Source organism: Oculina patagonica, chromosome 13, assembly GCF_052425735.1.
Source record: "Oculina patagonica isolate OP01 chromosome 13, crgOcupat, whole genome shotgun sequence".
Taxonomy (NCBI): Eukaryota; Metazoa; Cnidaria; class Anthozoa; order Scleractinia; family Oculinidae; genus Oculina; species Oculina patagonica.
The window spans coordinates 1879974-1950413 of NC_135770.1; the positions used below are offsets into that span (position 1 = coordinate 1879974).

Consider the following 70440-nt stretch of genomic DNA (forward strand, 5'->3'; position numbering starts at 1 on the left):
GACGAAATAATTTTCCAGTTAAGACATTTGTAAGCTTTTTGTGAAAATAAATCTTCGTTTTCAGTTCAGTTAAGCACTTGTGTTTTCGTCTTGCTTAAAAAGCAAGACGTCTTTGAGAAAAAATATTTCGACGGCGACTCGCGTTTATTTACACAATGCGACCAAATATTTATTTTGTTTTAAAAAATAGAAAACTTTACCTCGGTTTTTGTATTTAAGTCATTCGAATTTTGACCAATTTTTCAGTCTTTACAGTGCAAACAAAAACCTTCAAAAATAAAAGATGTACATGGATAAATGTAAATCAAGTTACGCGACTAAATCAAAATGCGTTTGTTTGGCCGCTTTGCAGTATTACACTGTCCCGGCCTTTGCCATACACTGAAATCGAATTTCATGCTTTTACGACTCTCAGAGATCTTAAGTTCTTCTTACAGCTAGAAAAATCATAAAATGGTTACATTGATATGGAAGTGATGATTCGCGAAATTTGTACATCATGATAAACAGTCTTCGCTCCTGTGTATGGTAGCTCGATAATAATTGCCTAGTTTCCAGCGTTCAAAAGGTCATCATTATATTGACGTGAGCATTTACACCCGTTTTTAGGAAAATCTGTCACTAAGTGCTTACAGTACAATGGAGTAACAGTCTCTATTTCAAGTGCTTTTATTGCAAAATCTGTTTCAAGAGTCATCATCAAAATGGTGAAAAATCTGAAAGAAAACGATGTGAAGTTCTTCAACCCTTGTTGTAATGAACATGCTTTTTGTAAATCGTCACGCAATCTTGTCCAAATGTTTAATCGTTTCTGCTTTTACGGACAATACGGAAGAAGTAACATCAACTCCTGTTCCTACTTTAAATTTTGTGAAGCATATAACATTTATGACTGTTTCGTTTTCATCCATAATCATCCACGATGCCCCTAGCTTGCTATAAGCATTTTAAATTAAACTCCCGAACACAAACCTCTAACCAATTTTAACCGGCTTACGAAAACCGCGCAATCTGTATCACTATGCCATACGGCATTAGACTCATGTCACCCTTGGTGACCTATTTTTTAAATTATTCTATGTTTTGTATTATTATTATCGGTCTCTGTTAGGAAATCAGTTTAGTTTGGTAGCCTGTCTTTCAGCCTTCTCCTCTAGTCGGTATCTCTCTCGGTGTTTAGCGACATCAAAGGAAACTGATGAAATTTAGGCTAAACCTTTGACTCAAGACGTATAACCGCGCGTAGTGAGCATTCACCAATGTATACCATCTGCTATGCGCGTAATTCAGATTCAGTTTTATTCAAAACTGAGCAATTAGACGGCAGTGCAAATGTGTGGACGATCTTCTTCTATTTATTACATTAATGGCAGTCGATGAACACAACAGCGTTAATTACACTGTTCATAACACTCATAATGATATGCGAAGTTGAAATACACTTAATAATGGGTATTTCATGGCTTGTTGAGCAGTCTCACGTGCAAAAACGTAACTGCCGATGATAAATTCTGGTTTGGCGCGAAAATAATTCATTCTAGCTCAGTTTTGAGCGGAGCCACGAAGAGGTGAACGGCCCACCCTCCAACCCAAAAATCGCGTGGGTCGTATCTTGAACATCTCCTAAGCCAAGCTGTTCCAGCTTGGCTTAATCCGCTGATCAATAATTTTTCCCATACCTTATTACAACCAACTGAGCATGAATATGAATGTTGGTGAATAGCTAGAATACTGTTAATTGCACTATAACACTGTTTTTGGCGCGTTCAATTGCTTATGCTCTAGCGTCGAAACAAGAGAAAGACGAAATCGCTTGTTGAAATTAAAGGACATGCATTAAGCTGGTGGTGTTCACTTAAAGTAATGAATAAAAAATAAATAAACTCCACGCAAACTCGTTGGAAGAATCGTTCAAGGTTAACGAATTATATTGAAATGAGTTTCCTTGAAATTTCCTTGGGCAGGTCAGTTTCCAGCATTTACTACCATACAGTAGGACCGATAGCACATTGTTCTTAAAAATCCTGAGCTTGGTGTGCATGGTGAGTTTTCAAATAACAGATTACTGTTATTTGAAACCTTAGAATGCAACCTAAGAAGTAGGTTTATTTGAAATAAATATTATGGCGAACAACGAACACAGAGAGAGAAGTCTGTGGTGTTTTCATAGCTAAAAAGGTAATGCCTAAATTACGAAATGTGTTAAGTACTCGAAAGATTTTACATGAGAAAATGCAGAAATTTAGATTTCCTTAGAGTTGGGTAATTAAAATTTAATTTTCTAGAGTTCAGTTATTGAATAAAGGAATTATTTTAAAGTTTGTTTTTAAAAGAGAAAGAGAGATTAATTGGTTTGAATAAAATTCTTAGTTATCTTTTCAAATTGGTTGCTTGTAGAGTTAATTAGATTTAATCTAATTTAAATGGCTATAAAAACCCACAAAAAGTTATCGAGCCATGAGGGACCTTCCCAGATACATCCTACCGCTTTTACAGGACCCAGTCTTTATCAAGGCCGGCTTCCTGTGGGTACAAAAAAACAATAAAAAATGCTGTTCTACAAACATGCTCGTCTATCTCAAGGGCGAGTAGAGGTCTGACACAGCTGACCCACGGGGACTGCATCTTAGGTTGGACATGGTCCGCCATATGGTGGGATGTTGATCCGGCATATGGTTAAAGCAAATTGTTTTTGAATTATTTTGCGAAAGACTAATTCCATCGCTGTGGGCGCCATTTTTTGATATTAAAACCCAGTAGTGCAAGAACTAGCTAAGTTTTAATATTTCGGTTTTTATGCTTATGTAAGTAATGGATGCATATAACCCCCCAATGAACAAATGAAAGACAGGCCCACAGCAATCATGTACTAAATACACGAAAGCCTGTATAGCCAAAACAAACAGATGAACACGGAGAGACAAGTATGCATCCTAACGGTTGCATGACTTAGATTTTACTTGTTTATTATTTGAATATTTGAATAATTTTTGAATAATTTTGAAGATTCTTTTTTAAAAAATCTTGTTTAGGGTAGGTTACATTTTAAATTTTATTTCTTCTTTAAATACTTCCTTATTTTATTTTCTTCTCTTTTAATAAATACGTTTTGATGAAAATAGTTTGAATGTTTTATAAGTAACTGGGTGTTGGGAAGCAGATTAAGCATTTACCCACTAGGGTGTTTATGAGTAGAGGACTAGTTTTATCTCGGTTGACGTCTTTTAACAGTAGTGTAAAAATAGCTAAAATTAACATTTCGTTTTTTTGTTTATTTATATATCGAGTAATGGACATAGACAATCTCCATAAGCAAAAATGAAGGACAGGCTCCCAAGTAACCATGCACTTACTATACTAAGGTACGATTTTCGGAATTCAAAAAAACGAACACAGAGAGAGAAGTCTGTGTCCTAAAAGCTGTACGACTATAGGTTTTATTTGATTATTTTAAAAATAATTAATGAGATTCTATGTTGGATATTTATAAATTGGTAGGATTTGAAAAAAGGTTTTATGATTATAGCTGGTTTTATTTGATTATTTTAAATTTTGAGATTCTTTGCTGGATATTTGTAAATTGGTAGAATTACTTGATTATTTGGATACGTGTAAATTGGTATGATTACAAAAAGAGTTTTATGTTTCTATTTAGTGCCTGGGTGCTGACCATTGTAAACAGTTTGCTCAGCCACGCAGGACCAGCTGTGGTACTACAACCAATGCCTGGGTGCTGACTTGAAATGCGCAACGGAATGCAGACAAAAACTATAATCACAGTCAGAATGATCATCAGTTCCAGCAAATATTCACATCAACGAAAATGTGCAGACATCCGAGAGACAAACCGCAAATTCAAACGCTCAGGCTGCCCTAACATATTCTGGAGACTAGTAGACTAAAGGTTTGATTGAATTCGTATTTTTCTTTATAGGTGGAGGAGGGAGGGGGGGGGGGGGGGGTTTCTGTTAAAATTTTTCTTCCTAAAATAATTCTTTTTTATGAAATTTTTCTTGTCTAAAAAAACAATGGTTAGACCATTAAGACTGGTATATACCGCTTGTGTAATCTTACTGTATGATTTGTAGGGTGCTCCTCATAAGATAATTAGTTATGATGTACATATGGTGGGTTTGTAAAACCGCATATATGTATACTACGGGTATATTATTTGTGTAGATGCGGAGGTGGGTCTATTATTGGCAAAAGTTTAGTGTGTTTACTGAATGATATGTCTTGTATGAATGAATTTGTATTACTTTTTGTATTGCAGAGTAAACCCAAATAAAGATGGTATAATCCTTTATTTTTGTTTTTGTTTTTTAGTCTGCGGCAGAGAGGAGTTCATGGAGAGTAACAGGCCTCTGTAGAAAGAGTAATAAAAACAGAGAACTATCACAGTGTTCCATTACTTTATAATGGAGATTGCTTATTGCAAAAAGAAATAAACAGAAATTATATTTGTTGCTTAAAAATAAAAGATATTTTCTCTTGCTTCTTTGAAATTTTGATTTTAATTTTGTTTTGTTTTTAAAAAATACAGATTTCTGAAAATTCTGTTTACACTTTATACTTATTTACTTCTTTTCAACATCACTTTTGTTATAGAAATAAATCTTTTTGCCATTAGATTAAGCTTTGGAAAACTCCCTGCATATTTTTCGTAAGGGATCTCAATTCCGCAGCCATTCTAGTGAGTTGCGCAGCCATTTGTTTTGCTCTGATTTGTTTCCTTAATAATAGCGATATTTTTTGTTCTCTTTCTTTCTTTTCTTTGTTCAATTTTTTGTTCTTTTCTTTGATTTCCTTATTTATCTTTTTAAATTTCTTAATTAATTTGATCCTTTTTTTCTTTTCTTCCTTGTTTTTCTGTTCTTTCTTTCCTTTCTTTTTGTTACATCTGGTTTTCTGCAATAAATTATTAGTTTAATCATAGTTGGTATTTACTTCTATAACACCAATTACCGCTGGTGTTTGCGGAATATTTAAATACCCAATTATAGTGAGCTCACTATTAGCATTTCCCAAACCATTGCAAAAGAACAAAAATAGCCCTCTTCTCATCAGGAACCCAGAAGGACTACCTGGTAAATAGGTATGAAAGGGAGGGAAAGCCAAATGAAATTTACACTTTCCGAGTGCTTGTTTGATTAAATTTAGTCACGAAGGAGGGGGAATGGGCACGAGTTTATTTGTAATAAACCAAGGAGATAACCTATTGACCCGCACGTTTCAAACCATTTGGTACCATTTGGCTGGGATCTACGTGCAGTTTGTCTTTAGAAATGGCTTGGAAAACTATCGTTAAACTAAGGTTCGGCGAGTTACCTTGATTTTCTTCGTTTTACCACTCTGGCAGTTTGCTGCTTGCTCGACTCTAGCCGCCGCCTCTATCAATGTTAAGTCATCTATATCTGCGGTTGCCATTTCTTGGTTTGGAAGAGTCATGTTTGAGACAAACCGGTGAGTTAGACTTTTTGGTATCGCTTAATGTTTAACGAAAAAATTCCATCTTAAAGACGAAAGAAAAAAGATTCTTACCAATTTTTTGCTGTCTTTCGTTCATGAAATTGCCCAAAGACGAGTTGCGTGGCGTGTAGACTACGACATAGTAAAATTTGAAATTTTAAACGAGAAGGCCAATTGCGAGAGCCATTATAGCTCGCGCTTGGAACAGAAATTAAAAGATTTGAAATTCGATTGAGCAGTACGAATTTTTATATTTATTTCATTTGTGTTCCCTGTTAACTTGGGGGCTTGTGTTTAGTTAAGTTTGAAATTAACTACTGCAAGCCGATAGCATTTGGCTCAGTTTAAAATAGCATTGCGTAGTTTTCCCTAAGATGATTTAGTTTTCCTTCGAGTCGAAGGTTTTTAGCATAAACTCTTAAACCGTTGGATTGTATTCCAATATCAAATTTCGAAAGACATATGGCGACATTTATTTCGCTCTGTAACCGACAACTGAAATTTGAAATGAGCAATTTGTTTCTGTTATGCACTAATTTGCAAGAAACAGAGTTTTGCTTTCGATATGGCTCCAGATCTTTCGCCATTTGAAATGCTTCATAATTGGAGAAAAAGTGTAACAAGAACACGAGGAGTAACCGGAGAAATTCGCAGAGAGATTTATTCCATTAGCGATTTGTATGAGAAGAAAACTCAGTATTCCTTGGAGCTTTACAAGTTGAATTACATTAACGATGAAGAGTTTGTCTTTGAGGCCGGTGAGGTGAGAAGTAATCATTCTGTGAGGAATGCTGAAATAGCCAAAGAACGGTGTGAAAATGAAATGAAAATAAAGGCTATGCAAGATCAGATTGATAAAATTGTGGATAACCGTCTGACGTTTCTAACTTCTGAAGTAAATCTTTTGAGGAGAAAATTGAGGAACAAAAGCTTTTTTAGCAGTCGTAAAAGCTCTGGAACTATAAAAGCCCTTGATGGAGAGGTTTATGAAATCAGGAACATTTCCAAGAATTACGAAAGACTAGTTCGAAAGAGACATGAATTGTATAAGTTACAAGTTGTTGGCGGTGTAAAAACATTCCGACGAGAGTTGGAGGAGGCTGATTTAAAGGCTGAATTAGAGAAGAAAAGGTCTAATTTACATAATTTTACCAGTCTTAAATTAGATGATGTTTATGATTGCATACTAGAAAAAAATGGTGGTTATGTTACGGGGGGGATAGGAAATAAGTCTTCTGTTCAGTATGCTAATAGTTTTAAACAGCATGCGGAGGCTGCCTTATTGAAATATGTTTTATTTAACTCCGGGCAGGGATCAAAGCCCCGCCACTATTCTTTTAATTTAAAAAATAAGATGCGCAAACCAAAGAGTTATCCTAGTTCCACGAGATTTCAAATAAGGTATAATTTGTTGCATCCTGGTTTGGGGAGGAAAGAGCGGGATTTTGTTTATTCATCATTGCAGATTATTGACAGGATTTTTATTAAGTATAGGAGAGGTGGGAATAATTTTAATGGGGGGAGGCCAACTAGAGAGAGGTTTATTGTAGATCAATTGGAAAGATTTTTGAACAAGTGCCCTGTGGTTTTAAGAGAGAGTGATAAAAAAATGGGATGGTCGCTTAATACAGAGGAGTGGTATCGTGATGAGTACAAGCGACAGTTAGATACCCCATCATACAAATGGGTTGGTGGATTAGATATGGTTGATGGTATAAAACTGAATTGCCGAGAAGAACTTAAAACTTTGGTTCAAAAACATAGGGATATTCTTAGTGTTCCTGAGCTACGTTGGTTTAATTTAGAGGGGGGAGAGGAGTACACTTTGCCTAGTTTGAATTTATTACCTAAAGTACACAAATTATCTGAGGAGGCTTCTACCAAAAATGAAAAACTATTAAGGGGAAGGCCTATAATAACTGGACACAGCTGGTGTATCGTAGAGGCGTCAAAATTTATTCAGAAAGAGTTGAGAGGGGTTATTTGTAAATTCAAGGGTTTTTTGAGGGATTTGAATATGAGAGTCACTTTGCTTGGAAGTAGTAATGAATTGGTGGACATTTTACGAGATAAGAAGTTTCAGTTTTGGGGGGCTAATACTTTTGCTACTTTTGATTTTAAGGATTTGTATACTAATATTTTATTTGAGGATGCCCAAAAAACTCTGCGGGATTTGGTTGGTATTTTAAAATTGGATAGTCATAGGATTTCATTTGCTCTAGAACTTTATAGATTTTGTAATAGGTGGAATTATTTTAATGTAGGGCTAGATGTGTTTAAACAGGTAGAGGGATTAAGTATGGGTTGCTATTTCAGCAAGGAAATAAGTGATTTGGTTCTTATGTACTCTGAATATCAGTATAATCTTGTTTCTGTTGGGAGGGGGGTTCGATTATTGAAGAGGTATGCGGATGATGGTATAATGATATTTGGTTCTAACGACTCAGATTTTATAGTAAAGGAAATGGGTAGATTGATGCTATTTTATCCTAGTAATTTAGTCATAAATGTAAAGTTAAATAGGACAAATTGCCAGTACTTGGATTTAAATTTATCTTTTGATGATGTAACTGCTACAGAAGAAAGGGTGCATTATAGCACCTTTTTCAAAAAATTACATAAGTTTTCATATTTAGATCCTAACTCTAATCATCCTAGGCATGTATTTAAAGGTCTAATTAAGACAGAATGTATCAGGTATATAAGGAATTCATGCAGTAATGATGATTATCAACACTCTTTGAGGTTGTTTAAATTAAGGTTGCTGCGCTTGGGATATAAGCTTAGCTTTATAAAAAAGAATTCATTGAGCTATTTAGAATATGAGGGAGGTTTGAAAAGTAAAGAAAAATCTATTGTTAAAGATGTAGTATATACTATGGAATATGATAGGCAAACAAATATAACAGGAAGTATACAAGGGTTGTTTACGCATGCTTTCGCTGGTTTGGGATTACATGGGGGTGTTTTCATAGCTAAAAAGGTAATGCCTAAATTACGAAATGTGTTAAGTACTCGAAAGATTTTACATGAGAAAATGCAGAAATTTAGATTTCCTTAGAGTTGGGTAATTAAAATTTAATTTTCTAGAGTTCAGTTATTGAATAAAGGAATTATTTTAAAGTTTGTTTTTAAAAGAGAAAGAGAGATTAATTGGTTTGAATAAAATTCTTAGTTATCTTTTCAAATTGGTTGCTTGTAGAGTTAATTAGATTTAATCTAATTTAAATGGCTATAAAAACCCACAAAAAGTTATCGAGCCATGAGGGACCTTCCCAGATACATCCTACCGCTTTTACAGGACCCAGTCTTTATCAAGGCCGGCTTCCTGTGGGTACAAAAAAACAATAAAAAATTGTTTTTGATTATTTGAAGCGAAGGAATAGTTCCAACGCTGTGGGATGCCATTTGTGATATTAAAACCAAAAAGTTTCGGAACTCAGTAGGTTTTAATATTTCGGCTTTTACTGATAAATAAGGAAATCAAAGAAAAGAACAAAAAATTGAACAAAGAAAAGAAAGAAAGAGAACAAAAAATATCGCTATTATTAAGGAAACAAATCAGAGCAAAACAAATGGCTGCGCAACTCACTAGAATGGCTGCGGAATTGAGATCCCTTACGAAAAATATGCAGGGAGTTTTCCAAAGCTTAATCTAATGGCAAAAAGATTTATTTCTATAACAAAAGTGATGTTGAAAAGAAGTAAATAAGTATAAAGTGTAAACAGAATTTTCAGAAATCTGTATTTTTTAAAAACAAAACAAAATTAAAATCAAAATTTCAAAGAAGCAAGAGAAAATATCTTTTATTTTTAAGCAACAAATATAATTTCTGTTTATTTCTTTTTGCAATAAGCAATCTCCATTATAAAGTAATGGAACACTGTGATAGTTCTCTGTTTTTATTACTCTTTCTACAGAGGCCTGTTACTCTCCATGAACTCCTCTCTGCCGCAGACTAAAAAACAAAAACAAAAATAAAGGATTATACCATCTTTATTTGGGTTTACTCTGCAATACAAAAAGTAATACAAATTCATTCATACAAGACATATCATTCAGTAAACACACTAAACTTTTGCCAATAATAGACCCACCTCCGCATCTACACAAATAATATACCCGTAGTATACATATATGCGGTTTTACAAACCCACCATATGTACATCATAACTAATTATCTTATGAGGAGCACCCTACAAATCATACAGTAAGATTACACAAGCGGTATATACCAGTCTTAATGGTCTAACCATTGTTTTTTTAGACAAGAAAAATTTCATAAAAAAGAATTATTTTAGGAAGAAAAATTTTAACAGAAACCCCCCCCCCCCCCTCCCTCCTCCACCTATAAAGAAAAATACGAATTCAATCAAACCTTTAGTCTACTAGTCTCCAGAATATGTTAGGGCAGCCTGAGCGTTTGAATTTGCGGTTTGTCTCTCGGATGTCTGCACATTTTCGTTGATGTGAATATTTGCTGGAACTGATGATCATTCTGACTGTGATTATAGTTTTTGTCTGCATTCCGTTGCGCATTTCAAGTCAGCACCCAGGCATTGGTTGTAGTACCACAGCTGGTCCTGCGTGGCTGAGCAAACTGTTTACAATGGTCAGCACCCAGGCACTAAATAGAAACATAAAACTCTTTTTGTAATCATACCAATTTACACGTATCCAAATAATCAAGTAATTCTACCAATTTACAAATATCCAGCAAAGAATCTCAAAATTTAAAATAATCAAATAAAACCAGCTATAATCATAAAACCTTTTTTCAAATCCTACCAATTTATAAATATCCAACATAGAATCTCATTAATTATTTTTAAAATAATCAAATAAAACCTATAGTCGTACAGCTTTTAGGACACAGACTTCTCTCTCTGTGTTCGTTTTTTTGAATTCCGAAAATCGTACCTTAGTATAGTAAGTGCATGGTTACTTGGGAGCCTGTCCTTCATTTTTGCTTATGGAGATTGTCTATGTCCATTACTCGATATATAAATAAACAAAAAAACGAAATGTTAATTTTAGCTATTTTTACACTACTGTTAAAAGACGTCAACCGAGATAAAACTAGTCCTCTACTCATAAACACCCTAGTGGGTAAATGCTTAATCTGCTTCCCAACACCCAGTTACTTATAAAACATTCAAACTATTTTCATCAAAACGTATTTATTAAAAGAGAAGAAAATAAAATAAGGAAGTATTTAAAGAAGAAATAAAATTTAAAATGTAACCTACCCTAAACAAGATTTTTTAAAAAAGAATCTTCAAAATTATTCAAAAATTATTCAAATATTCAAATAATAAACAAGTAAAATCTAAGTCATGCAACCGTTAGGATGCATACTTGTCTCTCCGTGTTCATCTGTTTGTTTTGGCTATACAGGCTTTCGTGTATTTAGTACATGATTGCTGTGGGCCTGTCTTTCATTTGTTCATTGGGGGGTTATATGCATCCATTACTTACATAAGCATAAAAACCGAAATATTAAAACTTAGCTAGTTCTTGCACTACTGGGTTTTAATATCAAAAAATGGCGCCCACAGCGATGGAATTAGTCTTTCGCAAAATAATTCAAAAACAATTTGCTTTAACCATATGCCGGATCAACATCCCACCATATGGCGGACCATGTCCAACCTAAGATGCAGTCCCCGTGGGTCAGCTGTGTCAGACCTCTACTCGCCCTTGAGATAGACGAGCATGTTTGTAGAACAGCATTTTTTATTGTTTTTTTGTACCCACAGGAAGCCGGCCTTGATAAAGACTGGGTCCTGTAAAAGCGGTAGGATGTATCTGGGAAGGTCCCTCATGGCTCGATAACTTTTTGTGGGTTTTTATAGCCATTTAAATTAGATTAAATCTAATTAACTCTACAAGCAACCAATTTGAAAAGATAACTAAGAATTTTATTCAAACCAATTAATCTCTCTTTCTCTTTTAAAAACAAACTTTAAAATAATTCCTTTATTCAATAACTGAACTCTAGAAAATTAAATTTTAATTACCCAACTCTAAGGAAATCTAAATTTCTGCATTTTCTCATGTAAAATCTTTCGAGTACTTAACACATTTCGTAATTTAGGCATTACCTTTTTAGCTATGAAAACACCCCCATGTAATCCCAAACCAGCGAAAGCATGCGTAAACAACCCTTGTATACTTCCTGTTATATTTGTTTGCCTATCATATTCCATAGTATATACTACATCTTTAACAATAGATTTTTCTTTACTTTTCAAACCTCCCTCATATTCTAAATAGCTCAATGAATTCTTTTTTATAAAGCTAAGCTTATATCCCAAGCGCAGCAACCTTAATTTAAACAACCTCAAAGAGTGTTGATAATCATCATTACTGCATGAATTCCTTATATACCTGATACATTCTGTCTTAATTAGACCTTTAAATACATGCCTAGGATGATTAGAGTTAGGATCTAAATATGAAAACTTATGTAATTTTTTGAAAAAGGTGCTATAATGCACCCTTTCTTCTGTAGCAGTTACATCATCAAAAGATAAATTTAAATCCAAGTACTGGCAATTTGTCCTATTTAACTTTACATTTATGACTAAATTACTAGGATAAAATAGCATCAATCTACCCATTTCCTTTACTATAAAATCTGAGTCGTTAGAACCAAATATCATTATACCATCATCCGCATACCTCTTCAATAATCGAACCCCCCTCCCAACAGAAACAAGATTATACTGATATTCAGAGTACATAAGAACCAAATCACTTATTTCCTTGCTGAAATAGCAACCCATACTTAATCCCTCTACCTGTTTAAACACATCTAGCCCTACATTAAAATAATTCCACCTATTACAAAATCTATAAAGTTCTAGAGCAAATGAAATCCTATGACTATCCAATTTTAAAATACCAACCAAATCCCGCAGAGTTTTTTGGGCATCCTCAAATAAAATATTAGTATACAAATCCTTAAAATCAAAAGTAGCAAAAGTATTAGCCCCCCAAAACTGAAACTTCTTATCTCGTAAAATGTCCACCAATTCATTACTACTTCCAAGCAAAGTGACTCTCATATTCAAATCCCTCAAAAAACCCTTGAATTTACAAATAACCCCTCTCAACTCTTTCTGAATAAATTTTGACGCCTCTACGATACACCAGCTGTGTCCAGTTATTATAGGCCTTCCCCTTAATAGTTTTTCATTTTTGGTAGAAGCCTCCTCAGATAATTTGTGTACTTTAGGTAATAAATTCAAACTAGGCAAAGTGTACTCCTCTCCCCCCTCTAAATTAAACCAACGTAGCTCAGGAACACTAAGAATATCCCTATGTTTTTGAACCAAAGTTTTAAGTTCTTCTCGGCAATTCAGTTTTATACCATCAACCATATCTAATCCACCAACCCATTTGTATGATGGGGTATCTAACTGTCGCTTGTACTCATCACGATACCACTCCTCTGTATTAAGCGACCATCCCATTTTTTTATCACTCTCTCTTAAAACCACAGGGCACTTGTTCAAAAATCTTTCCAATTGATCTACAATAAACCTCTCTCTAGTTGGCCTCCCCCCATTAAAATTATTCCCACCTCTCCTATACTTAATAAAAATCCTGTCAATAATCTGCAATGATGAATAAACAAAATCCCGCTCTTTCCTCCCCAAACCAGGATGCAACAAATTATACCTTATTTGAAATCTCGTGGAACTAGGATAACTCTTTGGTTTGCGCATCTTATTTTTTAAATTAAAAGAATAGTGGCGGGGCTTTGATCCCTGCCCGGAGTTAAATAAAACATATTTCAATAAGGCAGCCTCCGCATGCTGTTTAAAACTATTAGCATACTGAACAGAAGACTTATTTCCTATCCCCCCCGTAACATAACCACCATTTTTTTCTAGTATGCAATCATAAACATCATCTAATTTAAGACTGGTAAAATTATGTAAATTAGACCTTTTCTTCTCTAATTCAGCCTTTAAATCAGCCTCCTCCAACTCTCGTCGGAATGTTTTTACACCGCCAACAACTTGTAACTTATACAATTCATGTCTCTTTCGAACTAGTCTTTCGTAATTCTTGGAAATGTTCCTGATTTCATAAACCTCTCCATCAAGGGCTTTTATAGTTCCAGAGCTTTTACGACTGCTAAAAAAGCTTTTGTTCCTCAATTTTCTCCTCAAAAGATTTACTTCAGAAGTTAGAAACGTCAGACGGTTATCCACAATTTTATCAATCTGATCTTGCATAGCCTTTATTTTCATTTCATTTTCACACCGTTCTTTGGCTATTTCAGCATTCCTCACAGAATGATTACTTCTCACCTCACCGGCCTCAAAGACAAACTCTTCATCGTTAATGTAATTCAACTTGTAAAGCTCCAAGGAATACTGAGTTTTCTTCTCATACAAATCGCTAATGGAATAAATCTCTCTGCGAATTTCTCCGGTTACTCCTCGTGTTCTTGTTACACTTTTTCTCCAATTATGAAGCATTTCAAATGGCGAAAGATCTGGAGCCATATCGAAAGCAAAACTCTGTTTCTTGCAAATTAGTGCATAACAGAAACAAATTGCTCATTTCAAATTTCAGTTGTCGGTTACAGAGCGAAATAAATGTCGCCATATGTCTTTCGAAATTTGATATTGGAATACAATCCAACGGTTTAAGAGTTTATGCTAAAAACCTTCGACTCGAAGGAAAACTAAATCATCTTAGGGAAAACTACGCAATGCTATTTTAAACTGAGCCAAATGCTATCGGCTTGCAGTAGTTAATTTCAAACTTAACTAAACACAAGCCCCCAAGTTAACAGGGAACACAAATGAAATAAATATAAAAATTCGTACTGCTCAATCGAATTTCAAATCTTTTAATTTCTGTTCCAAGCGCGAGCTATAATGGCTCTCGCAATTGGCCTTCTCGTTTAAAATTTCAAATTTTACTATGTCGTAGTCTACACGCCACGCAACTCGTCTTTGGGCAATTTCATGAACGAAAGACAGCAAAAAATTGGTAAGAATCTTTTTTCTTTCGTCTTTAAGATGGAATTTTTTCGTTAAACATTAAGCGATACCAAAAAGTCTAACTCACCGGTTTGTCTCAAACATGACTCTTCCAAACCAAGAAATGGCAACCGCAGATATAGATGACTTAACATTGATAGAGGCGGCGGCTAGAGTCGAGCAAGCAGCAAACTGCCAGAGTGGTAAAACGAAGAAAATCAAGGTAACTCGCCGAACCTTAGTTTAACGATAGTTTTCCAAGCCATTTCTAAAGACAAACTGCACGTAGATCCCAGCCAAATGGTACCAAATGGTTTGAAACGTGCGGGTCAATAGGTTATCTCCTTGGTTTATTACAAATAAACTCGTGCCCATTCCCCCTCCTTCGTGACTAAATTTAATCAAACAAGCACTCGGAAAGTGTAAATTTCATTTGGCTTTCCCTCCCTTTCATACCTATTTACCAGGTAGTCCTTCTGGGTTCCTGATGAGAAGAGGGCTATTTTTGTTCTTTTGCAATGGTTTGGGAAATGCTAATAGTGAGCTCACTATAATTGGGTATTTAAATATTCCGCAAACACCAGCGGTAATTGGTGTTATAGAAGTAAATACCAACTATGATTAAACTAATAATTTATTGCAGAAAACCAGATGTAACAAAAAGAAAGGAAAGAAAGAACAGAAAAACAAGGAAGAAAAGAAAAAAAGGATCAAATTAATTAAGAAATTTAAAAAGATAAATAAGGAAATCAAAGAAAAGAACAAAAAATTGAACAAAGAAAAGAAAGAAAGAGAACAAAAAATATCGCTATTATTAAGGAAACAAATCAGAGCAAAACAAATGGCTGCGCAACTCACTAGAATGGCTGCGGAATTGAGATCCCTTACGAAAAATATGCAGGGAGTTTTCCAAAGCTTAATCTAATGGCAAAAAGATTTATTTCTATAACAAAAGTGATGTTGAAAAGAAGTAAATAAGTATAAAGTGTAAACAGAATTTTCAGAAATCTGTATTTTTTAAAAACAAAACAAAATTAAAATCAAAATTTCAAAGAAGCAAGAGAAAATATCTTTTATTTTTAAGCAACAAATATAATTTCTGTTTATTTCTTTTTGCAATAAGCAATCTCCATTATAAAGTAATGGAACACTGTGATAGTTCTCTGTTTTTATTACTCTTTCTACAGAGGCCTGTTACTCTCCATGAACTCCTCTCTGCCGCAGACTAAAAAACAAAAACAAAAATAAAGGATTATACCATCTTTATTTGGGTTTACTCTGCAATACAAAAAGTAATACAAATTCATTCATACAAGACATATCATTCAGTAAACACACTAAACTTTTGCCAATAATAGACCCACCTCCGCATCTACACAAATAATATACCCGTAGTATACATATATGCGGTTTTACAAACCCACCATATGTACATCATAACTAATTATCTTATGAGGAGCACCCTACAAATCATACAGTAAGATTACACAAGCGGTATATACCAGTCTTAATGGTCTAACCATTGTTTTTTTAGACAAGAAAAATTTCATAAAAAAGAATTATTTTAGGAAGAAAAATTTTAACAGAAACCCCCCCCCCCCCCCTCCCTCCTCCACCTATAAAGAAAAATACGAATTCAATCAAACCTTTAGTCTACTAGTCTCCAGAATATGTTAGGGCAGCCTGAGCGTTTGAATTTGCGGTTTGTCTCTCGGATGTCTGCACATTTTCGTTGATGTGAATATTTGCTGGAACTGATGATCATTCTGACTGTGATTATAGTTTTTGTCTGCATTCCGTTGCGCATTTCAAGTCAGCACCCAGGCATTGGTTGTAGTACCACAGCTGGTCCTGCGTGGCTGAGCAAACTGTTTACAATGGTCAGCACCCAGGCACTAAATAGAAACATAAAACTCTTTTTGTAATCATACCAATTTACACGTATCCAAATAATCAAGTAATTCTACCAATTTACAAATATCCAGCAAAGAATCTCAAAATTTAAAATAATCAAATAAAACCAGCTATAATCATAAAACCTTTTTTCAAATCCTACCAATTTATAAATATCCAACATAGAATCTCATTAATTATTTTTAAAATAATCAAATAAAACCTATAGTCGTACAGCTTTTAGGACACAGACTTCTCTCTCTGTGTTCGTTTTTTTGAATTCCGAAAATCGTACCTTAGTATAGTAAGTGCATGGTTACTTGGGAGCCTGTCCTTCATTTTTGCTTATGGAGATTGTCTATGTCCATTACTCGATATATAAATAAACAAAAAAACGAAATGTTAATTTTAGCTATTTTTACACTACTGTTAAAAGACGTCAACCGAGATAAAACTAGTCCTCTACTCATAAACACCCTAGTGGGTAAATGCTTAATCTGCTTCCCAACACCCAGTTACTTATAAAACATTCAAACTATTTTCATCAAAACGTATTTATTAAAAGAGAAGAAAATAAAATAAGGAAGTATTTAAAGAAGAAATAAAATTTAAAATGTAACCTACCCTAAACAAGATTTTTTAAAAAAGAATCTTCAAAATTATTCAAAAATTATTCAAATATTCAAATAATAAACAAGTAAAATCTAAGTCATGCAACCGTTAGGATGCATACTTGTCTCTCCGTGTTCATCTGTTTGTTTTGGCTATACAGGCTTTCGTGTATTTAGTACATGATTGCTGTGGGCCTGTCTTTCATTTGTTCATTGGGGGGTTATATGCATCCATTACTTACATAAGCATAAAAACCGAAATATTAAAACTTAGCTAGTTCTTGCACTACTGGGTTTTAATATCAAAAAATGGCGCCCACAGCGATGGAATTAGTCTTTCGCAAAATAATTCAAAAACAATTTGCTTTAACCATATGCCGGATCAACATCCCACCATATGGCGGACCATGTCCAACCTAAGATGCAGTCCCCGTGGGTCAGCTGTGTCAGACCTCTACTCGCCCTTGAGATAGACGAGCATGTTTGTAGAACAGCATTTTTTATTGTTTTTTTGTACCCACAGGAAGCCGGCCTTGATAAAGACTGGGTCCTGTAAAAGCGGTAGGATGTATCTGGGAAGGTCCCTCATGGCTCGATAACTTTTTGTGGGTTTTTATAGCCATTTAAATTAGATTAAATCTAATTAACTCTACAAGCAACCAATTTGAAAAGATAACTAAGAATTTTATTCAAACCAATTAATCTCTCTTTCTCTTTTAAAAACAAACTTTAAAATAATTCCTTTATTCAATAACTGAACTCTAGAAAATTAAATTTTAATTACCCAACTCTAAGGAAATCTAAATTTCTGCATTTTCTCATGTAAAATCTTTCGAGTACTTAACACATTTCGTAATTTAGGCATTACCTTTTTAGCTATGAAAACACCCCCATGTAATCCCAAACCAGCGAAAGCATGCGTAAACAACCCTTGTATACTTCCTGTTATATTTGTTTGCCTATCATATTCCATAGTATATACTACATCTTTAACAATAGATTTTTCTTTACTTTTCAAACCTCCCTCATATTCTAAATAGCTCAATGAATTCTTTTTTATAAAGCTAAGCTTATATCCCAAGCGCAGCAACCTTAATTTAAACAACCTCAAAGAGTGTTGATAATCATCATTACTGCATGAATTCCTTATATACCTGATACATTCTGTCTTAATTAGACCTTTAAATACATGCCTAGGATGATTAGAGTTAGGATCTAAATATGAAAACTTATGTAATTTTTTGAAAAAGGTGCTATAATGCACCCTTTCTTCTGTAGCAGTTACATCATCAAAAGATAAATTTAAATCCAAGTACTGGCAATTTGTCCTATTTAACTTTACATTTATGACTAAATTACTAGGATAAAATAGCATCAATCTACCCATTTCCTTTACTATAAAATCTGAGTCGTTAGAACCAAATATCATTATACCATCATCCGCATACCTCTTCAATAATCGAACCCCCCTCCCAACAGAAACAAGATTATACTGATATTCAGAGTACATAAGAACCAAATCACTTATTTCCTTGCTGAAATAGCAACCCATACTTAATCCCTCTACCTGTTTAAACACATCTAGCCCTACATTAAAATAATTCCACCTATTACAAAATCTATAAAGTTCTAGAGCAAATGAAATCCTATGACTATCCAATTTTAAAATACCAACCAAATCCCGCAGAGTTTTTTGGGCATCCTCAAATAAAATATTAGTATACAAATCCTTAAAATCAAAAGTAGCAAAAGTATTAGCCCCCCAAAACTGAAACTTCTTATCTCGTAAAATGTCCACCAATTCATTACTACTTCCAAGCAAAGTGACTCTCATATTCAAATCCCTCAAAAAACCCTTGAATTTACAAATAACCCCTCTCAACTCTTTCTGAATAAATTTTGACGCCTCTACGATACACCAGCTGTGTCCAGTTATTATAGGCCTTCCCCTTAATAGTTTTTCATTTTTGGTAGAAGCCTCCTCAGATAATTTGTGTACTTTAGGTAATAAATTCAAACTAGGCAAAGTGTACTCCTCTCCCCCTCTAAATTAAACCAACGTAGCTCAGGAACACTAAGAATATCCCTATGTTTTTGAACCAAAGTTTTAAGTTCTTCTCGGCAATTCAGTTTTATACCATCAACCATATCTAATCCACCAACCCATTTGTATGATGGGGTATCTAACTGTCGCTTGTACTCATCACGATACCACTCCTCTGTATTAAGCGACCATCCCATTTTTTTATCACTCTCTCTTAAAACCACAGGGCACTTGTTCAAAAATCTTTCCAATTGATCTACAATAAACCTCTCTCTAGTTGGCCTCCCCCCATTAAAATTATTCCCACCTCTCCTATACTTAATAAAAATCCTGTCAATAATCTGCAATGATGAATAAACAAAATCCCGCTCTTTCCTCCCCAAACCAGGATGCAACAAATTATACCTTATTTGAAATCTCGTGGAACTAGGATAACTCTTTGGTTTGCGCATCTTATTTTTTAAATTAAAAGAATAGTGGCGGGGCTTTGATCCCTGCCCGGAGTTAAATAAAACATATTTCAATAAGGCAGCCTCCGCATGCTGTTTAAAACTATTAGCATACTGAACAGAAGACTTATTTCCTATCCCCCCCGTAACATAACCACCATTTTTTTCTAGTATGCAATCATAAACATCATCTAATTTAAGACTGGTAAAATTATGTAAATTAGACCTTTTCTTCTCTAATTCAGCCTTTAAATCAGCCTCCTCCAACTCTCGTCGGAATGTTTTTACACCGCCAACAACTTGTAACTTATACAATTCATGTCTCTTTCGAACTAGTCTTTCGTAATTCTTGGAAATGTTCCTGATTTCATAAACCTCTCCATCAAGGGCTTTTATAGTTCCAGAGCTTTTACGACTGCTAAAAAAGCTTTTGTTCCTCAATTTTCTCCTCAAAAGATTTACTTCAGAAGTTAGAAACGTCAGACGGTTATCCACAATTTTATCAATCTGATCTTGCATAGCCTTTATTTTCATTTCATTTTCACACCGTTCTTTGGCTATTTCAGCATTCCTCACAGAATGATTACTTCTCACCTCACCGGCCTCAAAGACAAACTCTTCATCGTTAATGTAATTCAACTTGTAAAGCTCCAAGGAATACTGAGTTTTCTTCTCATACAAATCGCTAATGGAATAAATCTCTCTGCGAATTTCTCCGGTTACTCCTCGTGTTCTTGTTACACTTTTTCTCCAATTATGAAGCATTTCAAATGGCGAAAGATCTGGAGCCATATCGAAAGCAAAACTCTGTTTCTTGCAAATTAGTGCATAACAGAAACAAATTGCTCATTTCAAATTTCAGTTGTCGGTTACAGAGCGAAATAAATGTCGCCATATGTCTTTCGAAATTTGATATTGGAATACAATCCAACGGTTTAAGAGTTTATGCTAAAAACCTTCGACTCGAAGGAAAACTAAATCATCTTAGGGAAAACTACGCAATGCTATTTTAAACTGAGCCAAATGCTATCGGCTTGCAGTAGTTAATTTCAAACTTAACTAAACACAAGCCCCCAAGTTAACAGGGAACACAAATGAAATAAATATAAAAATTCGTACTGCTCAATCGAATTTCAAATCTTTTAATTTCTGTTCCAAGCGCGAGCTATAATGGCTCTCGCAATTGGCCTTCTCGTTTAAAATTTCAAATTTTACTATGTCGTAGTCTACACGCCACGCAACTCGTCTTTGGGCAATTTCATGAACGAAAGACAGCAAAAAATTGGTAAGAATCTTTTTTCTTTCGTCTTTAAGATGGAATTTTTTCGTTAAACATTAAGCGATACCAAAAAGTCTAACTCACCGGTTTGTCTCAAACATGACTCTTCCAAACCAAGAAATGGCAACCGCAGATATAGATGACTTAACATTGATAGAGGCGGCGGCTAGAGTCGAGCAAGCAGCAAACTGCCAGAGTGGTAAAACGAAGAAAATCAAGGTAACTCGCCGAACCTTAGTTTAACGATAGTTTTCCAAGCCATTTCTAAAGACAAACTGCACGTAGATCCCAGCCAAATGGTACCAAATGGTTTGAAACGTGCGGGTCAATAGGTTATCTCCTTGGTTTATTACAAATAAACTCGTGCCCATTCCCCCTCCTTCGTGACTAAATTTAATCAAACAAGCACTCGGAAAGTGTAAATTTCATTTGGCTTTCCCTCCCTTTCATACCTATTTACCAGGTAGTCCTTCTGGGTTCCTGATGAGAAGAGGGCTATTTTTGTTCTTTTGCAATGGTTTGGGAAATGCTAATAGTGAGCTCACTATAATTGGGTATTTAAATATTCCGCAAACACCAGCGGTAATTGGTGTTATAGAAGTAAATACCAACTATGATTAAACTAATAATTTATTGCAGAAAACCAGATGTAACAAAAAGAAAGGAAAGAAAGAACAGAAAAACAAGGAAGAAAAGAAAAAAAGGATCAAATTAATTAAGAAATTTAAAAAGATAAATAAGGAAATCAAAGAAAAGAACAAAAAATTGAACAAAGAAAAGAAAGAAAGAGAACAAAAAATATCGCTATTATTAAGGAAACAAATCAGAGCAAAACAAATGGCTGCGCAACTCACTAGAATGGCTGCGGAATTGAGATCCCTTACGAAAAATATGCAGGGAGTTTTCCAAAGCTTAATCTAATGGCAAAAAGATTTATTTCTATAACAAAAGTGATGTTGAAAAGAAGTAAATAAGTATAAAGTGTAAACAGAATTTTCAGAAATCTGTATTTTTTAAAAACAAAACAAAATTAAAATCAAAATTTCAAAGAAGCAAGAGAAAATATCTTTTATTTTTAAGCAACAAATATAATTTCTGTTTATTTCTTTTTGCAATAAGCAATCTCCATTATAAAGTAATGGAACACTGTGATAGTTCTCTGTTTTTATTACTCTTTCTACAGAGGCCTGTTACTCTCCATGAACTCCTCTCTGCCGCAGACTAAAAAACAAAAACAAAAATAAAGGATTATACCATCTTTATTTGGGTTTACTCTGCAATACAAAAAGTAATACAAATTCATTCATACAAGACATATCATTCAGTAAACACACTAAACTTTTGCCAATAATAGACCCACCTCCGCATCTACACAAATAATATACCCGTAGTATACATATATGCGGTTTTACAAACCCACCATATGTACATCATAACTAATTATCTTATGAGGAGCACCCTACAAATCATACAGTAAGATTACACAAGCGGTATATACCAGTCTTAATGGTCTAACCATTGTTTTTTTAGACAAGAAAAATTTCATAAAAAAGAATTATTTTAGGAAGAAAAATTTTAACAGAAACCCCCCCCCCCCCCCCCTCCCTCCTCCACCTATAAAGAAAAATACGAATTCAATCAAACCTTTAGTCTACTAGTCTCCAGAATATGTTAGGGCAGCCTGAGCGTTTGAATTTGCGGTTTGTCTCTCGGATGTCTGCACATTTTCGTTGATGTGAATATTTGCTGGAACTGATGATCATTCTGACTGTGATTATAGTTTTTGTCTGCATTCCGTTGCGCATTTCAAGTCAGCACCCAGGCATTGGTTGTAGTACCACAGCTGGTCCTGCGTGGCTGAGCAAACTGTTTACAATGGTCAGCACCCAGGCACTAAATAGAAACATAAAACTCTTTTTGTAATCATACCAATTTACACGTATCCAAATAATCAAGTAATTCTACCAATTTACAAATATCCAGCAAAGAATCTCAAAATTTAAAATAATCAAATAAAACCAGCTATAATCATAAAACCTTTTTTCAAATCCTACCAATTTATAAATATCCAACATAGAATCTCATTAATTATTTTTAAAATAATCAAATAAAACCTATAGTCGTACAGCTTTTAGGACACAGACTTCTCTCTCTGTGTTCGTTTTTTTGAATTCCGAAAATCGTACCTTAGTATAGTAAGTGCATGGTTACTTGGGAGCCTGTCCTTCATTTTTGCTTATGGAGATTGTCTATGTCCATTACTCGATATATAAATAAACAAAAAAACGAAATGTTAATTTTAGCTATTTTTACACTACTGTTAAAAGACGTCAACCGAGATAAAACTAGTCCTCTACTCATAAACACCCTAGTGGGTAAATGCTTAATCTGCTTCCCAACACCCAGTTACTTATAAAACATTCAAACTATTTTCATCAAAACGTATTTATTAAAAGAGAAGAAAATAAAATAAGGAAGTATTTAAAGAAGAAATAAAATTTAAAATGTAACCTACCCTAAACAAGATTTTTTAAAAAAGAATCTTCAAAATTATTCAAAAATTATTCAAATATTCAAATAATAAACAAGTAAAATCTAAGTCATGCAACCGTTAGGATGCATACTTGTCTCTCCGTGTTCATCTGTTTGTTTTGGCTATACAGGCTTTCGTGTATTTAGTACATGATTGCTGTGGGCCTGTCTTTCATTTGTTCATTGGGGGGTTATATGCATCCATTACTTACATAAGCATAAAAACCGAAATATTAAAACTTAGCTAGTTCTTGCACTACTGGGTTTTAATATCAAAAAATGGCGCCCACAGCGATGGAATTAGTCTTTCGCAAAATAATTCAAAAACAATCTGTTTTCCGATCAAGATCAACAGGCGCAGCGGCAGAGTCAACCCGATGGCACAAGATCCACATCAAATGGAAACATCGAGGCGAGTTGCTTGGAAGACGAATGAGGCCACAACAGCGAGATCGCGAACTCACTTTTCACACACTTTGTTAAGACCTTTATTCTTGGGTTGATCTTTGAAAATATCTCGCGAGAAATTCTCAGATACGACGGCGCAAACGCGCGCGCACACACGAAACAAAATCAATTATATAAAGATATATTGCTGTTAAATTAAAGCTGTTAAAAGTAATGGTGGCGTCACTGCACTTAGTGCACACGCTCGTTTCTCTAAATAAAAATTTATCCATAATCTCAAAAGCCGAGTGTTAAAAATAAAGATTAAACGAATCCAAAATAATTCTTCTATATGCGTTAGTCTCACGAGTTTGTGTGTTTTTTTTTTCATTACGTCCTTTCGCAATCTTGTCTTGCTCTCTTGTTTCGTCGCTATAGCGCAAGCATTTAAACGCACTAACAGTGTTGCATTTACAACACTGCCCACTGGAGCACATGGGAGCAGGGAAGGTGCAGTGGTAAGAGCGCTCGCCTACCACCAATGTGGCCCGGGTTCGATTCCCGGACTCGGCTTCATATGTGGGTCTAGTTTGTTGTTGGTTCTCGTCCTTGCTCCGAGGGTTTTCCTTCGGGTTCTCCGGTTTTCCTCCCTCCACATCCTGCTGAGAAACGATAAAATATTTCTGGTGCCAGTTTTCAATTAATTAATGAACCGCCTTGGCGAGTTTTGAGCTTTGAAACACTTGGCTCGATTTTGTTTCTATCGTTCAACGTCAAATTTTCAAATTCAGAACATGTGAAAGCGTGGTGGTACAAGCGGCAGAACATCGTCTTAAAATTCATTTTTTTATTTATTTCTTGTCAAAAACACCCGGCCTCTCTTCATTATGCATTTGCAAATTTACTGTCTTTTTCTTTTCTATCTTAAAATGAATGTCAGCCAAATTAAGGAAAATAGAAAGCAAAAATGGCCTTTACGATCATAAAATCTACTCGACTTAAATCGCCCCTACTAACAGCTTTATAGCAAAAATTGATGTGACAATAACACTAAACAAAATGTTCCTTTGTTCTGAGATAATTATGTATAGTAAACTGACGGTAACGTTGATTAATTATAACGAAATATTTAGAAGGGCATAAAAATTCGCGTCGTTAATTTCCGCAAGAACTATTTTTTCGCGGGTCTTTAATTTCGCGATTTTTTGACAATCGCGAAGAATAAGTCCCGGGAAAATAAGTACAAGGTAAATTCGCGTGTTAGATAATATTTCCGTGACATCCAATTATTTTGAGTTCCAGTTTTTCTTTAAGATTAAATACTCTCATTTCCACTTATAAATACAACCAACAACATATTTTTTAGGGATAAACAATTGGCATAATGGGAAAGATTTATGCGCTTTGAAGGAAAACCAGAGATAATTACTTAACTAATTGCGAGAATGAAACACGGTTCGCATATTCCAATTCTAATAGATTTAACCAATAAAAAAAATTAAGTTCTACAACAACTTAAAATTTCAACTGATTTTAACCGCCGACCGGTTATTTCAGTTGGTAGAGCGCCGGATTGTCGTGCGGTGGGTCTCGCACCTACACTCAGGGTCTTAAAAACAATTGAGTAGAACGTGCTGCCTTTGCAATGACATCTGCAAATGGTTTGATATTCTAGTCTTCTCGGATAAGGGCGATAAACCGTAGGCTCCGTCTCCTGCATCTTCAGTGTTATGGTCAACAGGGGACGTTAAAGAACCCACACACTTATCGCAAAGAGTAGGGCACGAAGTTCCCGGTGTTGTGGTCTGGCCTATTTACAAGCTAAGTATCCATGGGTTGGATGGTGGGACGAGATCATATACATGGACTGATAGCGGCTGCCAAATGCGCCTGATATGCTGATGTCCGATCTCGTCCCGTAACTCTAATTGTGAAGCGCATTGAGCTTTGTAAATGCTTTGTAAATGTTCTATACAAAAACAATTATCATTCATTATCATAAATGAACAAAAAACAAATAAATAAATAAATAAATAAATAAATAAATAAATAAATAAAAATAAATAAAAAAACTTTTTACAGGGTAACTTCGTATCTGGAAATTGCTCGCCAGATAGTTTCAAAGCTCACTCCAAAAAATAAAATTCTCAACAAGGTATGTGAGAAAGAAATTATGTTCTCACTGTTGTGGCCTCATCCATTGTCCAAGCAACTCGCCTCGATGTTTCCATTTGATGTGGATCTTGTGCTATCGGGTTGACTCTGCCGCTGCGCCTGTTGATCTTGATCGGAAAACTGCCACCACCATTTCTCTGAATTTTCTGAAATAACTTTCGAACGTTGCGCCGAAATTTCGAGAATTTGTAAAAGTAGATGAAGGGATTGATGCACGAATTAAAACAGGAAGCAGCGGAGCACCAAAAGACCACCGTTAAAATGTCTTCATCGGTTTTCAGGGTTGATGAAAACGCTGGAAACAGGATTATCGGCAGCCAACATACAAGTGTTGTTATCAACACCAGTCCTACACCTTTAGTGGCTTTTTCTGTTAGGTGGTGTCGATTTGAAAACGTTGGCATGGACTGCTCAATGATCCGTCGAGTTTGCTTTCTGGCCTCCTTATAAATGATGCCGTAGAGGACAGGAACAGCTATGATTATTATGGTGGTGTAAACGTAAACAAGAACTTTTGCGCCAAAATTGTTACTTAAGTTTAATATCCCTGTTGCAAGTGCTACCACCCATGAAACTGAGATCAGCAGTGCAACGTTTGTCTCATTCATCCAGGTGATGTACTTAAATGGAAAATATATGGCCACAAACCGATCGAAGCTCACAGCCAATAATCCATTCAACGAGGCGGTCATTAAACTAAAACCAAAGAACCACATGCTTATCAGGAAGGACCGGGTTTGGTCGGGGCAGTTGAAGCGAATAACCAGCAACGGTTGGTAAACTGCACAGAGAAGGAAATCTGCCACAGATAAACTAACCAGGAACAAACTGGTTCCTTCTATATCTCGAACAGAGATAAACATCAGGGACGAAATAATCACCAAGAAATTAGCACAGCTACCAATTACCAATGACAAGCAGTTGAAGACGGTGAAGAAAACATTTTCCCAAGCAGCCATGGCGAGGTTGGTTTTGTGTGAAAAAAAGACTGCGTATTTTTGTTCTTGCTGTCGACCGTAATCTTTTAGCATATTGATAACTATTTCCCTTATTTTCATATATTCTATTATCATAAATGGAAGTTGTCCATTTCTAGGTATTATCTCAAGGTTTGTCAAGTAGTACAATTAATCAGGAAATCTTGCACACTTCAACGACGTTAATTTCTTTCGTTAATTTCGCATTTAAATAATTTTTTTATTGTGGCAACAAATTCAATCAATCAATTTAAAACAATCGACTAATGAGGTTTTCTTTTAAAAACTAGATTTTTTAAAACCATTTTGCAAGCCGTTTACTGCTGCACTCAAACACAGGATTTTAAATTTGTTTCCAAATTATTTTATATATTATATAATTTTCAAAGGTTTCTGTTAGGAAATGTAGTTTAGACTTAGTTTGGTAGCCTGTTTTTCAGCCTTCTCCTCTAGTCGCTATCTCTCTCGGTGGTTAGCGACACCAAAGGAAACTGAAAACTGAAAACTTTGACTAAAGACGTGTATCTGCGCGTAGTGAGCATTCACCAATGTATACCATCGGCTATGCGAGTAATTCAGTTTATTCAAAACTGAGCAATTAGACAGCAGTGCAAATGTGTGGACGATCTCCTTCTATTTTATTACATTAATGGCAGTCGATGAACACAACAGCGTTAATTACACTGTTAATTGCTCTGTAACACGGTTTTTGGCGCGTTCAACTGCTTATGCTCTAGCGACGAAAAAGAGAAAGACGAAATCGCTTGTTAAAATTAAAGTAAATGCATTAGGCTGGTGATGTTCACTTAGAAAAAATGAATAAAATAATAGATAAACTCCACGCAAACTCGTTAGAAAAATCGTTTAAGGTTAACGAATTGAAATAAGTTTCCTTGAAATTTCCTTGGTCACTTTCCAGCATTCACTACCATACAGTAGAACCGATAGCACATTGCTCTTAAAAATCCTGAGCTTGGTTTGTATGGTGAGTTTGGTTGATCTCCAAACTGGATTGAGGAGTCCAAAGGCCTGGTTTGCCTTAGATAGTCGGGTCGATACATTCTTCCCACTGTTGCCATCAGTAGAGACTTTGCTTCCCAGGTACCGGTAGGTGAACTTATTCACTTTCTCTAATTGCTGATTGTTGATTGTAACCAGATTAATGTTTGTGGTGTTAAGTTTCATCAGTTTTGTCTTCCTAACATTGATGTTCAAGCCAAATTGATATGCAAGTGAGGTGAGATAGCCCTGAACTTCTCTTGGATGTCATTATGGCGGTTCGATAGCAGGCCAATACCGTCTGCAAAATCCAGATCTTCAAGCGTCGTGGTAAGTGTCCATTGGATCCCTCTCTTCTTGTCAGCTGTTGTTCTCCTCATGAGCCAGTCCATGACCAGGAGGAAGAGGAATGGAGATAAGATGCATCCTTGTTTAACCCCTGTCTCAACTCTGAAGCTGTCGGTCAGATGTTGCCCGCATACCACTTTACACTGAAAGTCTTTGTGTAACATCCTGACGATGTTAACAATCTTCTAAGGAAAACCATAGCTTCGAAGAATGATCCGATTGAAGCTATCAAAAGCCTTTTTAAAGTCAATGAACAGCACGTCGAGGTTGCTGTTCCATTCTATGGATTGCTCAAGGACAGTTCAAGGATTTGTCTGAGGGCAAAGATCTGATCTATGCATCATCTCCCTTTTGGAAACCGGCCTGTTCGTTTCTGATATTTTCTTTCACAGCCGCAGAAATCCTATTAAGCAGAATACGACAGAAGACTTTGCTGGGAATAGAAAAGAGCGTGACGCCCCTCCATTTCCCGCAGTCGCTAAGATCTCCTTTTTTCGGTGGTGGTATAATAAGCCCTGTTTTTCAATCCTCTGGTATTTGTTCCGTATGTGACACAAAAACCTGGCAGTTGCTTCACCACCGGCCTTCAACATTTCTGCACACACTCCATCCTCTCCTGGTGCCTTCCCGCATTTCAACTTCTTGATTGCTTGTTTCACCTCTTCCACTGTGATGGGGTCTGTAGATATGTCGATGTCGTCCTCCCTTTCTGGTATGTCTGATGTTTGTAGTGGTGCTGGTCTGTTGAGGGTTGTCTCAAAGTGCTCTTTCCACCTGCTGATTTTCTCACTTTTCCCCTTGATTAACCTGCCATCGACAGTTTTTACTGGCTTATCTTGGCTGGTTCCATAGCCTCCTCTCATTTTCTTGGCAGTTTTGTACAGAGTCCTGATGTCATTATTCTCTGCTGCTGTCTTAGCTTCCATGGCCAACGCATCGATATAATGCCGCTTATCAGTTCTGCAACTCCGCTTCACTTCTTTGTCTTTTGCTAAGTACTCCATGGAGAGGTGTTTCTTGAGGCGAGGGGACACGGCACTCAATAGTCTCCTTTTGCTTTTCACTCTTCAATCTTTGTCCAAGTTGCATCCCTGATCCAATCCTCTTTCCTTCTTTTCCGATATCCAAAAATTTCTTGGCTTGTCTCTGCCACTGCCGTGTAAAGGCATGGATCGTCACCTCTGCGCTATCCTGTAGGACGCTAAATCTATTCTTTAGTGAAATTACAAACTTCTTTTTCACTTCAGGGTTGCAAAAACCTGGTAGTAGCAAAGCGCTTTTTTCTGCCGGCACCGTGTCTGACCTTCCTAAGTTTCAGGGTCAGATGATGGTCGCTTCCAACATCAGCTGCTCTTCTAACGCGGACATCATTGAGAGAGCGCCTCCATCTGTTGTTAATAATGATGTGGTCAATCTGACTTTCCGTTGACCCATCTGGAGATTTCCAAGTCAGCTTGTGGATGGTTTTATGCTGAAATAGAGTACCACCCACTGCAAGACAATTCGATTCGCAGAAGTCGCATAATCTTTCTCCATAATTGTCATTCATAGCTAAAGCCCCATGTCTGCTCATTTGAAAAGTCTTTGCACGTAATATTTCTTTTGATCTTATCTAATTTCTTGTTCCATATGAAACTAAAACTAGACTTCTTAATTCTGGAAGTGTCGTTTGGGCTGATGTCAAGCATGGATGCTAAATAAACAATTTGTGTGTAATTCCCAGGGGTTTGACAATAAGGCACTTGTCGAAGAGCGAGAGTTTGCATCCTCTCCATAAATCTAGTTTGATGTTCAGATTGTCAATTTAAAAATGATTTTAAGAAATCTAGTGTTTTAAGAAAGCCTTATCAGCCAATTATTTTGTCATTGAGTGAATAATTTGTTGCTTATGAAGGGGCAGGTTCCTGTCAACATCGACAGGCGGAGAGTTGACTTGCTGTTACATCTCCCACTGAAAAAGACACCAGTGAGACCGGCAAATGGTCCACTCAGGAGAGCCGTCAACTTATGAGCGGTCAGAAATGTGGACTTTGTGTTGTGTTTGGCCGGGACCACCACTCATGCCCTGGCCCTCAGTGTCTACATACGGGAGAGGTCCGTTAGCGTTACATGGGACCTGGGTCGGAAATCCAAGTGACGTCATCCCGAAAACTGCGTTAAAAGCCTACGACAGGGCTTTGACTGGGCTTTAAGCGCTCAGCTTATTCGGTTAATTTATGCACTCCTTTTTTAAATGAGAACGTTTAGGCTGAGATTGACCAAAATTTTTAAATATGACAAGAACATACATGATGGAGTGAGGCTTAGAGAAGAAAAAGTCATGAAAAAAAACTCCTCAGCTCATAAGAACATTCATCCTCGACTCCCTCGCAGCACGACATCAGACGTCCTTGTGTAAAACTAAATCCACAAAATGTTATTATCACAGAGTTTATGTGCAAAAACCTACTGCTTCTATTCCCAGCGTATTAATTAATTATTATCCTGTTCAGAAACGGTAGGGTAGACTATATTGGTAAAATTTTGGAATTAATTCATAAACTGAATTGGCGAATTTTAAGCTTAAAAACACTTGACTCGATTTTGTTGCTGAAAACTTTCGACGTCTATATTGCTGAAAAAAAAATAACAAGAAAGCGTGGTGGTACAAGCGGCGGAATATCGCAAAAAAATTAACACTTTTTGTGAATTTTTTTCATATCAAAAACACCTGGCTTCTCTTCATTATGCATTTGAAAACTTACTGTCTTTTTCTTTTACATCTTAACAAATGAATGTCAGCCAAATTGGGGGAAATTGAGAACAAAAATAGGCTTCATTCGACTCAGTTCCGATTTAATGAAAGGAAAAATTCACAAATTCCCTGACACCTTTCAAGAAAAATTGGAGTACACTTGCATCCCAAATTTACAGTACTTTAAACAAGCTGATTTGTTATGAAAGCAGGGTAAATTCGCTTGTTAAATAAAATTTCCCGTGACATCAAATATTTTGTCTTCCAGTTTTACTTTAAGATTTAATATTCTCATTTCCACTTTTAATTATAACCAATATCATTATATTTTTCAGGGATAAACGATTGAAAAGGTTAAAGATTTATGCGTGTAGAATGAAAACCAGAGATAATTAATTCAGTAATTGCGAGAATGAAACAACGTTCGCATATTCTTGTTTTAATAATAATAATAATAATAATGGATTTAAACAATACAAACAAAAATTAAGTTATACATCAACTTAAAATGTCAACGAAATAAATAAACAAATTAAATAAATAAAACCTTTACACAGGGTAATTAATTCAGTTTTCACAGCAACTACTTCAGCGCACGTGCATCGTTGTATCTGGGAATTGCTCGCCAGACAGTTTCAAAGCTCACTCCAAAGAATAAAATTCTCAACAACGCATGAGAAAAATAGTTTATGTTCACACTGTTGTGGCCTCATCCATTGTCCAAGCAACTCGCCTCGATGTTTCCATTTGATGTGGATCTTGTGCCATCGGGTTGATTCTGCCGCTGCGCCTGTTGACCTTGATCGGAAAACAGCCGCCAAAACATCTCCGAATTTTCTGAAATAACTTTCGAACGTTGCGCCGAAATTTCGAGAACTTGTAAAAGTAGATAAAGGGATTGATGCACGAGTTGACACATGAAGCAGTGAGGCACCACGATACCGCCTTGAAAATTGCTTCATCGGTTTTCAGGGTTGCTGAAAACGCTGGAAACAGGATCATTGGCAACCAACATACAAGTGTTGTTATCAACACCAGTCCTATCCCTCTTGTGGCTCTATCTGTCAGGTGGTGTCGATTTGGAAACTGCATCGTCGCTGGCATGGACTGATCATTGATGCGTCGAGTTTGCTTCCTGGACTCCTTATAAATGACGCCATAGAGGATAGGAACAACCACGATTATTATGGTGGTGTACAAGTGAGAAATGACTTTTGCGCCAAAATTGCCACTTAAGTTTAATATCCCTATTACAACTGCTACCACCCATGAAACTGAAATTAGCAGTACAACGTTTGTCTCATTCATCCAGCTGATGTACTTAAATGGCAAATATATGGCCACAAAGCGATCGGAGCTCACAGCCAGTAATCCATTCAAAGAGGCGGTGAATAAACTATAACCAAGGAACGACATGCTTAGCCGGTGAAACTGGGTTTGGTCGGGGTGGTTGAAGCGAATAATCAGCATCGGTTGGTAAACTGCACAAAGAAGGAAATCGGCCACAGATAAACTAACCAGGAACAAACTGGCCCCTTCTATATCTCGAATAGAGATAAACATCAGGGACGAAACAATCACCAAGAAATTTGCACAACTACCAATAACCAACGACAAGCAGTTGAAGACAGTGAAGAAAACAGTTTCCAAAGCAGCCATGGCGAGGTTGGTTCTTGCGAGAATGAAAACGCGTATTTCTGCTATTGCTGTCGCCCGAAATCATTTAACAAAATTGTTATTTCTCTTATGTTCATATATTCTATTATTGTAAAAAGGAAGTTGTCCATTTATTGGTCAGTATTATCTCAAGGTTTGTCAAGTAGCACAATTAGTCAGGAAATCTTACACCCTTCAACGACGTAACTTCCGTTTTGCGGAATATATGTGAAGGAAGCAATTAAAATGCAGTTTCATAGTGGCAACAAATTATTCACTAAATGACAAAATAATCGACTTATGAGGTTTCCTTGAAACACTAGATTTTTAAAAACCATTTTGAAATCTGTTTACTGCTGCGCCCAAAACATGGACTGCTGCACTCAAAACAAAGGATTCTGTTTAATTTGTTTCCAAAACATTAATATATTATATTATTATCATCGGTCTCTGTTAGGAAATTTTAGTTTGGTAGCCTGTATTTTCTCGACGGTTAGCGAAACCAAAGGAAACGGCTTAAATTTAGGCTAAATTGACTGAAGACGCATATGCGAGCGTTGTGAGCATTCACCAATGTATACCATCTGCTATGCGAGTCATTCAGTTTTTTCAAAACTAAGTAATTAGACGGCAGTGCAATTAACCCTTTGACTCCTACACCGGCCTAAACCGACCGCAAAGGATCGGGGCATTTGTCCCGCTTGTGACGTCATCACCTTTTACCCAGAAAGGCGACATCTATGCTCGAATTGTGAAGCAGAAGAAGACCTTTCCAACGATAACTAAACCAGCGCGATTAGATTAATGGAACTTGAAATATGCACCAAAACGCTTCAAAATTTTAGCGAAAAACTCAGAGGAAAATTGCCTCTTTCCACCCTTTGCTTGTCCATGGTAAGTAGTTCCTGCCTCCTTTACGCTTTTGCGGAAATTCTTCTACTAAAAAGAAGCCTGCTAGAAGGCCAAACACTGCATCAAAAAGAAAGGAAGAAGAAGAAAAGGAAAAGCGAAAAAAAAAAAATAACAAAAAACGAAAAGCCTAAAGTGGTAGGATGGTTTATCGTCCAAAACTTTGATTTGTGCGCATGCTCGAGCTAAAAAGTTGTTTAACGTGATTCTGGTGAGAAATAAGCATGCATTTTGTGTTTTGAGGGCCGATTTCAGTGATTTGGAGCTATTTTAGCTTATAATAGACCTTAAAAGGTCAAAAACACCTAAAAAATGCGTTTTTTTGGAAAATATCCAGGAGTCAAAGGGTTAAGCACGTGGCCAAATTTTTCCAAAGATGAGCACTTTGGTCACAAACACGGACAATCTATCCTATCCAAGCTAGAAACCATCAAAAAAAAGCACGAAAGAGGGATTTTTGGTTTTTAAGTTAAGCGGGCGGTCTTCATTAATCATCTATTTTATCACTTTCATGCCAATCGATGAACACCCTTGAATGCTAAATCGGATGCTTAAACCATTACATTGTTTTTGGCGCGTTCAGCTGCTTATGCTTTAGCGACAAAACAAGAGAGTAAGACAAGATCGCGCGTTGAGATCAAAAGAACATTGATGCGGCATTTGATGGTCACTTAAAAACAGTAATGAAAAATAAAACACTCACACACACTCAAACTCGTAAGAAGAATCGTTCAAGTTTAACAAATAGAAGCGAATTATTTTTCATTCGTCTATCGTACCCATACCATCCTGATAGAAATGAGTGGACGCAAAAGTTTCAGAAGTGTGGCAGCTCTCTTGGTGGGGGTCCATCTTAACTACAGATCTAGAGCAGTTGCTAAGGACTTTCTCAAGATGGTTTTTGGTGGCAAGCTATTTTGAAGCGTTCGGCAATGCTTAACAGTAAATTTTCGGTGGGGAGGACAACTGCATTGAAAAAATTGATATTGCATGAGCTTAACTAGTGCCAGTCCCAAACCGCGCGCTAGAATTTGAAATCCCTAACACTTTTGAGAGAAAAGTAAAGTTCCGATTTTTTTCAAAGAATTAGAGATAACATATCTTTCTTCATAATCCTTCGTATTGAATTACCATTTACGGTAAGAAAGGAACACTACTGAAGAAAGTCCAAAAATACGAGTCTTTATTACGCCATAACTTTAATAATCATGCGAATTTCCTAAAAAAACATACATACATACATACATACATACTTTATTTAACATACGAAGCATTAAGCACATGGACGTTCTTTATCTGTTGACGCTAATTTTAATTCTTACATTTAAACGCCCTTTCAGTTTTAGGGTTTTTTCTATTCTGGTCACGTGACTTGTCAAATTTGGCCGTGTTTTGGAACTTTTGAAGGACTCTTCAATATAACTAAGTTGTCCAAAAATCACATCCATAGGAGGTTCGGTTTCCAAAATTTGACAGTCAGAAATCTTTCTTAGCAACAAATTGGTGCTTAAGAAGGACCCCCCTTAACCTTGTAACTCTACTGGTCCTCTAGTGTAGCAGTTGCTAATGTTTTGGGGCTAGGGGCATTGTTCCTCTTGTTAATTCTCTCGAAGGGTAGCGAGTCATTCATATGAGACCTTGTGGAAGCTACTAACCGACTCAAAAGATCCTGCCTTTCAATCCTGTTGATCCATTCCCCTCAGGATACGGCCGTGAGACGTTATGAGACTTGTCCCAGACTTCTTCTCGTTTCTGAAGTGGTCAATTAATCACGATAACAAATTAAATGGCAGTTCATTTTCGCAGCTAGGCAATTGTCCTTTTTAGCGAATTTTTTCTCAACTTTTCCCAGAAAAACGCACGGATCACGAAACCTAAAATCTGAATATATATCCGATCTAATGAATCCATTCATAAGATCAAATCTTTATAAAAAAAATAATTATGCGGGTCGTTTCTCTATGTCCTATAGGAAAGTAATGTACGTTTGACGTCAAGAAAAGCAGCTAATCGAATACATTAACCCATTAGCAGTTTGTATCATCTTGTTCTTGCACATGGAGAACCATCTTTTCGTTTGGTATTTTTAATAACGAATACACACAGTGTCAGTATCTGTTAACATCACGCGTCAAATTTTTCGTGCTCGTGGGAATAACAATGAAATAACTCATTTCTGTTCGTTAACCTTAATTATGCTAAGCCCGGATTATTCCGGGATTTGGAGGAATGGCCATTCAACCACTTGTGACGTCAGCAAATTTTGGCTAATGCGCATGTGCTAAAGTAAAATATTGTACATTTTTAAATTAATCTTGATCAAAATCTTACTTCAATGTGAGAAAGTGCATTTCTGGCAAAGTTTAGAGAAATTTAGTACCGTAGCGTGTTTTTGGAGTAATTTCAGAATATTTTAATATTCTGAAAGGGTTAACATCTAATGATTCATCTTACGAGTTTCTGTGGGTTTATTTATTAGGTCCTGATTAGGTCCACTGTTTTTTAAACCGACCAACACGTATAGTGTTTTGATGTTGCGGATCGTGCGATCACCAAATGCTTCAAAAGACAATAACACAATACCCAAACCACGGCAAAACAGCTAACAAACAATAGTTTCTGCAACACCAAAATATACCCCGAAACATCTGTCGAATTTATGTCCTTTTGATCAATCCCCAGAGGGGGTACTCGAGAATTTTTTATACAGAGCATCTCCGCCCCGAGGTCTAAACCCTTACCCTTCCATATACATTTTTCGACAGAAAAGGTTAACCTTTCGTATACCATCTAAAGGAAAAATGTTACTCCTTTCATATACCAACAGAACGGATACTGCTTCCCTTTCCTATTTTTTCACTTGAATAACCACTTAAAATTCTTAAATAAATCGACTGTTAGGTGGGTCTGTTTGAGATATTTTGAAAGCCGTCCTTTTACTTGCTTGCGTATATATAAACCTTTGCCTATAAGTCATTTTTTAGTACCTAAATTTAAGTTTCCCTAACTTTTGTATACTCAAACTTGTGAAATCCCTACCCCTTATATACCTACAACCTGAAAATGCCGGGACCCCTTTCGGGCGGAGCCTCCCAGTATAGTCCATTATAGGGAGTACCAGCCGCCCTGGATGCAATCTTGACTACCCTCTTGGGTCGTGATCATCGCAAAAGCATAAGCAACTTCAGTGGCGGATCTAGACCTTCAGATAAGGGGAGGGAGGGCATCATCCAGACCCCACAATAAGGAGAAGGGGGGGGGGGGGCTCTCGAAAAAAATTTTCTTGGTCCTATGGGCCTCTATTTGTTCTAAAAACAAGGTGGGGGCCGGGCCCCTCGGGCCCCACCCCTAGATCCGCCACTGAACTTTATGTTTTAAGAATGGTGTACGTGCTGCTGTTTAATTTGAGCGACAGAATTGGAATACAAGCGTGCAATTAACGCTTTTATATTCATAGATTGGCACGAATGTGATAAAATAGCTGGTGAACGAGAGTTTGTTTTCTACTTCACGACAATTTGAACACCGTGTAATTAATTGCTGTAGCTTTCGAATAAAAAAATATATATTGATAAATACACGTTTTCAGTCAAAGCTGTTGATTGCATGAAATATTATTTGCAAAGAAATTTTTCAGGAGCCCATGGTTTCGTGCAAGAGTAAACTCCTTTCAAATACGATTTCAAGAACACGTCATTAGCTAAGCTGTATTGTGGGGGCATTTATTGTCTTGGAAGATTAATCTTTGTTACACTAAACAACATTATTTTTGCTTCCTCTTCTTGTTTCCTATCTTTGCTTTCCCTCAAATTTGCTAATTTGCTTATGAAAGAAGGTGTCCTGACAAAGTGTGTTTGATAAACCTTGAGAGAATCGCTATAAATGGACAACTTCCTTTTTGTGATAATAGAATATCTCAAAATAAGAAAACATATTGATATGAAAAATCATTTTGGGCGACAGCAAGAGCAAAAAGACGCATTTTTCTTTCACGCAAGAACCAACCTCGCCATGGCTCCTTTGGAAACTGTTTTCTTCACTGTCTTCAACTGCTTGTCGTTGGTTATTGGTAGTTGTGCTAATTTCTTGGTGATTGTTTCGTCCCTGATGTTTATCTCTGTTCAAGATATAGAAGCGACCAGTTTGTTCCTGGTTAGTTTATCTGCGGCAGATTTCCTTCTATGTGTAGTTTACCAACCGTTGCTGGTTATTCGCTTCAACCACCCCGACCAAACCCAGTTTCACCGGCTAAACATGTCGTTCCTTGGTTATAGTTTATTCACCGCCTCTTTGAATGGATTATTGGCTATGAGCTCCGATCGCTTTGTGGCCATATATTTGCCATTTAAGTACATCACCTGGATGAATGAGACAAACGTTGCACTGCTGATCTCAATTTCATGGGTGGTAGCACTTGCAATAGGGATATTAAACATAAGTGGCAATTTTGGCGCAAAAGTCATTTCTCACGTGTACACCACCATAATAATCGTGGTTGTTCCTATCCTCTATGGCGTCATTTACAAGGAGACCAGAAAGCAAACTCGACGCATCATTGATCAGTCCATGCCAGCGACGATGCAGTTTCCAAATCGACACCACCTGACAGATAGAGCCACAAGAGGGGTTGGTCTGGTGTTGATAACAACACTTGTATGTTGGTTGCCAATGATCCTGTTTCCAGCGTTTTCAGCCACCCTGAAAACCGATGAAGAACATTTTAGGGCGATATCGTGGTGCCTCACTGCTTCCTGTGTCAACTCGTGCATCAATCCCTTCATCTACTTTTACAAATTCTCGAAATTTCGGCGCAACGTTCGAAAGTTATTTCAAAAAATTCGGAGAAGTGTTGGCGGCAGTTTTCCTGTGAAGATCAACAGGCGCAGCGGCAGAGTCAACCCGATGGCACAAGATCCACATCAAATGGAAACATCTAGGCGAGTTGCTTGGACAATGAATGAGGCCACAACAGTGAGAACATAATTTCTTTCTCACAAACCTTGTTGAGAATTTTATTCTTTGGAGTGATCTTTGAAACTGTCTGGCGAGCAATTTCCAAATACGACTTTGCACGTACGCTGAAGTAGTTGCTGTTTAAACTGAAGTAGTTATTCTGTATAAAGATTTTATTTATTTATTTGGTTGTTTATTTGGTTGACATTTTAAGTTGTTGTGTAACTTAATTTTTATTTGTATTGTTTAAATCTATTAAAACAAGAATATGCGAACCGTGTTTCATTCTCGAAATTGCTGAAGAAATTATCTCTGGTTTTGCTTCAACAAGCATAAATCTTTCGCCTTTTGCCAATCGTTTATCCTTGAAAAATGTAATGATTTTGATAGTTGAAGAAAGAATATTAAATCTTTAAGAAAAACTGAAACGAAAAGAAAATTGATGTCACGGGAAATTTTATATAACAAGCGAATTTATCCTCCTTTCATAACAAATCGGCTTGTTAAACGTATTGTAAATTTGGGACGCAAGTGTACATCAGTTTTTGCTTTAAAGCTATCAGTGAGGCTAATTTTTTCGTGTTCTTTTAAATACTGTGAACTTTGTCTTACATAAAATCGGAACTGAGTCAAATAGATTATCTGATGAAAAAAGTCTATTATTGTTTTCAATTTCTCGTTACTGGGGACATGCTTCTCATCTTTTGTTTCGTCCCAAGCAATATTCCCACAAGCGACTGCGAGGTTAGATTCGCCCCAGACCTTTTCTCGTTTCTTAACTGGTGAATTGTTTGAAGGTCGCGGGGGATACCTACAGCATGAATAAATTCATGAAGCGAAATTTTGCTTGTCCTGCATCTTTTAAAACTCTTATTTCGCAGCTGTTATGGGTGCGATTAAGCTCAAATTTTACAGAGACATTAAGAAATGATTAAAGATTGTGAATGTCATCTTTTATTTGGTAGATTGCATTCAACGGCGATGTTACAGCCTCGTTAGTGCCAAATTGGGAAAAACATGATTTTGTGGCAGAGTTCAGTTGCGGAACGAGTAGGAGACAGCACACTGTGATCTTGTCAAAAACTAATCAGTCAATACCTCTAGAGTGTCATAACAGAAGCGGATTTTTTAATTTAAAGGTTGCCAGCAAGTTATGGCGGTTTAAGTGCGCAAATTTGAATTTAATGTCTTCTACCTCTTTCTTAAAGCGCTTTTTTAAAATTCCGCTTCTGTTATGACACACTACAGTTTTCAAAGTTTACCTTTCTGCAGTGGCAGTCATGAAGTTCTGTATCCGTGCTGTATTCTCTGCCACAAAATTGTCGGAAAAGTCCAAACTTTGAGATTTTTGAAGGTGTCCCGACCTAAATACGATCATTTTGCCAAGGAGAGATGTAATTATGGTAATTATATTCCACGATTTTATGGTGAGAACAATGCGTTTTTAAAAAGGACACGATTGTTTATGCCGAATATTTTTGTGATTACTCTGAGTTGCAGAAATATTCAAATTTAAATGAAAATAAGCTCAAAGACTTCCTACAATCTATATAAACGTATATCGCTAAGTGTTTTTTTAAATTGGTTAAAATATCAAAGAAACAGGGATTTTTTTACAAATTACGCGCACGCGCCCATATTTTTTGCCCAGTCATAAATATCTCGTAAAGTTGTCGATGTCAGTCGTTGTACTTCGTGCATACGCTTTAAATAAATGCAAAATGATGAGCCTAAGGTGTCCCCCGCGACCTTAAATGGCAGAACATTTCCGCAGCTCGGCAATTGTCCTTTTAGAGAATCCTTTCTCAACCTTTCCCAAAGAAAGGTGCGGATCATATAGCCTAAAATCTGAGTATAGTTTTGATCTAATGAATATATTCTGAGTGTGGATTCATTAGATCAAATCTTTATAAAAATTTAATTATGCGGGTTGGTTTTTCTATGTCCTCTAGGAAAGTAATGCACTTTTGAGGTCTAGAAAAGCAGCTGATCGAATACATTCACCCCACTAGCAGCTTATATAATCATGTTCTTATAGAACATGGAAAACGTCTTGTCGTTTTGTAAATAACGAATTCACACGACTTTAGTATCAATAACAGTACGCGTCAAATTTTTCGTGCGCGCGGGAATAACAATGAAATAACTCATTTCTGTTCGTTAACACTTTTAGATTCACTGTTTTTAAACCGACCAACACGTATAGTTTTTTTTTGGCAGTTCGTGCGATCACCAAATGCTTCAAAAGACAATAGCACAATACCCAAACCACGGCAAAATAGCCAACAAACAATAGTTTCTGCAACACCAGGATATACCTCCAACACCTGCCGAATTTATGTCCTTTTGATCTTATGCGCAATCCCAGGGGGGGGAGTGGAAAAAATGTTATACGGAGCATATCCGCCCCGAGGTTTAAACCCTTACCCTTCCATATACAATTTTCGACAGAAACGGTTACCATTTCGTTTACCGTCGATAGAAAAATGTTACTCCTTTCATATACCAACAGAACGGATACTGCTTCCCTTTCCTATTTTTCACTTGAATAACCCATTAAAATACTTAAATAAATCGACTGTTCGTTGAGTCTGTTCGATATTTTCCCGCGGGGGGGGGGGGGGCACTCAAAAAAGTTTTATACGGGGAGGCTCCGCCCCGAGCTCTGACCCCTTACCCTTTTATATACCATTTTTTACTGAAAAAGGTACCCCTTTCATATACCTAAAAGACATGGGATAGACTTAGAACAGGACATTTTTTTGTCATTTTCACGTAGCGCTTAATACATTTTATTATACATTGTAGTCACTAGCTGTCTTCTCATTGGCTAAGAGCCTACAGCTAATTCTGGGAATCCGCGCAACCTACAGATTAGTGAATAATCTGCTAGCAGATTATTCACTAATCTGTAGGTTGCGCGCGCAATGCATGATTTCCAAGACCAATGTGTCAGGCATCTGGCGGCGAAGAAATTCATAGTTCGTCGATTTGCTTCTTCAACCGAGAAATAATTTGGACTAAGTTGGAAAAATTGCTGGACAATTAAGTCTCAGAAAACACAAAACGACTAACAAAAATTGGAAAGGAACTATTTCACGAAATGCATTGAGGAAAAAGCATTCAGAATTTTAAAAGCAGGGCGACAAGCCGGAATTAGCACAAGTTTTGAAACAGGTTGAAATCGATTGTCATTATTTTCTTTACCAGAAAAACAATGTATAATAAAACAATTATTAGATTCGGTTTTTGTGATATCTGGAATAATCAAGATCTCGGTAAGTGTTATCAGCCTCAGCCTTCGGCTTCGGCTGATAACACTCACCTCGACCTTGATTATTCCGGATATCACAAAAACCTCATCCAATAATTGTTTAAAAATAATACAGCCGTAAATTGCGTCTGTTCGAAATATTTTAATTAAAGGCCCTTTTAAATACCCTAATGACAGTTTTCCATACCCTTTCGTATACCAAAACTTGTAAAATCCCTACCCTTTCATATACCTTAAGCCTGAAAAAGGTACCCCTTTCGGGCGGAGCCTCCCCATATAGACCATTATAGGGAGTACCCCCCCGGGGATATTTTTTGAAAGCCGTCCTTTTTTAGTACCTAAATAAAAGTTTTTCCACCCTTTTGTATACTCCAACTCGTGAAATCCCTACCATTTTTATATCTACAGCCTGAGAAAGCCCGGACCCCTTTCGCGCGTGGCCTCCACGTATAGTCCACTACAAATAGTACCACTCCCCCCCCCCCCTGCCCGGGACGAACCTTGACTGCCCTCTTGGGTTGACGCTAAAGCATAAGCAACTTAACGCTTAACGTTTCAAGAATGGTGATCGTGTTGCTGTTTAATTTGAGCGACATATTTGGAATGCAAGCAATCACTTAACACTTTTATATTCATAGATTGGCATGCAACTTTCCAACATGCAATTAAGTCTTTTACTACGCTGGGTGACCGATCTTTTTATATGGCTGCTCCAAAATTATGGAATTGTTTCAGAAGGCGTTTTTAGCTAATTTTTACTTTTTATTTTAAGGGACTTTTAAGTGGTTTTAATTTTTACAAATATTGTAATGTGCAGGTGATAAAATCTTTAATTGATACTTGCGCAATATAAGTTTATTGATTATTATTATTATTCTTATTGGCATGAATGTGATAAAATAGCTGGTAGATGAGAATTGATTTTTTACTTCACGACAAATTTGAATCGCCGTGTAATTAATAGCGGTAGCTTTCGAATAAAAAAATATACATTGATGAATACACGTTTTCAGTTGATTGCATGAAATATTATTTGCCAAGAAATTTATCAGGAGCCCATGGTTTCGTGCAAGAGTAAACTCCTTTCAAATACGATTTCAAGAACACGTCATTAGTTAAGCTGGATTGTGGGGGCATTTATTGTCTGGGAAGATTAATCTTTGTTACACTAAACAACATTATTTTTGCTTCTTCCTCTTGTTTTCCTATTTTTGCTTTCCCTCAAATTTGTTTAAAAAAGAAGGTGTCCTGACAAAGTGTGTTTGATAAACCTTGAGATAATCGCTATAAATGGACAACGTCCTTTTTGTGATAATAGAATATATCAAAATAAGAAGAAAAATAATGATTTTTAAACCCATTTTGAGCAACAGCAAGAGCAAAAGTTCGCGTTAACTTCACGCAAGAACCAACCACGCCATGGCTGTTTGGGAGGCTGTTTTCTTCACTGTCTTCAACTGCTTGTCGTTGGTTATTGGTAGTTGTGCTAATTTCTTGGTGATTGTTTCGTCCCTGATGTTTATCTCTGTTCGAGATATAGAAGGGACCAGTTTGTTCCTGGTTAGTTTATCTGTGGCTGATTTCCTTCTCTGTGCAGTTTACCAACCGTTGCTGGTTATTCGTTTCAACGGCCCCGACCAAACCCAGTCTTACTTGGTAAGCATGTGGTTCTTTGGTTTTAGTTTAATGACCGCCTCGTTGAATGGATTATTGGCAGTGAGCTTTGATCGGTTTGTGGCCATATATTTGCCATTTAAGTACATCACCTGGATGAATGAGACAAACGTTGCACTGCTGATCTCAATTTCATGGGTGGTAGCACTTGCAACAGGGATATTAAACTTAAGTAACAATTTTGGCGTAAAAGTTATTGCTCACTTGTACATCACCATAATAATCGTGATTGTTCCTATCCTCTATGGCGTCATTTACAAGGAGGCCAGAAAGCAAACTCGTCGCATCATTGAGCAGTCCATGCCAGCGACGATGCAGTTTCCAAATCGACACCACCTGATAGATAGAGCCACAAGAGGGGCTGGTCTGGTGTTGATAACAACACTTGTATGTTGGTTGCCAATGATCCTGTTTCCAGCGTTTGCAGTCACCCTGAAAACCGATGAAGCCATTTTCAAGGCGGTATCGTGGTGCCTCACTGCTTCATGTGTCAACTCGTGCATCAATCCCTTCATCTATTTTTACAAATTCTCGAAATTTCGGCGCAACGTTCGAAAGTTATTTAAGAAAATACGGAGTAACAACAACAACAACAACAACAACAACAATCTTTTTATTTGTGCCCAGAAAAGTTACAATAAATAAATACAAGCAAGAGGAAAAATTTACAATAAAAAAAAGAGCACAGCCACTTAGAAATAGCTAAGGCTAATCGAGCTAAGTGGCTAGGCCAAGCGGAAAAAAATATTGCAATTAAGGTTACACAGTATAAAAAAAACGGGACACGATTACCATTCACACACACACACACACACACACAGGGAACAAAAAAAAAGAAAAGTGTATGTACACACAGAAAAGAAAAATAAAGTCCATCAATGTAACCAGTTAGTAGTTGGAGATAATCAATTCTTTTAAGAGATTTTTGAAACAAACACGACTCTTAGATTTAAGTGAGTCATCAATGGAATTCCAAACTCCGCCGACGATATCGATGTACCAGCAAGATCCCTGGATGATTTGTTTTTGAGTTTGTACCTTGCTCTGTAAAATTTCTCCTTGACATCCCTCTTTACAAACTTCGCTATAATACTCGAAGGTGGAGAATGCACAGTGAGTACCGTCTTCGTCTGTCCAAGGAGGAATTGGAGGAAGCCTGTGGCTGATCGAGATGTCATCTTCGCCTAGCTCTATATCGAGAAGGCCGGCCACTTGTTTCACAACCTCATTTGTGTTTTCGTCACGGCTGGTCGGTATTCCTTTGATTTCAACGCATTCTCGGCGCATGTATTGCTCTTGTTCATCCAGGAGAGCTACATTTTCCTTAACTTTGCTGATAGTAGTATTAAGTTGAGCTTTAAGAGCATTGTTCTCCAGTTCAAGAGTTTTCACGGTCTTCTCGAGGTTGGCCACTCGCTCCAACAACTTGCGGTGTTCGTCGTCTTTGAAGTTCAAAGAATTCTCAATTGGCTCTAGTTTTAGTCTAATTATTTTCTCCAACTCATCGTGTGTAACATGTACACCCATTGTGGAACAACAACAACGACGAAAAACGAAAAGACACTACACAAAAAGTTCAAAAACTTAGAAAATTTGATGGCCGTCGAAAGACACGTCCATCTTGTTCGACCGCTGACCGCATGTTTGCGGCATGTTTTCCGATCAAGATCAACAGGCGCAGCGGCAGAGTCAACCCGATGGCACAAGATCCACATCAAATGGAAACATCGAGGCGAGTTGCTTGGACAATGGATGAGGCCACAACAGCGTGATCGATAACTCATATTGTTCACATACGTTGTTAAGAACTTTATATATTTATTTAAGACTGTTTCGTAAACTGATTTCAACTTTTAAGTTGTTGTATGACTTAAGCTTTGTTTGTCTTGGTTAAAGCTATTAAAACTACATTATGCGAAACATGCAGTTCTGTGTTACATTTTCGCAATAAAATATTTCATCATAATGCTGGTCATATTTCAAAAGAGTATTGAAAGTTAAAAGAGACACTTGAACACGAAAATTGATGTCATGGAAATTTCATGTAATTAGCGAATCTACCCTGATTTCATAACAAATTTTCGGCTTGATAAAAGAATTGTATGTTTGGGTCACTTGGGTACATCAACTTTTTTAGAAAACTGTCAGTAGAGCTGATTTTGGTGTGCTCCTTAAATACAGAGAATTTTGCAGACTTTTGAGAATTTTGTCGCGTAAATTTTATAATCGTGAAGCCGATTTGGTTTTTCAATTTCCGTTAATTTGGCTGACATTCATTTTTAAGATACACACGAAAAAGACGGTAAGTTTTCAAATGCATAATGAAGAGAGGCCGGGTGTTTTTGACAACAAATAAAATAATAAAGAAATGTTAATTTTTGGATGATAGTCCGCCCCTTATAACGCCAGGTATTCTCAGGTTATGATTTCTTTTCTCTAGCAATATTGACGATGAACGAATTTTACATCAAAATCGAGTTAAGTGTTTTTAAAACGGTCTAAAACGGCGCAAAATTCGCCAGGTCAGTTTATTAATTAATTGAGAAATTACACCAGAATATTCTTACTGTTTACAGCTGGATGCAGCCTCGTCCCCAGGCTAATCCGCGCTATGCAGGTTAGAGGAGGAGGCTTGGGACCGAGTGCGATAGCGAACTCGATCCCGAGAAGCTTGGTGGCATTCTCGTCCCCATAGCCCTTTCATTTCCCTTAGTCGGCTGGGCCTTGGCACGAGGAAACTAAGGGCTCTGGGGACACAGAATTTCCAGTCCTAGATTCTAGGACTTCCGGTCTTCATGTATGCTGTCATGACGTTTCAAAAGACTGTATGAGAGAGTCGTTTGGTTTTCGACTTCCGGTTAGGAATTCTTTGTTCCAAACAGCCAATCAAAAAAATTCGAATTAATTCAAAAATCCTATGTCCCCAGAGCCCTCCGTTTTCTCGTGCCAAGCCAGCTAAGAGAAACGAAAGGGCTATGGGGACGAGAATGCCGCTGTAAACACTACCTCTATAACAATTGAAAATATTGGTTTCCTGCTCCGGATACAAAGTTAAAAGGGGTTAAAAAAATTTTTAAACTCGGAGCGCAAATAAAATTTAAAGTGTATATGACATGAAAAATATTTTCTGCTAATTTGAAAGGCCTTTCGAAATACAGAAGAATGGCGTTTTTCTTTTCGAAATATCTTTTTTCGTTTCAGAGATATTGACGTTTTTGTATTATGCAAATTAGATCAGTGATGACGTCACAAGATTTGACTCTAAAAATGGTAAAATACTGAATAAACAATATCTCTAAAACTATTAAAGCAGTGTTCTTGGAACTTGGCACCACAAATGTGCATCACAAAAGAAACAAAATGTTACTCTTAGGGCTGTTGCCATGACAACAGTTTTGCCGCTGGTGCTGTCTCAATAAAAACTGAAATTCCCAGTTTTTGTCTTAAACCAAGAACCATCTAGCGCAGCCAAACCAATGGTGGGAATTAAGGCAATATGGGAACTATGTCTGTTCTAAGCAGGACCCTTTGTCTCACTTTAGAGGTCAGATATGAGGATATTTGTCTTTTTGACAGAGAGAGACTGGAGCTGAAAGAGTTGCTATGGCAACAATTTCTAAGGGTGTCATTTTGTTCCTTTTGTGATGCGCATTTGTGGTGCCAAGTTTCAAGAACACCGCTTCAATAGTTTTAGAGATATTGTTTATTCAGTATTTTACCATTTTTAGAGTCAAATCTTGTGACGTCATCACTGATCTAATTTGCATAATACAAAAACGTCAATATCTCTGAAACGAAAAAAGATATTTCGAAAAGAAAAACGCCATTCTTCTGTATTTTGAAAGGCCTTTCAAATAAGCAGCAAATATTTTTCATGTCATATACACTTTAAAAGCTTGAAATATTTCGTCTGATATCATCCAGACTTCATCAGTCAATGAGGTGGTGTTTTTTAAGATGAATGTTAAGAAGACATTTCGAAGCCTCGGCGCGGGGGAGTTAAAATTCTGTCATAAATTGGAGCTAATTCAAAACCATTGTCTCTATTTAACAAAGGTTTTCTGAGTTTTATCTCAATGGCCTCTTTTACCCGGCGTTTAAAGGTGTTGATTTCGGTGGCTAACACTTTTGCAATGCCTCCCCCGAGGCATTGAAATGTCTTCTTAACATTCATCTTAAAAAAACACCACCTCATTGACTGATGAAGTCTGGATGATATCAGACGAAATATTTCAAGCTTATAAATTTATTTGCGCTCCGAGTTTGAAAATTTTTTTAACCCCTTTTAACTACCTCTATTGTTATTCAGGGCTAGGGATATTGTTGTCAGCTGTTATCTATTGTTTTAAGAACCAATGAATTAACTTGTTCCGAGAGGAAGTGGGCGACCCGATTTCCGGTCCTAGATTCTAGGACTTCCGGTCTTCATGTATGCAGTCCAGTGGTTTCAAAGGAACAAGTCGTTACGTTTTCGTCTTCCGTTTAGGAATTCTTTGTTCCAAACAGCCAATCAAAAAAATTCGAATTAATTCACAAATCCTATGTCCCCAGAGCCCTTCGTTTTCTCTTGCCAAGCCGGCAAAGAGAAACGAAAGAGCTATGGGGACGAGAATGGCTTGGTGGGTGACGTCACATCCAGATTCGCCGGGGACGACTAGGGACGAGGCTAAGCTGGATGGTAATTTACTAATAGGCTGGCAAGGGAAGCTCAGGCGCGGATTCAGACCGCTTTCCACAGTTTTACGGAAATTGGTTTATTATAATAACTAGTAATAATGTGAGTGGTCTACTGCTTTTATGAAATAACTTGATTGCGTAAATATTTCAATTAGGTTTGTTGAACTTTCAGAATCTTTTTATAGTCAGAGGAAGGACTTTGAATTGGAAATGTGAATGAAATTACTTCGTTCATTCGTTAACACGTCGCACAAGCTTTTCTAGACCTAAAGCGTACATTGTTTTCTTATAAAACATGAAAAACCATCTTCTATTTGGTAATTCTGACATTTTATAATAGAGCATTTTCACCTGAGGTCAAGGCGGCCTTATTGGGGCAGTTTTTCACCCTTGGGAAATCAGTTCTTCTTTTATGCAGAAATTTCCTTTTGTCTGGGAACAGCAACCAGGTGGCCGCTAGTATGAAAGCGCTCCGTTTGTCACAATGTTGGACAAAACTGTAGAGAAACTTGTCCAAATTCTCACTATAATTTGTTTAGTACTGCTATTCTTTTTCAACCCACCTCCCCCGATTTAATGCTGTCAAGGTTGACGTGTTGTGAACAGGAAGGAGGAAGATAAAATATTTTTTACCTGCTTGCAAGTCAAATACATTCGCCAGAAGTGTGTGCTTTTCGTTTGCCTCAACAAGTTTTCTCCAGGAAATCGGAACACCACGGAACATCCCGTAACACTACAGAACACCACGGAACCCCCGGAACACCATAGAACACCACGGAACACCCCGAAACAGTGGAATTTTATAGGATGTTATAATGGCGTCCACCGCCCCCTGCTTGTTCACCATGTCCCGGAACCATATTTGTCTAAGATATAGTTGGGAAAATAATCCCCCAGTTGAACGAGATTGATTCTTCTGAATGGACATCTTATGAAAAATGCTGAAAATTGTGTTTCAGAGCTTGTCGATCCTAGATTTCAAAATTTTCTGGGGGCTTTGCAGATCTTGCCTCGCCTACGCCAAAGTCTGGGTATGTCCCTGTGTAGGCTACATTTCGGAAAGTTCTCGCGCTGACTGTTGTCAGTCCCGATCGTTTCTAATATTTATTCGTTTCTTATGCATAATTCCAGGGCAGTTTTGTGAGACATTTCCTTTTACAAGCTCACTTATTAGCTATGTCGTCGGAACGCAAGCTTACTTGAGTAGCTGGGCTCTGTAAATAATTTAGTTGTTATTCTAAAAGGACACACACGGAATTAAAGAGCGCTTAATTTTAGGCGAACACTTTATATTTTACTATGAAACTTTGCATTATCTACGTAGAACTTTATCTCCCGATGTTTATTTATCTTTTGCGGAACGTGACATGTCTGAAACAAAATTGGGAACAATAGAAATGTTAAACGTGCGATGAGTCGTGACGATGTAACGGACGTTGTGCGCAGACTCAACGCGTGACTAGTTAAAATAAATTCAATTCTAAGGATTCTAAAAATAAAATTGCTAGGCGAAGCAGAGCGGAGTCGCTCGTACATCTGAGGTAAGTTGTGAGCGCGAATTTTCGATTTCTGTGATTTCAGAGAACTCTTGGGACTTAGATTAAGGTAAAGTCTTTGGACATTTTAGGATATTTAAAGGAGCAGAAATTCATATTTTGATGTTGGAAAACCGCGATTCTCCATCGCAGCCGTGTTTTTGGCCAGTCACACAACGCTAGAAACTAGAAATCCGTTAGCGAATGACAACATTCGATACGGACGACATTCGGAGAACATTCGATACAGTGAAACCTGTATTTAGAGGTAGCGAATGGTAAAAACCGAGACGAGCCGAGAAGCCGAGTCCCTTGTTTCAAAATCCGTGACCGAGACTTGAATGATGCCCGAGACTTGCATATATTTATTTATACAAGGCATACAACTTCAAGACCGAAGAATCTGGTAATAAATTCCGCCGACAAAGATCATTTCCTCGATTCGCTTTCGTCAGGGCTCCCGGTTGCGGAAAGAACAGTCTTTGAACTACAGTCTGATCCAATATTTGAGTCTGATTAGTTTGTGGATAACTAGTTGGAATATCAAATTTATTCACGAATTCGCTTTCATGTGATCTGTATTCAACCAGCCGGAAAAATGTCTGCACGTTTTACCAACACTTGAATACTTGCGTTAACCTTTAGAAATGCCTCTAAAATGCTCTCTCCTTTGCCACGTAGAAAGGGGAAAAAGGTGTTAAAATGGTGCTAATTACCATGAGAGTTGAAGTCACGGTCGTGCACTGGTCACGCAATTTACCACATGACGCCTTGTTTTCAAACGCTTTACTGGATGTCTTTTTGGGAGGAAGAAGGAAACACGGTTTACTGTCACATTTCACGAGAAAAGAAAAGTACAATCATTTTGCAATTCTCATGAAAAAAGTCGGTTCACGATTCACGACTCTATAACCATTTCACAATTCACCAAAAAAACCTCCACCACCCGCCAATAAATGCTGTTCGTGCCAACTGCCCGGACCTGTGTAATTTGCAATGTCCTTTCATTGTAACAAAAGAGTTTTAACCAAGCCTGTAAAACTTTATTACAGTGACCATGCTGAGGTCGATTCTACAAAAGCTCCATCGTTATGGCATTCTGCCCTTTAAGCGGTTGCACAGCCCCACCCTGCAGTACCATGCCACGGCGAATGCTCGACCTCTTTCCACGATTGCAAATCGAAGTCTGCCTCGCAAATCTAACAGTGGAGTGAAACTGAGATCAGAGAGTGTCAGATTCAGCAGCAGCGCTGTAGAGCACAACTTTATTTCATTCCAACAAGGTTGTTTGGCGTCGGATGTTAAAATAATGGCGGCAAACGTCGTCAATAACGTAGCTGAGGTCAAGTGGAATGACGGCAACAAGAGTCTTTATCCTTTGATATATCTGCGAGATATTTGCTTATGTCCAAGTTGTTGTCATCCTGAATTTCAACAACGAATTTCAGATGTAGTGGTGACGTGTAAACTGGATTATAGCTCAACAGCTGTGAACCTTAAACAAGATGGAAAAATGTTGGAGATAAACTGGTCAGACGGCCATATGAGCAGGTAATAACGGCATAAAGGCCGCTTTACGAAAACCAAATAAATATTCACAAAAAGGGATACGCTGAGGTATATCCCTTAAGTTCTAGCTTTTTAGTTCTTTAGTTTAGTTTTTAGAGTTCTAGCGATTGCTTCAGCCGGATGCCTTGTGACTGTAAATCACGAAACCGTTAGAATGAATCGCGTGACTCCTGACGTGACTCCCAAAGCGCGCTGATAGCCGTTTTAGTAGACTTTCTCAAAGTCCTTTTCAATTTTTTTTCTAGTTGGTTGGGCCAGCCTACCTCATTTAAGCTCGCTTCGCTCGCGTTTAGAGACTTATGAGAGGTCGACTTGGAGCAAGTCCACCCTTTTAACGATGAAAAAGCTTAATTTTTTTAAGACACAAGCGCTGAATTTGAAAACGTCTGCCCGGCCTCGGGCATGCGTTTCTCATGATATATGCGATAACACCCGTTTAATAAATTCAGTACACTAATGTAGTCATTTCTAACAAATTAAAACTCGACCATTATTTTGAGATTTCAGTTGATCTGATAAAAATTTTGTCTTTTGACATTTGTTTTTTTTAATCCTGCTCACGACAGTGCACCTTTAATTTTCCACGACAGGTTTGATTCCCAGTGGTTGCGTGACAGAGAGCTGCGTGATGAGCGTGATGAAACTGAAAGTAAGCGACTTGCGAAAGAAGGACTGATCACGTGGGGCAGTGAAATGGCTTCCAATCTGCCTACAGTAGAATATGAACAAGTCTTGACCAGTGATTGGGAACTCTTAAAGATGCTCGACTACCTGGTGTGTTATGGATTTACAGTTGTCAAAAATGGTCCTGGCAAAACGAACAATGTCATGAAGATTGCTAAACGTGTAGGACACACAATGAGTTCCTTTGCTGGGTAAGTTCATCAAAGAATTTAAAAATCGCAGGGTCGTGGCCAGTTGTTAGAGAGATGAAGGTCTGGCCAACCCAACCTTAAGGGTTGCTTCTAGGGGCTCATAATAAAACAGTAATAAAAAATTAAAAACGCTCGCCAAAAATGGAAACTATCACCTTTCACGTGGAAACGAGGCAAGCAACATGTGGCACGTGGCTTTTTGCATTCTTTTTTGTTACAAATAAACTTAGGCTGTTCACAGTCCCCTATTTTTCTGTGAAGTCGTAGAGATCGACCGTTTAGTCCGACAGGCCGCCATCTTGGTTCATGAAAGCGAGCGAAAACTGTAGAGAGGGCAAAAACCTCGTGGGTAGGGGGCGGGGGCGGAAAAAATAAGAAGTTCCCCAATTTTTTACGCTCCCCCACCCCAACGCTATAAACACCCGCATCCCTACTAACGGGGTTTTTGCACTCTCCCCGGTTTTCGCTCGCGTTCATAAACCAAGATGGCGGCCCGTCGGACTGAACAATCGATCTCTACGACTTCACGGAAAAATAGGGGACTGTGAACAGTCTAAAATAAACTGTTTCTGTTCTTTTTGTTGTTGTAGGGATCCGTGGGTGGTACCCAGTCCCCTGTCTAATCTGAGGTTGTACAACACCACGGATGACCTGTCTTTCCACAATGATATGCACTTTTTCCAGACGGTCCCAGGGGTAAGCTTGACATTAGCCAATAACTAACTTTAAAAAAAAGAGAATTTGGATCGAGGGGCGATAATCTTTGGGGTCTTTGTTATTGCGAGGCGGAAGGTGCGGGAGACGGAGGGAGAAATGCTAAATAAAAGTGACAATATACAAGGAGATGGCGCTCCTCTGCAAGTCATTTCAGAGAAGCTGAATAAAAAGGACTTTCGTAAGATAGGTAAGAGTGTACCGAGAGAGTGTCAAAGAAGCAAGTACTTTAACTTACAAGCACACGATCTTGTTTTATTAACAACAATTGGTATGATGTGATGTCCTTGTCTTTAATTAACATCTACTTCGTTTTTTGAAGGCTGTTTAGACATTCGATAAGAAATACGAACAAAAAGAAAACGTTTTCGAGTTGACTTTGTAACCTGGCTTTCTTGTCCATTCTTTTTTTTGCTCGACCGTCCCACCCACCATCACAAGGGACAGGGCGATGGGAAACGAAACATTTAATTGGGATGGTCTAAATAAAAATAAAAAAATAAAATTAATTGCTATATTTAGAGATAAAGCCACATCAGCTCTAACTGGTTTTTATGTGGGTCCTCTAAATAAAGATCTAGGGGTATATTTCATTTGCTTCTGATTCAAATAATATTTTCCACATTTTTTTTTTCAGATCCAATTTTTCCACTGCCTGCAACAGGCCACAACTGGAGGTGAATCCAGACTGCTTGATGGTTTCCATTTGGCGAGCGAACTAAACCGAACAGATCCCGAAGCATTCCGAATACTCACCGACTGTTTTGTCGTAAACTACGACGATGACACTGATTCCGCTGGGGAGTATATCACACGACCGAAAAAACGAACAATAGAGTAAGTTTCATGTGTAAGCTTAGTGAAGGTAAAAATTGACGGGCGGGTTTAACATCCCCATTCCCTCCCTCTAAATCAAACATCATACCATGTGTGCTTTTCAGACTTTAGGCTAAGGAAATACAGAGGCACTTTGTACGGATACCTCCACCGCCTTATATGCTGATATCCGGTCTCATCTCCGGCATAGATTCGAATTGTGAAGCGCATTGATCACGAGCTTTGTAAATGCGCTCTATAAGCACCCATATCATCATATTACAGCGATTCACTGCATCCCGACAAAATTCCCATACATTTTCTTAAAAACAACCTCTATTATTATTCAACAAATTGTCGCGGCACCCATATATGGTCGTTAAGTCCTTGTTATCTGTCATCCGTACATAACAGATATCCTACGATATACATAGGTTGCTGACAAAACACTGCATAACCATTTTCTAGCTGTAAAATGTGTTTCGATGACAATTCATTAAATGAAAAGCATCCTGCTTATGCGATCTTGCAGATTATCGCTCTTTTTCGGCGGTCCTTCTCCGGGTAATTCTGATCCCCCCCGTTTACTTTTCCCATCTAGTGGCCAGAACATAGCTTCTTTTGTGATGTTACCCATGTCCTGTCCCAATATATGCCCCAGAACGCCATTTCCTTCTACCTTATTGTTACTTATTTTCACGGGACTTAATTTTCGCGAATTTCGCCATTATTTTTTAAAAAATCGCGAAATTAAAGACCCGCGAAAATTTATTTCAAACGGTTTCTATTGTATTTTTTATGTTAATTATGTATTTTCAGCCAAATCGCGAAAATTAAGTCCCGCGAAATATACCCGTTCCATTTTCGCGAAATTAAGTTACAATGAGGTAGTCAATTCAGCCATGATGTCTTGAGATCTGAAATAGTGTAGAGAAAATCTCATAATTGTAAATAATAAAGACGGTAAATTTAAGCTCGGTGATAAATAATGAAAATGAATTTTTCAACAATGACACGAGCGTGGGACAAAGAAAAATTCTGAGTTCCCGACGGGAATCGAACCCATGGCCGGAACCGGTTGGGCGCTCCAACCAACAGAGCTACGAGAGACTCGTTGTGAGCTGGGCCATTTACAAGGTTGATATGTGACACGCGTCCTGCATACTGCTAGGATATCAGCAATGTTGAAATCATCAAATGTGTTGTAAACCGGTATCTGGGAGGTATCTGGGAGGCCATGGGTTCGATTCCCGTCGGGAACTCAGAATTTTTCTTTGTTCCATGCTCGTGTCATTGTGAAAAATTCGTTTTCATTAATCTCATAATTGTCATAATTTGGTCTGAAATAGGGTAAGGGTTTCAGGAAGGCGCCTTACACCCCCACTCGGCAAGTACCCCCCCCCCCCCGACCCAATACCAGAGAGGGAGACTTCATGTGTTTGACTTCAGTTTACCGTTTCTGTTTCTTTGTTGTCAGGCTGGATCACGATGGAACTCTCAAGCATGTTTTATTGCACGAAACTAGTCGAGACTTTTGGCACACAACAACGGTTCAAGACACAGAGAGCTTTATTCGAGCATATGGCAAGTTAACCGAGCTCACAAGGGACCCTCGCTTCTCAATTGAGTTTAAGCTCTACCCTGGTGAAATGACCGTGTTCGATAATCACCGGCTGATGCACTCCCGAAGAGGATACCCCAAGAATGAACGGCGATTGTTCGAGGGAACTTACATGGAGTGGGATACGGTTTATTCAAGGATGAGAGTCCTGGCAAGGAAATTATTTGTTCCAATGAGTCCACATTTCTAAGCTCTTAAGAAACACAGGTTGTTTACCATTTACATGTCGGAACCGGTTAATTCACAGTTTGAGCTAATAATGGTATGATGATGATGATCATTTATATATGTCTGGATTTATAAAAACGTGGTCAACGAAAAGTGACCTGAGTGTTTTTGACCACGTACGTTACACTGCGACATGGCTTAAAACATGCCGAGAAAAAAATGAACAACAGCGCTAAAAGGTAGATAAGAAAGAGGAGGAAAAAGAAAAAGACTGACATTCACTTTAGTTTTTATATCGTCTACTTCTGGCGAGAAAAAAACGCGTTTGCAGCGATTTCCCCTTAAAACGGTGAAAAAGTTCATCAACTTGGTTTTGATAAATCCAGTCACATATAAAAGCCTAAAAACTATAAAAACATTAAAAGAAACTAACGTTTTACACGTATTGTCATCTTCAGGGTTAAATGCCGTCCGTGTTGGAGCATGGCTTTTTTGTTAAGTTATTCCTGAATGGAACAACTGCGCAACATAAAAATTAATTTGTCTGTTTAAGTTACAGCGCAACGATCTGAATAGGGTGTATTCCGTTTCACGCCAGGAAGTACTTGAGAAACGTGTTCAGTACAGCGAATAAATAATTCCTCTGGTACTTACCTACCACCCTTTAAGTTCGCACATCAAGCACATTTTGCTGAACAACTTCAACAGCCTGATGAGTGACCCAACAACCGCAGCAATATTTCCAGCACCACCAATTGCAGATCGACGCGATTGCAGCCTCAGAGATCTCCTGGTACACACCTCCGCCCTCCGACCATTAACGAACAGACGAACCAGGAACAGTCGTATATCAACACCCACGCTGCTGCACCTGCCAGTACACCACGTCCAGTGTACATGCACGCGGACCAAAGTGCTCAACCACCATTCGCGAGCACTTCACCTGCAAATCAGGGAACGTTGTATACTGCATCTCGTGCCGTCAATGTCCCAAGCTGTACATTGGGGAAAACAGACTTTCTCTTGGCGAACGATTCGATGAACTACTACGAAGCGTTGAAAAGAACACACCTGGTTTTCCTTTGGCGGAGCATTTTAACTCCTCCGGGTACACTCTGTCAGACATTCAAGTTAGAGGATTAAGGATGTGTACTGGGTCCGGAGCACGACGGAAGCAATTTGAAATGGAAAATTTTTTAAGCTCAGTACAATGCAACTTCATGTTATGTAATTAAATTTGTTTCCAACCTTAATTGTCTAAACCTGAAGATAACACTCTCACAAGTTTGACATAAAAGTATTTGAATTCATTAAAAATCTATCCCAATAGATAATATACGTTCAGGGGTTATGGATGTTATACCACAGATCTGAGATCTGAGGTATGGACGTTATACCACAGATCTGAGGTATGGATGTTATACCTCAGATCTGAGGTATGGATGTTATACCACAGATCTGAGGTATGGATGTTATACCACAGATCTGAGGTATGGGTGGTATACCATAGATCTGAAGTATGGATGTTATACCAGAGATCTGAGGTATGGATCTATACAACAGATCTAGGGTATGGATGTTATACCAGAGATCTGAGGTATGGATTTATACCACAGATCTGAGGTATGGATGTTATACCACAGATCTGAGGTATGGATGTTATACCACAGAACAGAGTTATTGATGTTATACCACAGATCTGAGGTATGGATGTTATACCACAGATCTGAGGTATGGATGTTATACCACAGATCTTAGGTATGGATGTTATACCACAGATCTGAGGTATGGATGTTATACCACAGAACAGAGTTATTGATGTTATACCACAGATCTGAGGTATGGATGTTATACAACAGATCTGAGGTATGGATGTTATACCACAGATCTGAGGTATGGATGTTATACCACAGATCTGAGGTATGGATGTTATACCACAGAACAGAGTTATTGATGTTATACCACAGATCTGAGGTATGGATGTTATACCACAGATCTGAGGTATGGATGTTATACCACAGATCTGAGGTATGGATGTTATACCACAGATCTGAGGTATGGATGTTATACCACAGATCTGAGGTATGGATGTTATACCACAGAACAGAGTTATTGATGTTATACCACAGATCTGAGGTATGGATGTTATACCACAGATCTGAGGTATGGATGTTATACCACAGATCTTAGGTATGGATGTTATACCACAGATCTGAGGTATGGATGTTATACCACAGAACAGAGTTATTGATGTTATACCACAGATCTGAGGTATGGATGTTATACAACAGATCTGAGGTATGGATGTTATACCACAGATCTGAGGTATGGATGTTATACCACAGATCTGAGGTATGGATGTTATACCACAGAACAGAGTTATTGATGTTATACCACAGATCTGAGGTATGGATGTTATACCACAGATCTGAGGTATGGATGTTATACCACAGATCTGAGGTATGGATGTTATACCACAGATCTGAGGTATGGATGTTATACCACAGATCTGAGGTATGGATGTTATACCACAGATCTGAGGTATGGATGTTATACCACAGATCTGAGGTATGGATGTTATACCACAGATCTGAGGTATGGATGTTATACCACAGATCTGAGGTATGGATGTTATACCACAGATCTGAGGTATGGATGTTATACCACAGATCTGAGGTATGGATGTTATACCACAGATCTGAGGTATGGATGTTATACCACAGATCTGAGGTATGGATGTTATACCACAGATCTGAGGTATGGATGTTATACCACAGATCTGAGGTATGGATGTTATACCACAGAACAGAGTTATTGATGTTATACCACAGATCTGAGGTATGGATGTTATACCACAGATCTGAGGTATGGATGTTGTACCCCAGACCTGAGGTATGGATGTTATACCACAGATCTGAGGTATGGATGTTATACCACAGATCTGAGGTATGGATGTTGTACCCCAGACCTGAGGTATGGATGTTATACCACAGATCTGAGGTATGGATGTTATACCACAGATCTGAGGTATGGATGTTGTACCCCAGACCTGAGGTATGGATGTTATACCACAGATCTGAGGTATGGATGTTATACCACAGATCTGAGCAACGGATGTTATACCACAGATCCACAGAACTGAGTCATGAATGTTACACCGATCTAAGATATGAATGTTATGCCACAAATTTGAGATATGGTTGTTATAGCGCATTTACCTTCACACAGGAAGGGATGGGCTTTACTGACAGTTTCATTAGAGCAACACAAAAATGTCGGCGATACTGAAACTATCTCTACAGATCAATACTAACTGTACCTGGAATAGCTGAAGAGGTCATTTGCAGCGATTCAGAGGTTGTGGGTTCAATTGGAACTGAGAATGCTATGAAAGAAGATACGAAAACATAGTATTTATTATTATTATGCGTATGTACACCTGAGAGGAGCAATAATTCATCATTCCGAGGCGAGAATTGGACGATGATCTCAACACGATCTGTCACATGGAAAAGGGAGGGGGCAAAGGCGATTATTTGCAAAAAGTATCGCATCTGCGCCAACAAACCGAGTGCCAGTGCCCACGTCATTTAGTCTGGTTTAGTCCGACAAATTAGAGAAGAACCCTTGCTATGAAATTCGTTTTTGCATACATCTTGCATTAAATAAAAGTCTTTCTCGTTTTAATAAATTTCGCTGAGAAACAAATCATGATTTTTAAGGTACATCGTACAGAATATATGACGTGATGATGAAAACAACTATACAGGTAAAAGAAATGTGAAGATCACTTTCGAGTAGATTGTTACCATTATAGCACAGTTCTGAAGTGCATATTAATTGTTCTTGTAAGAAATCAATGTACCAATACAAATAATCTTCACGTTGACCGTTTCCCATATTATTAATGTAAAGCACATTACCAAGAAATTACAATAGAGAAGTCCTTAGTATAAAGTAGTTGTGATCTGCTGGAAATAACCACCTTCAAAAATAAGATGTGCTGTTATGATGCGTAAGATAGCCAAATTATAATTAAAAATGTACAATTTCTGCTTTCAATGAAACATATAGCTAATGAACAAAGCTAAACCGCCTACCAGAGTAGACAGACACCACAACTATGCTGCTTAAGCCTCCAGTCAAACTGGAACTGCTGCTTGAAGTAGGTATAACACTGGGACTGCTGACTGCACTTTTAGATAAACTGGAACTACTGATCGAGCTGGAAATGCTGCTTGAGCTGTCAGACACAGAAACACTGGCACTGCTGCTTGAGCTGTCAGACACACTGGCACTGCTGCTTGAGATTGTCGACACACTGGCACTGCTGCTCGAACTGTCAGACACACTAGCACTGCTACTGGAACTGTCAGACACAGACACACTGACACTGCTACTTGAACTGTCACACACACACACACTGGCACTGCTCCTTGAGCTGTCAGACACACTGGCACTGCTGCTTGAGCTGTCAGACCAACTGGGACTCCTGATCGAGCTTGGCGACACACTGGCACTGCTGCTTGAGCTGTCAGACACACTGGCACTACTGCTTGAGCTGTCAGACAAACTGGGACTCCTGCTTGAGCTTGGCGACACACTAGCACTGCTGCTTGAGCTGTCAGACACACTGGCACTGCTGCTTGAGCTGTCAGACACACTGGCACTGCTGCTTGAGCTGTCAGACACACTAGCACTGCTACTTGAGCTGTCAGACACACTGGCACTGCTACTTGAGCTGTCAGACACACTGGCACTGCTACTTGAGCTGTCAGACACACTGGCACTGCTACTTGAGCTGTCAGACACACTGGCACTGCTACTTGAGCTGTCAGACACACTGGCACTGCTACTTGAGCTGTCAGACACACTGGCAGTACTGCTTGAGCTGTCAGACAAACTGGGACTCCTGCTTGAGCTTGGCGACACACTAGCACTGCTGCTTGAGCTGTCAGACACACTGGCACTGCTGCTTGAGCTGTCAGACACACTAGCACTGCTACTTGAGCTGTCAGACACACTGGCACTGCTACTTGAGCTGTCAGACACACTGGCACTGCTACTTGAGCTGTCAGACACACTGGCACTGCTACTTGAGCTGTCAGACACACTGGCACTGCTACTTGAGCTGTCAGACACACTGGCACTGCTACTTGAGCTGTCAGACACACTGGCACTGCTGCTTGAAGATAAAGACACACTGGCACTGCTGCTTGAGCTGTCAGACACACTGGCACTGCTGCTTGAAGTTAAAGACACACTGGCACTGCTACTTGAGCTGTCAGACACACTGACACTGCTGCTTGAAGATAAAGACACACTGGTACTGCTACTTGAGCTGTCAGACACACTGGCACTGCTGCTTGAAGATAAAGACACACTGGCACTTTTGCTTGAGCTGTCAGACACACTGGCACTTTTGCTTGAGCTGTCAGACACACTGGCACTGCTGCTTGAGCTGTCAGACACACTGGCACTGCTGCTTGAAGATAAAGACACACTGGCACTTTTGCTTGAGCTGTCAGACACACTGGCACTGCTGCTTGAGCTGTCAGACACACTGGCACTGCTGCTTGAAGATAGAGACACACTGGCACTGCTGCTTGAGCTGTCAGACACACTGGCACTGCTGCTTGAAGATAGAGACACACTGGCACTGCTGCTTGAACTGTCAGACACACTGGCACTGCTGCTTGAGCTGTCAGAAACACTGGCACTACTGCTTGAGCTGTCAGACACACTGGTACTGCTACTCGAGCTGTCAGACACAATGGCACTGCTGCTTGAGCTTTTCGACACACTGACGCTGCTGCTTGAGATGTCAGACACAGACACACTGGCACTGCTGCTTGAGCTGTCAGACACAGACACACTGGCACTGCTGCTTGAACTTGGCGACACACTAGCACTGCTACTTGAGCTTTCAGACACAGACACACTGGCACTGCTGCTTGAGCTTGGCGACACACTGGCACTGCTGCTTGAGCTGTCAGACACACTAGCACTGCTGCTGGAGCTGTCAGACACAGACACACTGGCACTGCTGATTGAGCTGTCAGACACACTGGCACTGCTGCTTGAGCTGTCAGACACAGACACACTGGCACTGCTGCTTGAACTTGGCGACACACTAGCACTGCTGCTGGAACTGTCAGACACAGACACACTGGCACTGCTGATTGAGCTGTCAGACACACTGGCACTGCTGCTTGAGCTGTCAGACACAGACACACTGGCACTGCTGCTTGAACTTGGCGACACACTAGCACTGCTGCTGGAACTGTCAGACACAGACACACTGGCACTGCTGATTGAGCTGTCAGACACAGACACACTGGCACTGCTGCTTGAACTTGGCGACACACTGGCACTGCTACTTGAGCTGTCAGACACAGACACACTGGCACTGCTGCTTGAGCTGTCAGACACAGACACACTGGCACTGCTGCTTGAACTTGGCGACACACTGGCACTGCTACTTGAGCTGTCAGACACAGACACACTGGCACTGCTGCTTGAGCTTTGCGACACACTAGCACTGCTGCTGGAGCTGTCAGACACACTGGCACTGTTGCTTGAGCTGTCAGACACACTGGCACTGCTGCTGGAGCTGTCAGACACACTAGCACTGCTGCTGGAGCTGTCAGACACACTGGCACTGCTGCTTGAGCTTTGGGGCACACTGGCACTGCTGCTTGAGCTTTGGGGCACACTGACACTGCTGCTTGAGATTTGGGGCACACTGGCACTGCTGCTGGAGCTGTCAGACACACTAGCACTGCTGCTTGATCTCGGCGATACACTGACACTGCTGCTTGAGCTTTGGGACACACTGGCACTGCTGCGTGAACTATCAGACACACTGGCACTGCTGCTGGAGCTGTCAGACACAATGGCACTGCTGCTTGAGCTGTCAGACACACTGGCACTGCTGCTTAAGCTGTCGGAAACACTGGCACTTCTGCTTGAACTGTCAGACACACTGGCACTGCTACTTGCGCTTTCTGACACAGACACACTGGCACTGCTGCTTGAGCTGTCAGACACAGACAAACTGGCACTGCTACTTGAACTTGGTGACACACTGGCACTGCTGCTTGAGCTGTCAGACACACTAGCACTGCTACTTGAGCTGTCAGACACACTGGCATTGCTACTTGAGCTGTCAGACACACTGTCACTGCTACTTGAGCTGTCAGACACACTGGCACTGCTACTTGAGCTGTCAGACACACTGGCACTGCTACTTGAGCTGTCAGACACACTGGCACTGCTGCTTGAAGATAAAGACACACTGGCACTGCTGCTTGAGCTGTCAGACACACTGGCACTGCTGCTTGAAGTTAAAGACACACTGGCACTGCTACTTGAGCTGTCAGACACACTGACACTGCTGCTTGAAGATAAAGACACACTGGTACTGCTACTTGAGCTGTCAGACACACTGGCACTGCTGCTTGAAGTTAAAGACACACTGGCACTTTTGCTTGAGCTGTCGGACACACTGGCACTGCTGCTTGAGCTGTCAGACACACTGGCACTTTTGCTTGAGCTGTCAGACACACTGGCACTGCTGCTTGAGCTGTCAGACACACTGGCACTGCTGCTTGAAGATAGAGACACACTGGCACTGCTGCTTGAACTGTCAGACACACTGGCACTGCTGCTTGAGCTGTCAGACACACTAGCACTGCTGCTGGAGCTGTCAGACACAGACACACTGGCACTGCTGATTGAGCTGTCAGACACACTGGCACTGCTGCTTGAGCTGTCAGACACAGACACACTGGCACTGCTGCTTGAACTTGGCGACACACTAGCACTGCTGCTGGAACTGTCAGACACAGACACACTGGCACTGCTGATTGAGCTGTCAGACACAGACACACTGGCACTGCTGCTTGAACTTGGCGACACACTGGCACTGCTACTTGAGCTGTCAGACACAGACACACTGGCACTGCTGCTTGAGCTGTCAGACACAGACACACTGGCACTGCTGCTTGAACTTGGCGACACACTGGCACTGCTACTTGAGCTGTCAGACACAGACACACTGGCACTGCTGCTTGAGCTTTGCGACACACTAGCACTGCTGCTGGAGCTGTCAGACACACTGGCACTGTTGCTTGAGCTGTCAGACACACTGGCACTGCTGCTGGAGCTGTCAGACACACTAGCACTGCTGCTGGAGCTGTCAGACACACTGGCACTGCTGCTTGAGCTTTGGGGCACACTGGCACTGCTGCTTGAGCTTTGGGGCACACTGACACTGCTGCTTGAGATTTGGGGCACACTGGCACTGCTGCTGGAGCTGTCAGACACACTAGCACTGCTGCTTGATCTCGGCGATACACTGACACTGCTGCTTGAGCTTTGGGACACACTGGCACTGCTGCGTGAACTATCAGACACACTGGCACTGCTGCTGGAGCTGTCAGACACAATGGCACTGCTGCTTGAGCTGTCAGACACACTGGCACTGCTACTTGAGCTGTCAGACACACTGGCACTGCTACTTGAGCTGTCAGACACACTGGCACTGCTACTTGAGCTGTCAGACACACTGGCACTGCTGCTTGAAGATAAAGACACACTGGCACTGCTGCTTGAGCTGTCAGACACACTGGCACTGCTGCTTGAAGTTAAAGACACACTGGCACTGCTACTTGAGCTGTCAGACACACTGACACTGCTGCTTGAAGATAAAGACACACTGGTACTGCTACTTGAGCTGTCAGACACACTGGCACTGCTGCTTGAAGATAAAGACACACTGGCACTGCTGCTTGAAGATAGAGACACACTGGCACTGCTGCTTGAGCTGTCAGACACACTGGCACTGCTGCTTGAAGATAGAGACACACTGGCACTGCTGCTTGAACTGTCAGACACACTGGCACTGCTGCTTGAGCTGTCAGAAACACTGGCACTACTGCTTGAGCTGTCAGACACACTGGTACTGCTACTCGAGCTGTCAGACACAATGGCACTGCTGCTTGAGCTTTTCGACACACTGACGCTGCTGCTTGAAATGTCAGACACAGACACACTGGCACTGCTGCTTGAGCTGTCAGACACAGACACACTGGCACTGCTGCTTGAACTTGGCGACACACTAGCACTGCTACTTGAGCTGTCAGAAACACTGGCACTACTGCTTGAGCTTGGCGACACACTGGCACTGCTGCTTGAGCTTGGCGACACACTAGCACTTCTACTTGAGATGTCAGACACAGACACACTGGCACTGCTGCTTGAGCTGTCAGACACAGACACACTGGCACTGCTGCTTGAACTTGGCGACACACTAGCACTGCTGCTGGAACTGTCAGACACAGACACACTGGCACTGCTGATTGAGCTGTCAGACACACTGGCACTGCTGCTTGAGCTGTCAGACACAGACACACTGGCACTGCTGCTTGAACTTGGCGACACACTGGCACTGCTACTTGAGCTGTCAGACACAGACACACTGGCACTGCTGCTTGAGCTGTCAGACACAGACACACTGGCACTGCTGCTTGAACTTGGCGACACACTGGCACTGCTACTTGAGCTGTCAGACACAGACACACTGGCACTGCTGCTTGAGCTTTGCGACACACTAGCACTGCTGCTGGAGCTGTCAGACACACTGGCACTGTTGCTTGAGCTGTCAGACACACTGGCACTACTGCTTGAGCTTTGGGGCACACTGGCACTGCTGCTTGAGCTTTGGGGCACACTGACACTGCTGCTTGAGATTTGGGGCACACTGGCACTGCTGCTGGAGCTGTCAGACACACTAGCACTGCTGCTTGATCTCGGCGATACACTGACACTGCTGCTTGAGCTTTGGGACACACTGGCACTGCTGCGTGAACTATCAGACACACTGGCACTGCTGCTGGAGCTGTCAGACACAATGGCACTGCTGCTTGAGCTGTCAGACACACTGGCACTGCTGCTTAAGCTGTCGGAAACACTGGCACTTCTGCTTGAACTGTCAGACACACTGGCACTGCTACTTGCGCTTTCTGACACAGACACACTGGCACTGCTGCTTGAGCTGTCAGACACAGACAAACTGGCACTGCTACTTGAACTTGGTGACACACTGGCACTGCTGCTTGAACTGTAAGACACAGACACACTGGCACTGCTACTTGAACTTTCTGACACAGACACACTGGCACTGCTGCTTGAGCTGTCAGACACAGACAAACTGGCACTGCTGCTTGAGCTTTTTGACACAGACACACTGGCACTGCTTCTTGAGCTTTCTGACACAGACACACTGGCACTGCTGCTTGAGCTGTCAGACGCAGACACACTGGCATTGCTGCTTAAACTTCGTGACACACTGAAACTGCTACTTGAGCTGTGAGACACAGACACACTGGCACTGCTACTTGAGGTGTCAGACACACTGGCACTGCTGCTTGAGCTGTCAGACACACTGGCACTGTTGCTTGAGCTTGGCGACACACTGGCACTGCTGCTTGAGCTGTCAGACACACTGGCACTGCTGCGTGAGCTTTGGGACACACCTGCACTCAGTCTGTTGCTTGGGCTTGTTGTTACTAAAAATGGTAGTGGGTTATAAATCACATGATAAAAAAATAGACCTGTCGATTTAATGTACCTACCACTCGGCTGTAACGTCTCTATGTGTGCAGTTTTCCATTGGCTGGCTAATTTAGTCATGTTTGTTTTGGTTTAACGTTTCGCATGCTGCATGATTTGTTTTTCTTCCAACCGATCAGGCGAATAAAACTTAAACTTTGGTTTGCACGCGTGTTGCCGCGCTCGGAAGGGATTACATTTTCCTTCCAGTTTTTGATTCGTTCACTGCGTTATTTTTATTTCTTGTGATTGCTAGGATGCAGTTACGTTGGCTATGTTTAACAACCGTCATAAAAACGAGCCAGTGTGTCTGTGTCTTAAACCACATATACATTTAACGAAATTAAGAAGAAAATGTCGACTTCACAGAAATAAAAGGAATAGACAGTGCTAAGGTTATGAAAATAAAACATCTAACAAAAACAATGACGCCTCCTCATCCTACTTTACAAAGCACCATTGAATTTAATGGGAGATAGAATTGATTGGGATTTGTGAGTCGATTATTTGAGCAAGAACTTATGGTAGATAAAATGCAGCTTGTAAAAGGGAAGTTGGAAATCTTAGCTTACCTAAAGTCGTGTAGTAGCAGGAACACGATTGTTCTGCAAGAAAATTTAAAGAGATTAGAAAAGTAAAGTGGTTTAACGTCAGAAAGGTATATCGCAAAAAGCTCTGTTTAAATACACTGTCACCATCCTAAAACTTTATCTTTATCTAGTACTTCCCACACTTTCCTCGAGGCATGTCTCCTACTTTCTTTTCCACTTGCCTAATCTTGAAATAAGCCCATCTGTCCCTTTAAACGTCTTGAGGATACAATTTTTAGTTAATCAAATTAACTTATATCTATATTTGAGAAAATTGCAGTGTGTTATAAAAAGTAGATACAATCATTTCTTCAAGCATGTGGTCAAACCTGAGGATGAACTCGACTGGGACACACTTGAAGACGAGAAGAAACTCGAGTGGGACACACTAGACGAGGAAGAGGAATCCGACTGGGACACACTAGACGAGGAGGAGGAATCCGACTGGGACACACTAGCCGAAGATGAACTCGACTGGGACACACTTGCCCATGATAAACTCGATGGAAAAACGCTGGCCAAAGATGAACTCGATAGAGAGACACTAGCCGAAGAAGAACTCGATGGAGACACACAAGCCGAGGAAAAACTTGACTGCGATGCGAAGGTAGATGAACCTGAGGGTTGAAAGAAGGGAAAAATTTTTTTATCAAAATGTCTTATCTGTAAAAAAGTTACACACAATTTTACATTTAAAAAACGAAGCTTTGGGTCAGAAGCTGAAACTGAAAAGTTGGCAAAATGCAAAGAACTTTATTTCTACTCCCTACTGGCTAGGTAAACCTAGATCCGTGATACTTACTTGAGAACCACGGTGAAGAGCAAACACACACCCAACCACCTGTTGATGAAAAAGAGGTTACTGTTAATCCTAATAAGTAACGATAAAACACTTTTGAAAAAAACACCTTTTTGTGGCTGGTTGCCACAATTATGATCGCTGATCGATTTGATGTAATTCTAAACCTGATTTAGTGTATCTTTTGAATTCAACACACAGCCAGCGCTTAATGACATATTAAACGAAGCTTAAAATAGTACTAACATCATTTTAACGCATGCAGTAAAGCATTTTAAGCCCTGTCGCAACCCACTCTGAGGTCAAACGCCGCGCGCGTGAGCAGTTTTTGCGCAATTCCCGCCAAAATTCTCCATACAAAGTCTCAAAAGTTAACGCCGTTTCTGGAACGTTAAGGTTTATACGAAGCTTATGGATGGGAAATTTGATAATTTATCTCCACTGAGTTTCCCAGCTTGAAGTTTTCTTTCGCCGTACCATTTCTGTAACAATTTCTTACAAAAGTTTGCGCACTTTCGAGTCAAATTGTGAGAAAAGTTCGAGGCGCCGAAAACCGGACGTGACGTCATTTTTTGCAATTGACCGCTGTGAAGTCGCAACCTCCTTACTCCTTTGTATTTGTCACGTTACTCCAGCAATTCGTCGGTGCCCGCTAGAGATGCATTTTCTAAATAAAACATGAGATTTTATATACTAGACAGTTTTTTTACCTGAAGGTGTAGATACACTTGACGACGATGCAGTTATGCTTGAAGACGAACTTAAAGATGGCGAACTGCTCAAAGATGATGATAAACTTGACGAGGTTGTGTCGGAACCTAACAAGAACACCCTACATATTAGATAACAACGCTGTTAAGGTATTTGGGCGTGGGACTAAACCAAGGTATAGATTTTTTTAAAAAGAAAAAAGTCTTCCCTCTTTGGTTTGGATTGTAATGTAGTCATTTGAATTGTAACTGCCATTTCACAATACGTCCAGTCACTTTTTCAATGTAAAAATATGTTTTTAATGTAAAGAAATTATTGTTCTTTTAGGTAAAAAAATACTTACAAGTAATGACAGCTGGAAGATTTGAAGATGGAGAAATGCTCACAATTGATGACGAACTTGACGAGCCTTACAAAGACCTTAGATGTTAGCTAATATCCCAATAAAAGTTTTAAGCATGGGTCGACTATAACGGGTTATCAATTTAGATTTAAATTTGGCTTTTCATAATAGATATAAAATAAGGGAATTATCTAGGAATTAAAATCTGTACGTATAAAGAAGATTTTTAAGATTGCGACAACGTTCCGAAGAAGGTTCCAAAAACCTAAATCGAGTTTATTTTCTGTACTTGTATTTACGAAGGTTTAGGAAAATAAACGTCAGAAGAACAGTAGAAAGGCTCCTTGCTGACTTCTTTTGTTACTTTTACAATAAATGAACTTGATTACGTTTTGAGAGAACAAAGCAAATTGGCGTCTTCAGGATGTTATAATATGAAAACAAAGTGTCAACCGAGTAGAGAAATTTAAATTTGTCTCCAGCTGGTGTGTTTTGAAGACACTTTACTACCTTATTCTTACCACCTTATTCGTACCAATGACGCGAAACTTGATTCCCTGATGTAAGATTCCCTTAAGATTTAAGATCTGTTATATGATTAGTCACGCTCGCGCTCATTCTCCAACGCATACAACAGTAAGAAGACGTATCGCAATTGCTAATCCGTGTGTATCATAAGATCATAACTTTTTCCGTTGTCGCAAACGAACATATCAACCTGGTATAAGTTCTGTTTTGCTAAGGTTAAGCAAGATATGACTTTAAGACTAGTCTTTGGTAAATACGTCTTCCAAATTGCGAAATTTAAGTCTCGCGAAATCTGCAAATTCCATTTTCGCGAAATTAAGTTTCTGTGTAAATTGGTACAAATAAGATAAATTCCCGAAGCTTATTATGGTACTGTGTGCCCGAATAACGTATCAAGCTACTGGACATTCAAAAACACCAAGAGAGAGTTGCTTATCATTTTCCTCTGATGATTTTGTTGTAAACTTGACTAAAGTGAACACATCGTATTGCATTTATCGAAACGTCATCATATATTTTAGACGAACAATAAGTCTGTTTAGGCACGTACATGTATAAAAAAGTATTTAATTAAGAGACGGGGTCAGTTATTGCTCCCTCCCTTCCCCCCCCCCCCCCCCCCCCATCGCTTGCTATACCGCGTGGTTTTTTTCCTAGTGAGCCTCGCCTGATTGATTGAAAATGTTGTTTCTTATCAAAATGGCGGAAGAGTTATTGCACACAGCCAAATTATCCCACACAGAGCTTGTTGTTATTCCTTGTGTTTCATGGGCCCAGTAAACAGAGCTTAGTCGAGTACAGAACCCCAGTGAGCAAAGAACATAGACACAATATTAAAACTTTTCTTTCAACTAAAATAAAAAACATGACTATTTACACGAGTAATAAATGGAGAAAATGGTACCTTCAGAAAGATTCTTAGACGTCAGGCAAAACAACATCACGAGACAGATGGCAAATTCTGCAAAGGTCTTCTGCCCCGCCATTTTACGTGCGTTAGGCAATGGATGGCGCTCCAGATTCCAAGATACAGTAATTTGGTAGTTGTTGCCAAAGTTTCTTACGCGTAGTATAAGCTAGTATATAGGTTTTCTTTATATACCTCCGGGAAACGACGATAGCTAGAGACGAGAAACTGTGATTTTGCTCTGTCTTGAGAGATTTTAAAGACGCACGTATGTCCCTGATCAGCAACTGGGCAATGCGATAACTTGATGTGAATCTGAAGGTTATCAGTAAAACCCAATCAAGCGTTGCTCACAAAAACAAACGTTGTAGCAGGGTTGCAGCACCGTAGCAGTCGTTTCATTTCCGAAGGTTAAAGGTGCGTGAAAGCTCGGGGCGCGATGTATTTTTTTGTTTGGTTTAATCGAAACTTAATTACTTGTTATTAACCGTGCCAGACATTTGCCGTACTGGTAGCTGTTATCATTGTTTTTCCCGGCAAACTTCAAAGAAGCAAACGAGATGCAAAGAATTATGTTGGAATGTCTACGACTGTGCACGATCTT

General features: G+C 38.9%; 5 protein-coding genes and 4 long non-coding RNA genes across 11 annotated transcripts; 4 read left to right on the forward strand and 5 right to left on the reverse strand.

The window, feature by feature from the left end:
* The first annotated feature begins 2390 nt into the window (after window positions 1-2390).
* LOC144635534 (uncharacterized) lies at window positions 2391-4625 on the forward strand. The gene is made up of 3 exons (XR_013567377.1): window positions 2391-3362; window positions 3656-3904; window positions 4327-4625. It is a non-coding gene; the product is annotated as an uncharacterized LOC144635534 (long non-coding RNA).
* Window positions 4626-9135: 4510 nt separating this feature from the next.
* On the reverse strand, window positions 9136-14985 carry LOC144635139 (uncharacterized). 2 transcript variants are annotated; one of them, XR_013567321.1, is made up of 3 exons: window positions 10391-11449; window positions 9849-10097; window positions 9136-9428 (listed from the first exon to the last, which is right to left on the reverse strand). It is a non-coding gene; the product is annotated as an uncharacterized LOC144635139 (long non-coding RNA). The 2 variants fall into 2 exon arrangements; XR_013567320.1 differs by lacking the exon at window positions 10391-11449 and adding an exon at window positions 14564-14985 and having other exon boundaries at window positions 9138-9428.
* A 416-nt stretch (window positions 14986-15401) lies between these two features.
* LOC144635140 (uncharacterized) lies at window positions 15402-21257 on the reverse strand. 2 transcript variants are annotated; one of them, XR_013567322.1, is made up of 3 exons: window positions 20836-21257; window positions 16122-16370; window positions 15402-15700 (listed from the first exon to the last, which is right to left on the reverse strand). It is a non-coding gene; the product is annotated as an uncharacterized LOC144635140 (long non-coding RNA). The 2 variants fall into 2 exon arrangements; XR_013567323.1 differs by lacking the exon at window positions 20836-21257 and adding an exon at window positions 16664-17722.
* A 416-nt stretch (window positions 21258-21673) lies between these two features.
* On the reverse strand, window positions 21674-23605 carry LOC144635141 (uncharacterized). Its single transcript, XR_013567324.1, has 3 exons — window positions 22938-23605; window positions 22396-22644; window positions 21674-21972 (listed from the first exon to the last, which is right to left on the reverse strand). It is a non-coding gene; the product is annotated as an uncharacterized LOC144635141 (long non-coding RNA).
* A 2236-nt stretch (window positions 23606-25841) lies between these two features.
* Window positions 25842-26804, reverse strand: LOC144635662 (trace amine-associated receptor 6-like). Its single transcript, XM_078494745.1, has one exon. It carries the CDS (start codon window positions 26802-26804, stop codon window positions 25842-25844), a length of 963 nt encoding a protein of 320 aa, XP_078350871.1.
* Window positions 26805-31596: 4792 nt separating this feature from the next.
* Window positions 31597-32562, reverse strand: LOC144635664 (cannabinoid receptor 2-like). The gene has a single exon (XM_078494747.1). It carries the CDS (start codon window positions 32560-32562, stop codon window positions 31597-31599), a length of 966 nt encoding a protein of 321 aa, XP_078350873.1.
* Window positions 32563-37479: 4917 nt separating this feature from the next.
* LOC144635665 (mu-type opioid receptor-like) lies at window positions 37480-38451 on the forward strand. Its single transcript, XM_078494748.1, has one exon. It carries the CDS (start codon window positions 37480-37482, stop codon window positions 38449-38451), a length of 972 nt encoding a protein of 323 aa, XP_078350874.1.
* Window positions 38452-43338: 4887 nt separating this feature from the next.
* Window positions 43339-44014, forward strand: LOC144636866 (adenosine receptor A2a-like). Its single transcript, XM_078496072.1, has one exon. The coding sequence runs from the start codon at window positions 43358-43360 to the stop codon at window positions 44012-44014; it is 657 nt and encodes a 218-aa protein (XP_078352198.1). The 5' UTR covers window positions 43339-43357.
* Window positions 44015-49542: 5528 nt separating this feature from the next.
* On the forward strand, window positions 49543-56614 carry LOC144634867 (gamma-butyrobetaine dioxygenase-like). Its single transcript, XM_078493911.1, has 6 exons — window positions 49543-49587; window positions 50634-51132; window positions 51741-52025; window positions 52616-52721; window positions 53377-53576; window positions 55033-56614. The coding sequence occupies exons 2-6, from the start codon at window positions 50639-50641 to the stop codon at window positions 55364-55366; spliced, it is 1419 nt and encodes a 472-aa protein (XP_078350037.1). The 5' UTR covers window positions 49543-49587; window positions 50634-50638; the 3' UTR covers window positions 55367-56614.
* Window positions 56615-70440: the final 13826 nt, after the last annotated feature.

Excerpts from the sequence above, each read along its gene's own strand:
- LOC144634867 (XM_078493911.1), top strand. The coding sequence starts at position 50,639 with ATGCTGAGGTCGATTCTACAAAAGCTCCATCGTTATGGCATTCTGCCC. Across the intron at positions 51,133-51,740 it reads TCAGACGGCCATATGAGCAG|GTTTGATTCCCAGTGGTTGC; the intron begins GTAATAACGGCA and ends TTTCCACGACAG. Across the intron at positions 52,026-52,615 it reads ACAATGAGTTCCTTTGCTGG|GGATCCGTGGGTGGTACCCA; the intron begins GTAAGTTCATCA and ends TTGTTGTTGTAG.
- LOC144636866 (XM_078496072.1), top strand. The coding sequence starts at position 43,358 with ATGTGGTTCTTTGGTTTTAGTTTAATGACCGCCTCGTTGAATGGATTA.
- LOC144635665 (XM_078494748.1), top strand. The coding sequence starts at position 37,480 with ATGGCTCCTTTGGAAACTGTTTTCTTCACTGTCTTCAACTGCTTGTCG.
- LOC144635662 (XM_078494745.1), bottom strand. The coding sequence starts at position 26,804 with ATGGCTGCTTGGGAAAATGTTTTCTTCACCGTCTTCAACTGCTTGTCA.
- LOC144635664 (XM_078494747.1), bottom strand. The coding sequence starts at position 32,562 with ATGGCTGCTTTGGAAACTGTTTTCTTCACTGTCTTCAACTGCTTGTCG.